Here is a 72,089-nt window from a genome sequence, read left to right as displayed (position 1 = left end):
CAGGCTTCCCTAGCGCCTTGTCGGTAGGCAGATATCTTCCACAGCCGGAAGCGCCACTGAGCTCCCTTCAGCTTCTCCGCAAGCTCTCCAAGGCCCTCGGGCATGGAGTGGGCAGGCCATAAGGCTTGGGCAACACCTCGCATCGCCTGCCGAATTCGCTCGTGCAGTTGCATGAGTTCGGGAAGAAGGTCACCCGTAGAACTGGGCATCTCCTCTGCAGGACGACCTGTGAGCATACCTACAGACATTACTTTGTTAGTCGACTTCCTCGCCGAACTCTTTTTTCAAAGTTCGTTCAAGCACTTACTAAATATGCCGCGTCGAAGCCGCTGATTCTCCTTCATGGAGTCCGACAGCTGGCCACGAACATCTTTAAGTTCGACGTCCAGCCTGGTGTTGGCATCCTGAAGATCATTATTCTCTCGCCTCACCTTTGTCAACGTACTCTCACCGGCCTTTAGCCGGCGTAAGAGTTGTTGCTTTTCCGGATCGAGTCCGGCGCCATCTGCAACATGATTTGTCAGATTTGCACCCACACCGCACAATACTAATCTTTCGAAGTGTATCTTACCTGAGGGGGTCTCTTTGGACTCCCCTGCTGCGGCTAGTGCGGCCTCTAGTTGGGCCTTGCACTTTTCCAGCTCCTGGGACAGTACAGTATTCTTATCTGTAAGAACCTGAATATTAAATGATCCTTAAATCAGTTGCTCTAACTGTTTCAAGTCTCGGGGGCTACGAGTATATATATATTTGACCAAAATTTTCTTACCCGTATGTCTTTTACATACTGCTCCGTGGCTCTGGCTAAACCATTTTGAGCGGCACGGAGGTACGCATCTCCCGAATTAAAGGCATCTAAAGCCTCTTGGGAGAAACAAGCGTCGCGTAGAACTGTCCGGCGACGCCTATGGTTCATGGCACTCTCCACTTCAGAATTTGTGGCAGACAGCCTGTCCGCATCCTCTGTCGGAGGAGCGTCCGGTGCGCGCCTTGTGCTCGCCTCCGCTTCCTGGCCAGACGTTGGAGCCTGGCTGGTGGAGGCGCGATTGGCAACCTCTCCGGATATAGTCTGGCGAGGTCTCTTTGTTCTGAAGATAGCACGAACGTTAATATGCCCGGACAGAATAACACCAGGGAAGCAGAGGGTGCGCTATACCTTTGCGCCGGCATCTCAGTCCGGACTACATTCCTTTTTGCCCCACGGGGCCCTGCGGCCCCTCGTTGGCTAGCCGCCGCAGGTTCGGCCTCCTGCCTCGGAAATCTCCCCTGCAAAACACGGTTGTCGTCAGAAACACCGGAATACGTGAGAGTGGAATCTCTCTCAAGGGAATGAGACTCCGGTTTCTGTCACCTGGGAGGCCGGGATTAACCCTGGGTAATCAGCCGTGATGGCTACCAAGGTATTGTCCTTGCTTAGCTGATGGAACACCCCGTCGATAAGCTCCACCGATATGTCTGGATCCTCTTCGGAGTCCGGATCGAGGGACCGTTCTGGGTCCTCGGGTTGTGGAGGGCGGCTGTTTATATCCTTTACCACCTGTCGCAGTTCCTGCATTGAAGTCGTTAGACTACATATCTAACCGTGGGAGTACAAAACAAACGGGCAAGCGCAGTTGTTCACTTACCCAACTTGGAGGATCGTACATAGTAAATCTGGCCTGCGGGTTGACGCGGAGGAATTCCTCCTTTTCTCCCTTGTACAAAGAGGATAAGATCTTTACTAGGGCGGCAGCTGAAGCCGGCCCCTTACGACCGTAACGGGTGGCGTCATCCTCCCCGTTGAAATCCCACATGGGGTGGCCTCTATATTGAAGTGGCTGCACCCCCCGCATAATGCATGTGGCCATGACTCCAATCATGGTTAGTCCGGAATGAGCCAACAGTCTTATCCGACCCATCAGATAAAGAACGTCTCTGTCGCTTTCTCTCTGAGAGCTCCGCGGACGCCAGCTCAAGCGTTTCTTCAATGGAGCACTGTTGAACTCAGGGAGACCGACCCGGATAGGGTCCGGTAGCGGGACGTCATCTATATAAAACCATTCCGAAGGCAAGTCCTCGGGCGCCTTCTTCGGGGTTCCAGATAGGTATCCGGTCCCGGTGATGCGCCATACGTCGGCTCCGCCCACTTGGTATATAGACCCCTCTTTAGAACGGGGCACCAGGCAGAATAACCTCTTCCACAGCGCGAAATGAGCCTCAACGCCTAAAAATAGCTCGCAAAGGGCGACAAAACCTGCAATATGCAATACGGAGGCGGGCGTGAGGTTGTGCAGCTGGAGGCCGTAGAACTCCAGAAGCCCGCGGAGAAATGGGTGAATTGGGAATCCCAGTCCCCTTATTAGATAGGGGACGAGGCACACCCGCTCTCCTTTAGAAGGATTGGGGGTGCTCTCCGCTTGTTTTCCGCCATTATAGGTGGCGAGACCGGCTCGGACCGGGACCATGTATGCCTGAGGGAGAAATCCCTTGGCCTGAAGTGACAATAACTCGCTATGCGGGATGGTGCAACTCTCCCAGTCCCCGGGTTTGGGACCGGAGGGGCGAGGGGAGGAGCTGCGACGGCTAGTCATGTTGGAATGGACCTTTGCTGGAAGCGCTCTGATGATAACTCGCGGAAAGGAGAAGATGTGGTTTGGACCTAAATCCCCATCCCGTTAAATAGGCGGCTCGTTTATATGGCTAGGGGTGTGGATGTAAAAACACCCCGGCTTTTCGCATTCGTTTGAACACATGGAAGACGACCATTATTGGGCGTGGAAGCCGAGGAGCACTACATTACAAAAATCGGACATTATTCCTACAGGTACACAAGATTTGGAGAGGAACCCGCCTTGCAATGCCGAACAATCTGCGCGCCGGACTCATCGTCATTGAAGCCTGGTTCGGGGGCTACTGAGGGAGTCCTGGATTAGGGGGTGTTCGGGTAGCCGGACTATACCTTCAGCCAGACTCCTGGACTATGAAGATACAAGATTGAAGACTTCGTCCCGTGTCCGGATGGGACTTTCTTGGCGTGGAAGGCAAGCTTGGCAATGCGGATATTCAAGATCTCCTACCATTGTAACCGACTCTATGTAACCCTAACCCTATCCGGTGTCTATATAAACCGGAGGGTTGTAGTCCGTAGGCAATCAACTCCATACACAACAATCATACCATAGGCTAGCTACTAGGGTTTAGCCTCCTTGATCTCGTGGTAGATCTACTCTTGTACTACCCATATCATCAATATTAATCAAGCAGGAGTAGGGTATTACCTCCATCGAGAGGGCCCGAACCTGGGTAAAAAACATCTTGTCCCTTGTCTCCTGTTACCATCCGGCCTCGACGCACAGTTCGGGACCCCCTACCGAGATCCGCCGGTTTTGACACCGACAGTGACCATGAGCCAAAAGGGATCAGAAAATACAATTCCAAGCATGTGAACATAGCAAAAACATAAACAGATTCAGACTTGGTGAAAAACTGGAGCATGGCAAAACAGTTAACAAGTAGGCATGTTTACGAGCTCGATTCACTCACTACAAGGCATTGCATGACAAACTAAGCATACACCCAGCAAATAGACATGGCATAGAAGCTAAACATGGCAAGAACAACAACATAGCATGCACGGATCAACAACAACAAGCTTGGCAAAATTGCAAAACATGTTAACAATCTGCCAGGAACATTTTATAGCAAAAGTAGAGCTCGATTGACTCAAGCTAGGGTGGTCCATAATTGCAAACAAAGACATGGATGGATAGATCACGACATTATCTACAAAACATCCTTACTGATCATGCTCAAAAGAGGCACGGATCACTAGGAAAACAACATGAACATATGGCATAAAAATAAGGACAGGGCAAGGACTTAGTGAAATTCTAAGTCCCTAAAATCAGCATCATTGAGTAAGCTACTTTGCATGCTTGTGCTAGTCACCACAAAGATCCCAAAAATACATGGCATACACCCCTGTAAAGATAACATGGCATTCTACAAAACACATGTAGAGCTCAGGATCATATCATGCACACATTAATCATGGCAAAAATGACAAAAGGCCATTTGCTGAAACAGATCTGAAACTATCATCACATAGCCCTCTTCCAACAGCATTTCGGGCATCAGGATGAGCTCAAATGAAAATGATGCAATGAGATGAAATGATGTACTCGTCGAGACGAACATTTTGATATGCTACACGCACGAATCAGAGCCACGGTGATGAAGTTATGATGCGATGAAGATGTGCAAAAATTACGGGGATTAGGTCAAAATTAGGTCAACCCTCAGATCTGGATCGGCCGGTGCACGCAATCCGAGGTTCAACGCCGAAGTCGCCGGATCTTGCGGCTCCAGGCGCCGGTGAGGACGGAGAGGAAGGCGCGGCGTCGCGGGGTCGGCTCCGGGCGCGGTCGCCGACGAGGATCGAGGCGGCAGCGTCGCCGGCTTTGCCGGACGGCGGGGTGCGGGCTGCCGGTGCGAGGCGGAGGTGGCCGGCGAGGGCGCAGCTGGACGGCGGCGATGGCGGGCGGTGGTGCCGGGCAGAGGCGCGCCGGCGCGGGAGGGGAGACGGGGCGGCACGGGCGTGCCGAATGGGCTCGGGGGCTCGCGGCGGGCCGAGCGGGCTGGTGTGGCTGCGAGTGGCGGTGCACCATGTGGCGTCGCCTGATTGCTGCGGTGGCGGCGGCGGCGACTAGCCGGACATGTCCGTTGGCGAGGTTTGTGTCTGGCGCGCGAGGAGAGGGAGGGATCTAGGGTTTGCCCGAAAATTTCGGGGAGTGGCCTTTATATAGGGGTAGAGGGAGCTAGAGAACTCCAAATGAGGTGTGGTTTGCGGCCATGCGATCATGATCGAACGATCTAGATGATAGAAGAGGTTTAGATGGGTTTTGGGCTACTTTGGAGGGGTGTTGAGCTGCAACACACACGAGGCCTTTTCGGTCCCTCAGTTAATCGTTGGAGTATCAAACGAAGTCCAAATGGTACGAAACTTGACAGGCGGTCTGCCGGTAGTAAACCAAGGCCGCATGGCAAGTCTTGGTCCAATCCGGGAATGTTTAACACCCACACATGAAAAGAGGTAGAAAGGGACACCGGAGGACATAGGAGCGCCGGAATGCAAAACGGACAACAGGGAAAATGATCGGATGCATGAGACGAACACGTATGCAAATGCAATGCACATGATGACATGATATGAGATGCATGACAACGAAAAAACACATGGAGACAAAAACCCGACAACGAGGAAATAACATAACTTAGTGCCGGAAATGGCAAGAGTTGGAGTACAAATAAGGTAGGTTACGTCCGGGGTGTTACAACACTCCACCACTACGAAAGGATCTCGTCCCGAGATCTAGGACTGGAAAAACTCCGGGTACTCAGAACGGAGGTGATCATCGCATTCCCAGGTGGCTTCACGGTCGGAATGATGTGACCACTTGACTTTGAGGAATTTGATAGACTTGTTTGGAGTCTTGCGCTCAGTTTCTTCAAGGATAGCAACGGGGTGCTCACGATAAGACAGGTCTTCTTGGAGATCAATGTCTTCAAAGTTGACGGTGCGGTCAGGGGTCTTGAAGCACTTGCGGAGTTGAGACACGTGAAACATGTCATGCACGTTTGCAAAGTTGGAGGGAAGCTCAAGTTGATAGACGAGATCGCCTCTCTTGCTGACGATCTTGAAAAGACCCACGTATCTAGGGGAAAGCTTCCCTTTGATACCGAAGCGACGAGTACCTTTCATTGGAGAGACGCGGAGGTAAACATGGTCTCCGATCTTGAAAGCCAAGTCACGATGCTTGCTATCATAGTAACTCTTCTGGCGCGATTGTGCGGCTTTGAGATTATCACGAATGACTTTGCACATCTCTTCTGCTCTCTGTTATCAAGTCATTACCAAGAAGTTGGCGTTCACCAGTCTCTGACCAGTGAAGAGGAGTATGGCACTTCCTTCCATAGAGAATTTCAAATGGGGCCTTGCCCAAACTCGCTTGGAAGCTGTTGTTGTAGGAGAACTCGGCATATGGAAGACAATCTTCCCACTTCATACCGAAAGACATGACGCAAGCCCTGAGCATATCTTCAAGAATCTGATTAGCTTGCTCGACTTGGCCACTAGTTTGAGGATGAAAAGCTGTGCTGAAACGGATGTTGGTGCCCATGGCCTTCTGAAAAGAATCCCAAAACTTGGAGGTGAAGATGCTGCCATGATCTGAAGATATCAACTGCGGAATGCCATGTAGAGAGACAATCCGGGAGGTATATAGCTCTGCCAATTGAGCTGCTATGATAGACTCTTTGCAAGGAAGGAAATGAGCCACTTTAGTGAGTTTGTCGATGACAATGAAGATAGCATCATTGCCACGCTTGGACTTTGGAAATCCATTCACGAAGTCCATCTCAATATGGTCAAACTTCCATTCTAGAATGGCAAGAGGTTGGAGGAGACCAGCTGCCCGTTGGTGTTCTGCTTTAACTCTTCTACATACATCACATTCATTGACGAACTGAGCAATCTCGCGCTTCATTCAAGTCCACCAGTACGACTGCTTGAGGTCCTGGTACATCTTTGTACTTCCAGGGTGGATAGAGAGGAGTGAATTGTGAGCCTCGTTCATAATGACTTTACGAAGGTCACCTTTAGGCACAACAATGCGATCCTCGAAGAATAGAGTATCCTTGTCATCAAGACGATAGAACTTGTACTTGGGTTGACTCTTGGCAATCCCAATCTTCACCTTCTTCACCATAGCATCAAGAAGTTGAGCCTCGCGAATCTAGTCTTCCAAGGTAGGAGAGACTTGGAGGTTGGCGAGGAAACCTTGAGGAACAACTTGCAGATTGAGTTTGCGGAAAGCTTCACAAAGCTCGGGTTGGTAAGGCTTGATAATCAAACTGTTGCAGTAAGCCTTCCTGCTCAATGCGTCAGCAATTACATTGGCCTTGCCTGGAGTATATTCGATACTCGGATTATACTCTTGAATCATTTCGACCCAACGAATCTGCCTGAGGTTGAGATTAGGCTGAGTGAAGATGTACTTGAGACTCTTATGATCAGTGAAGATGTCCACTTTTCTTCCCAATAAGAGATGTCTCCAAGTTAAAAGAGCATGCACAACTGCCACCAACTCGAGGTCATGAGTGGGGTAGTTCTTTTCATTGGGCTTCAACTGGCGAGAGGTATAGGCCACAACTTTCTTCTCTTGCATCAACACTGCACCAAGACCTTGAAGGGAAGCATCACAGAAGACCTCAAACGGTTTGGATTCATTAGGAGGAGTTAGAACTGGAGCAGTGATTAACTTCTCTTTCAGGGTGTTGAAAGCGATGTCACATTCAGGAGACCAAACGTACTTGACGTGCTTCTGGAGAAGGTTGGAAAGAGGCTTCGCGATCTTTGAAAAGTTCTCAACAAACCTTTGACAATAGCTTGCGAGACCAAGGAAGCTGCGGAGTTGCTTCACATTCTGAGGTGGTTCCCAATTCACAATTGCAGACACCTTCTCAGGATTAACCGCTATGCCCTTGGCAGAGATGATTTGTCCAAGGTAGAGAACCTCATTGAGCCAAAACTCGCACTTTGAAAACTTGGCATAGAACTGATGTTCTCTGAGCTTATCCAGCACCAAACGCAAGTGCTTGGCATGATGTTCCTTGTTCTTGGAAAAAACCAAAATGTCATCGAGGTAGACCAAGACGAAGTCATTTGTGTAGGCGTTGAAGATGAAATTCATCATGCGAGAGAATGTTGGAGGAGCGTTGACGAGGCCGAAAGACATGACAGTGTATTCATATGAACCATAGCTTGTTCTGAATGTTGTCTTAGGGATATCTTGCTCACGAATGCGTATCTGATGATAGCCCATACGGAGATCAAGCTTGGAGAATACTTGAGCACCTTTGAGTTGTTCAAACAGCTCATTGATGTTGGTAAGTGGGTAGTTGTTCTTTATGGTCTTCTTGTTCAATGGACGGTAGTCGACACAGAGTCGGTCCGTTCCATCCTTCTTCTTCACAAAAAGGATAGCACAACCCCATGGAGAAGAGCTAGGTCGGATGAGACCCATTCGCTCTTGAATATCAAGTTGCTTCTTCAGCTCCTTCAACTCTTCAGGTCCAAGCTTGTAAGGACGTTTGCAAACAGGTTCTATGCCAGGCTCAAGATCGATGACGAATTCAACTGGCCGGTGCGGAGGCATTCCTGGAAGCTCTTCTGTAAAGACGTCTTGATATTCGCAAACGACCGGAATATGAGAGATGGCATCCCAGCTGCATGAAGGAAATATGCCCTAGAGGCAATAATAAAGTTATTATTTATTTCCTTATATCATGATAAATGTTTATTATTCATGCTAGAATTGTATTAACCGGAAACATAATACTTGGGTGAATACATAGACAAACAAAGTGTCACTAGTATGCCTCTACTTGACTAGCTCGTTAATCGAAGATGGTTATGTTTCCTAACCATAGACATGAGTTGTCATTTGATTAACGGGATCACATCATTAGGAGAATGATGTGATTGACATGACCCATTCCATTAGCTTAGCACCCGATCGTTTAGTATGTTGCTATTGCTTTCTTCATGACTTATACATGTTCCTATGACTATGAGATTATGCAACTCCCGTTTACCGTAGGAACACTTTGTGTGCTACCAAACGTCACAACATAACTGGGTGATTATAAAGGTGCTCTACAGGTGTCTCCAAAGGTACATGTTGGGTTGGCGTATTTCGAGATTAGGATTTGTCGCTCCGATTGTCGGAGAGGTATCTCTGGGCCCTCTCGGTAATGCACATCACTTAAGCCTTGCAAGAAATGCAACTAATAAGTTAGTTGCAAGATGATATATTATGGAACGAGTAAAGAGACTTGCCAGTAACGAGATTGAACTAGGTATTGAGATACCGACGATCGAATCTCGGGCAAGTAACATACCGAAGACAAAGGGAACAACGTATGTTGTTATGCGGTCTGACCGATAAAGATCTTCATAGAATATGTAGGAGCCAATATGAGCATCCAGGTTCCGCTATTGGTTATTGACCGGAGACGTGTCTCGGTCATGTCTACATTGTTCTCGAACCCATAGGGTCCGCATGCTTAACGTTATGATGACAGTTTCATTATGAGTTTATATATTTTGATGTACCGAAGGTTGTTTAGAGTTCCGGATGTGATCACAGACTTGACGAGGAGTCTCGAAATGGTCGAGACATAAAGAACGATATATTGGACGACTATATTTGGACACCGGAAAGGTTCCGGGTGAGATTGGGACAATACCGGATCATCGAGAGGTTATCGGAACCCCCCGGGAGGTATATGGGCCTTATTGGGCCTTAGTGGAAAGGAGGGGAAAGAAGCAAGGGAGGGGGCGCCCCCCCCAAGCCCAATCCGAATTGGGAGGGGGGCCGCCTCCCCCCCTTTCCTTCCTCACTCCTTCCTCTTCCTTCCCTCTCCTACTCCTAATAGGAAAAGGGGGAGTCCTACTCCCGGTGGGAGTTGGACTCCCCCCCTTGGGCGCGCCACCCTCCTTGGTCGGCCCCCTCCTCCACTCCTTTATATACGGGGGTAGGGGGCACCCCAGAGACACAACAATTGATCATTGATCTCTTAGCCATGTGCGGTGCTGCCCTCCACCATAATCCTCGATAATATTGTAGCGGTGCTTAGGCAAAGCCCTGCGACGGTAGAACATCAAGATCGTCACCACGCCGTCGTGCTAACGGAACTCATCCCCGACACTTTGCTGGATCGGAGTCCGGGGATCATCATCGAGCTGAACGTGTGCAAAAACCCAGAGATGCCATAGTTTCGGTGCTTGATCGGTCGGGCCGTGAAGACGTACGACTACATCAACCGCGTTGTTATAACGCTTCCTATTCCGATCTACAAGGGTACGTAGACAACACTCTCCCATCTCGTTGCTGTGCATCACCATGATCTTGCGTGTGTGTAGAATTTTTTTGAAATTACTACGTTCCCCAACAGTGGCATTCGAGCCTAGGTTTTATGTGTTGATGTTATATGCACGAGTAGAACACAAGTGATTTGTGGGCGATATAAGTCATACTGCTTACCAGCATGTCATACTTTGGTTCGGCGGTATTGTTGGATGAAGCGGCCCGGACCGACATTACGCATACGCTTACGCGAGACTGGTTCTACCGACGTGCTTTGCACACAGGTGGCTGGCGGGTGTCAGTTTCTCCAACTTTAGTTGAACCGAGTGTGGCTACGCCCGGTCCTTGCGAAGGTTAAAACAACACCAACTTGACAAACTATCGTTGTGGTTTTTGATGCGTAGGTAAGATTCGTTATTGCTAAGCCCGTAGCAGCCACGTAAAACTTGCAACAAACAAAGTAGAGGACGTCTAACTTGTTTTTGCAGGGCATGTTGTGATGTGATATGGTCAAGGCATGATGCTAAATTTTATTGTATGAGATGATCATGTTTTGTAACCAAGTTATCGGCAACTGGCAGGAGCCATATGGTTGTCGCTTTATTGTATGCAATGCAATCGCCCTGTAATGCTTTACTTTATCACTAAGCGGTAGCGATAGTCGTAGAAGCATAAGATTGGCGAGACGACAACGATGCTACGATGGAGATCAAGGTGTCGTGCCGGTGACGATGGTGATCATGACGATGCTTCGGAGATGGAGATCACAAGCACAAGATGATGATGGCCATATCATATCACTTATATTGATTGCATGTGATGTTTATCTTTTATGCATCTTATCTTGCTTTGATTGACGGTAGCATTATAAGATGATCTCTCACTAAATTTCAAGATAAAAGTGTTCTCCCTGAGTCTGCACCGTTGCCAAAGTTCGCCGTGCCCAGACACCACGTGATGATCGGGTGTGATAAGCTCTACATCCATCTACAACGGGTGCAAGCCAGTTTTGCACACGCAGAATACTCAGGTTAAACTTGACGAGCCTAGCATATGCAGATATGGCCTCGGAACACTAAGACCGAAAGGTCGAGCGTGAATCATATAGTAGATATGATCAACATAGTGATGTTCACCATTGAAAACTACTCCATTTCACGTGATGATCGGTTATGGTTTAGTTGATTTGGATCACGTGATCACTTAGAAGATTAGAGGGATGTCTTTCTAAGTGGGAGTTCTTAAGTAATATGATTAATTGAACTTAAATTTATCATGAACTTAGTACCTGATAGTATCTTGCTTGTTTATGTTTGATGTAGATAGATGGCCCGTGTTGTTGTGCCGTTGAATTTTAATGCGTTCCTTGAGAAAGCAAAGTTGAAAGATGATGGTAGCAATTATATGGACTGGGTCCGTAACTTGAGGATTATCCTTATTGCTGCACAGAAGAATTACGTCCTGGAAGCACCGCTGGGTGCCAGGCCTGCTGCTGATGCAACTGACAACGTTAAGAACGTCTGGCAGAGCAAAGCTGATGACTACTCGATAGTTCAATGTGCCATGCTTTACGGCTTAGAACCGGGTCTTCAACGACATTTTGGACGTCATGGAGCATATGAGATGTTCCAGGAATTGAAGCTAATATTTCAAGCAAATGCCCGGATTGAGAGATATGAAGTCTCCAATAAGTTCTATAGCTGCAAGATGGAGGAGAACAGTTCTATTAGTGAGCATATACTCAAAATGTCTGGCTATAATAATCACCTGATTCAACTGGGAGTTAATCTTCCGGATGATTGCGTCATTGACAGAATTCTCCAATCACGTCCACCTAGCTACAAGAGCTTCGTGATGAACTATAATATGCAAGGGATGGATAAGACAATTCCCGAGCTCATCGCAATGCTAAAAGTTGCAGAGGTAGAAATCAAGAAGGAGCATCAAGTGTTGATGGTCAACAAGACCACTAGTTTCAAGAAAAAGGGCAAGGGGAAGAAGAAGGGGAACTTCAAGAAGAACAGCAAGCAAGTTGCTGCTCAGGAGAAGAAACCCAAGTCTGGACCTAAGCCTGAAACTAAGTGCTTCTACTGCAAGCAGACTGGTCACTGGAAGCAGAACTGCCCCAAGTATTTGGCGGATAAGAAGGATGGCAAGGTGAACAAAGGTATATGTGATATACATGTTATTGATGTGTACCTTACTAGAGCTTGCAGTAGCACCTAGGTATTTGATACTGGTTCTGTTGCTAATATTTGCAACTCGAAACAGGGACTATGGATTAAGCAAACACTGGCGAAGGACGAGGTGACGATGCGCGTGGGAAATGGTTCCAAAGTCGATGTGATCGCGGTCGGCACGCTACCTCTACATCTACCATCGGGATTAGTATTAGACCTAAATAATTGTTATTTGGTGCCAGCGTTAAGCATGAACATTATATCTGGATCTTGTTTGATGCGAGACGGTTATTCATTGAAATCAGAGAATAATGGTTGTTCTATTTATATGAGTAATATCTTTTATGGTCATGCACCCTTGAAGAGTGGTCTATTTTTGATGAATCTCGATAGTAGTGATACACATATTCATAATGTTGAAGCCAAAAGATGCAGAGTTGATAATGATAGTGCAACTTATTTGTGGCACTGCCGTTTAGGTCATATCGGTGTAAAGCGCATGAAGAAACTCCATACCGATGGACTTTTGGAACCACTTGATTATGAATCACTTGGTACTTGCGAACCGTGCCTCATGGGCAAGATGACTAAAACGCCATTCTCCGGTGCTATGGAGAGAGCAACAGATTTGCTGGAAATCATACATACAGATGTATGTGGTCCAATGAATGTTGAAGCTCGTGGCGGATATCGTTATTTTCTCACCTTCACAGATGATTTAAGCAGATATGGGTATATCTACTTAATGAAGCATAAGTCTGAAACATTTGAAAAGTTCAAAGAATTTCAGAGTTGAGTTGAAAATCATCGTAACAAGAAAATAAAGTTTCTACGATCTGATCGTGGAGGAGAATATTTGAGTTACGAGTTTGGTTTACATTTGAAACAATGTGGAATAGTTTCCCAACTCACGCCACCCGGAACACCACAGCGTAATGGTGTGTCCGAACATCGTAATCGTACTTTACTTGATATGGTGCGATCTATGATGTCTCTTATAGATTTACCGCTATCGTTTTGGGGTTATGCTTTAGAGACGGCCGCATTCACATTAAATAGGGCACCATCAAAATCCGTTGAGACGACGCCTTATGAACTATGGTTTGGCAAGAAACCAAAGTTGTCGTTTCTGAAAGTTTGGAGCTGCGATGCTTATGTGAAAAAGCTTCAACCTGATAAGCTCGAACCCAAATCGGAGAAATGTGTCTTCATAGGATACCCGAAGGAGACTGTTGGGTACACCTTCTATCACAGATCCGAAGGCAAGACATTTGTTGCTAAGAATGGATCCTTTCTAGAGAAGGAGTTTCTCTCGAAAGAAGTGAGTGGGAGGAAAGTAGAACTTGATGAGGTAACTATACCTGCTCCCTTATTGGAAAGTAGTACATCATAGAAACCGGTTTCTGTGACACCTACACCAATTAGTGAGGAAGCTAATGATGATGATCATGAAACTTCAGAACAAGTTACTACTGAACCTCATAGATCAACCAGAGTAAGATCCGCACCACAGTGGTACGGTAATCCTATTCTGGCAGTCATGCTACCAGATCATGATGAACCTACGAACTATGAAGAAGCAATGGTGAGCCCAGATTCCGCAAAATGGCTTGAAGCCATGAAATCTGAGATGTGATCCATGTATGAGAACAAAGTGTGGATTTTGGTTGACTTGCCCAATGATCGGCAAGCAATTGAAAATAAATGGATCTTCAAGAAGAAGACTGACGTTGACGGTAATGTTACTGTCTACCAAGCTCGACTTGTCGCAAAAGGTTTTCGACAAGTTCAAGGGATTGACTATGATGAGACCTTCTCACCCGTAGCGATGCTTAAGTCTGTCCGAATCATGTTAGAAATTGCCGCATTTTATGATTATGAAATTTGGCAGATGGATATCAAAACTGCATTCCTGAATGGATTTCTGGAAGAAGAGTTGTATATGATGCAGCCGGAAGGTTTTGTCGATCCAAAGGGAGCTAACAAAGTGTGCAAGCTCCAGAGATCCATTTATGGACTGGTGCAAGCATCTCGGAGTTGGAATAAACGCTTTGATAGTGTGATCAAAGCATTTGGTTTTGTACAGACTTTTGGAGAAGCCTGTATTTACAAGAAAGTGAGTGGGAGCTCTGTGGCATTTCTGATATTATATGTGGATGACATATTGCTAATCGGAAATGATATAGAATTTCTGGATAGCATAAAGGGATACTTGAATAAGAGTTTTTCAATGAAAGACCTCGGTGAAGCTTCTTACATATTGGGCATTAAGATCTATAGAGATAGATCAAGACGCTTAATTGGACTTTCACAAAGCAAATACCTTGACAAAGTTTTGAAGAAGTTCAAAATGGATCAAGCAAAGAAAGGATTATTGCCTGTGTTACAAGGTGTGAAGTTGAGTAAGACTCAATGCCCGACCACTGCAGAAGATAGAGAGAAAATGAAAGATGTTCCCTATGCTTCAGCCATAGGCTCTATCATGTATGCAATGCTGTGTACCAGACCTGATGTGTGCCTTGCTATAAGTCTAGCAGGGAGGTACCAAAGTAATCCAGGAGTGGATCACTAGACTGCGGTCAAGAACATCCTGAAATACCTGAAAAGGACTAAGGATATGTTTCTCGTATATGGAAGTGACAAAGAGCTCATCGTAAATGGTTACGTTGATGCAAGCTTTGACACTGATCCGGATGATTCTAAATCGCAAACTGGATACGTATTTACATTAAACGGTGGAGCTGTCAGTTGGTATAGTTCTAAACAAAGCATCGTGGTGGGATCTACATGTGAAGCGGAGTACATAGCTGCTTCGGAAGCAGCAAACGAAGGAGTCTGGATGAAGGAGTTCATATCCGATCTAGGTGTCATACCTAGTGCATCGGGTCCAATGAAAATCTTTTATGACAATACTGGTGCAATTGCCTTGGCAAAGGAATCAAGATTTCACAAGAGAACCAAGCACATCAAGAGATGCTTCAATTCCATCCGGGATCAAGTTCAGGTGGGAGACATAGAGATTTGCAAGATACATATGGATCTGAATGTAGCAGACCCATTGACTAAGCCTCTTCCACGAGCAAAACATGATCAGCACCAAGGCTCCATGGGTGTTAGAATCATTACTGTGTAATCTAGATTATTGACTCTAGTGGAAGTGGGAGACTGAACGAAATATGCCCTAGAGGCAATAATAAAGTTATTATTTATTTCCTTATATCATGATAAATTTTTATTATTCATGCTAGAATTTTATTAACCGGAAACGTAATACTTGTGTGAATACATAGACAAACAAAGTGTCACTAGTATGCCTCTACTTGACTAGCTCGTTAATCGAAGATGGTTATGTTTCCTAACCATAGACATGAGTTGTCATTTGATTAACGGGATCACATCATTAGGAGAATGATGTGATTGACATGACCCATTTCATTAGCTTAGCACCCGATCGTTTAGTATGTTGCTATTGCTTTCTTCATGACTTATACATGTTCCTATGACTATGAGATTATGCAACTCCCGTTTACCGGAGGAACACTTTGTGTTCTACCAAACGTCACAACGTAACTGGGTGATTATAAAGGTGCTCTACAGGTGTCTCCAAAGGTACATGTTGGGTTGGCGTATTTCGAGATTAGGATTTGTCGCTCCGATTGTCGGAGAGGTATCTCTGGGACCTCTCGGTAATGCACATCACTTAAGGCTTGCAAGCAATGCAACTAATAAGTTAGTTGCAAGATGATGTATTACGGAATGAGTAAACAGACTTGCCGGTAACGAGATTTAACTAGGTATTGAGATATCGACGATCGAATCTCGGGCAAGTAACATACCGATGACAAAGGGAACAACGTATGTTGTTATGCGGTCTGACCGAAAGATCTTCGTAGAATATGTAGGAGCCAATATGAGCATCCAGGTTCCGCTATTGGTTATTGACCGGAGACATGTCTCAGTCATGTCTACATTGTTCTCGAACCCGTAGGGTTCGCACGCTTAACGTTACGATGACAGTTTCATTATGAGTTTACATATTTTGATGTACCGAAGGTTGTTCGGAGTCCCGGATGTGATCACGGACTTGACGAGGAGTCTCGAAATGGTCGAGACATAAAGATCGATATATTGGACACCGGAAAGGTTCCGGGTGAGATTGGGACAATACCGGATCACCGGGAGGTTATCGGAACCCCCCGGGAGGTATATGGGCCTTATTGGGCCTTAGTGGAAAGGAGGGGAAAGGAGCAAGGGAGGGGGCGCCCCCCCAAGCCCAACACGAATTGGGAGGGGGGCCGCCCCCCCCTTTCCTTCCTCCCTCCTTCCTCTTCCTTGCCTCTCCTACTCCTAATAGGAAAAGGGGGAGTCCTACTCCCGGGGGGAGTTGGACTCCCCCCCTTGGGCGCGCCACCCTCCTTGGCCGGCCCCCTCCTCCACTCCTTTATATACGGGGGCAGGGGGCACCCCAGAGACACAACAATTGATCATTGATCTCTTAGCCGTGTGCGGTGCCCCCCTCCACCATAATCCTCGATAATATTGTAGCGGTGCTTAGGCGAAGCCCTGCGACGGTAGAACATCAAGATCGTCACCACGCCGTCGTGCTGACGGAACTCATCCCCGACACTTTGCTGGATCGGAGTCCGGGGATCGTCATCGAGATGAACGTGTGCAAAAACTCGGAGGTGCCGTATTTTCGATGGTTGATCGGTCGGGCCGTGAAGACGTACGACTACATCAACCGCGTTGTTATAAAGCTTCCGCTTTCGGTCTACGAGGGTACGTAGACAACACTCTCCCCTCTTGTTGCTGTGCATCACCATGATCTTGCGTGTGCGTAGGAATTTTTTTGAAATTACTATGTTCCCCAACACTGCAGGCTACGCGTTACTGAACCTGAGCGATCGATCGATGGCTGTTAACTGAACCCAATCGAGCGATTCCTTCGCTACTGCTGCTAACTGAAGCCGATCGATTGGATGAACAGTGAGCGTTGCGGGGGGGGGGGGGGTTTGATGAACAGTGAGCGATGGCCTTGCCTCTGGATGAACAGGACCCCGTGGTGTGGTGGAGGGTTGGATGAACAGTAGACAGTGGAGGGGTGCCCGTGGAGGGGTGGATGAACAGGAACCCGTGGTGTGGAGGGCTGGATGAACAGTAGACGGTGGAGGGGTGCCCGTGGAGGGGTGGTTGAACAGGACCTCGTGGTGTGGATGGCTGGATGAATAGTAGACGGTGGAGGGGTGCCCGTGGAGGGGTGGTTGAACAGGACCCCGTGGTGTGGAGGGCTGGATGAACAGTAGACGGTGGAGGGGTGGTTGAACGGTAGCCGGTGGAGTAGCGCGCGGTGGAGGCTGGATGAACAGGAGCCCGTGGAGGCTGGATGAACAGGAGCCCGTGGAGGCTGGAGGAGGTCGACGGTGGAGATGAGCAGTATCCCATGGAGTCCCGTTTTGCGGTACGCCACACCCCTCCCGATGAACACGACCCCCGTTTCGACCGTAGCGCTCCAACACAAGTCCGTTTCGTCCGTTTTGCGGTACGCCACACCCCTCCCGATCAACAGGACCCCCATTTCGACCGTAGGAGGTCCGTTTCCTCTGTTTTGCGGTACGCCAGACCCCTCTCGATAAACAGGATCCCGTTTTGAACGTGGCCGGTCGAACACAAGGTCGTTTCCTCCGTTCTGCGGTACGCCAGGCCTCGTTTCCATCGCCTGTTCCGCCCAAGCCCTCCCGATGAACACGACGCATTCCGTTGACTCCCCATGAACACGACGCATTCCGTTGCCTCCCCATGACCACGATGCATTTCGTGGCCTCCCCATGACCACAACGACGATGTTGTTTCTCCGTTCTGACCCAGCCATGTACACGAGCCCTGGCCGCACGTATGCGCGAGTAGGCTTTCGAGACCCCGCCCATATGTACACATACGTGGCTGTATTTTCTTTCTTGCACCCTGGCCGCTGTACGTACGTGTACATGCTACGTGCGCGCCTCTACTACGACACATGCGCGCCTCTACATCGACCAGTATATATGTACGTACACGTCCGCGACCAGAATGACAACGCTACGTACGCTTTGACCAGGTGGGTCCTGACTGTCAGGCACTTCCTTACGTGCGAAGATGTAGCTGGTGGGTCCCAGCAGTCAGGGGGGCGAAATATGGTGGCCCGTCCGGTGGGTCCCCGTTGTCAGGTGGAGGAATAATTATTTTGCACGTAATAAGGAGGCACTTCCTTGCTGCGGCCGTGGACCCAGCTGTCAGCCTCTCCACGTACAGTCCACGTCCGATGGAAGCCGTTCCTTGACCACGTCGACCACGCCGCGCCGAGAGCACCAAGGCGATGGACGACGGCAAGGCCTAGGAAGGGGATGACGCGGAGCTGGGGAAGACGCGGCAGTGGATGCCCACGCGTAGAGGAGTACGAGGGTTCACTGGTTCGCTGCGGTGTGAGGCTGTCGTCGCCGCAGAATAACAGGGGGTGTGGATGAGTAGAGGGATGGCCTGGCCGGCGGTGGGAGTAGTAGGGGGCGGTGAGGCCTCCACCGCATCGCAGCCGGCCACGGGAGGCAGGAGCACGAGGCACGACCGGCGCTGGTTTGGGCGGCTGGAGCAAGAAGACCAGAGATTGAAGAAGCATTACGGCCGTTGGATGGACATCGTATGGTCACTGGAGCTAGAATCATGCATATTGACTAAGTTGACAAAGCCCTCCATCCCCGTCAACTTAGTAGGCCCACAAGTCAGCCTCCCACCAAGGTGGGTCCTAGCTAGCAGGGGGTATTCATTTTTTTGAGCGTAATAAGGAGGCACTTCCTTATGTGCGAAGATATAGCTGGTGGGTCCGAGCTGTCAGCGGCGGTAACATTTTTTCGTGAAATACAGAGGCCCTTTCGGTGGGTCCCTGATGTCAGGTAGAGGAATCATTATTTTGCGTGTAATAAGGAGGCATTTCCTTGCGTGTGGCCGTGGACCCAGCTGTCGGCCTCTCCACATACAGTCCACTTCAGATGCATCTCGGTCATTGACCACGTTGACCAGGCCGCGCCGAGAGCACCAGGGCAGTGGACGACGGCGAGCCTAGGAAGGGAACGACACAGAGGCAGGGAAGACTCGGCAGTTGTTTCCCACGCGGAGGGGAGTACGACTGTACGAGGGTTTACTGGTTCGTCTGCCATCGCTGGAAAATAACAGCAAGTGTGGGTGAGTAGAGGGATGGCTAGGTCAGCGATGGGAGTACGGTGGGGCGGTGAGGCCTGCGCGGCAGCACAGCCGGCCGCGAGGAGGAGGGAGCAGGCAGTCCCGCCGGTGCTTGTTTGAGCGGCTGGAGCAGGAAGAGCAGAGATTGAAGAAGCACGACGGTCGTTCGATGGACATCCAACAGTCACTGCTTGTGCGTCAACCTTTTTTTTAGGAAAGCCTCAAATCTATGGAAAACAGCATATAGCCCATCTGCCATTATTTCTAATAATTTACAGCACATTTGCTAATTCTTAAGGTTTTTCGGAGCCCATATTCTTTTTGTTAGCATTACAGCCCATATTGTGGCCACGGTTAAAAAATTAACAAAATTTTGCATATTTCGGTGCGGTGCGAACTGTTTTTAATCCCGAAATTTCGATTCACATTCAAACTGATTTTAAAAATAAATCTATATCAATATAAAATCCAACAAATTCTCCATGCATAAAAATTAATGTAATTCAAAATCTCGAAATGAAAAAAAAAGATATTTTAAACTAATTGCCGGTTTGATGTGTTTTAAAAATGTACAGCCCATTTCTCATTACTGATGGGCCATTTTCTCGGCCAGCCGAATGAAGCTCTCCTCGTCTTGAAAGATTTGCAGCCCAACAGGCCTGACAAAGCGACTTACTTGGCAAATCACAAAAAAACTAGGCTGTGGCCGTGGACCCAGCTATCAGCCTCTCCACGTACAGTACTCTTTCGATGGAAGTCGGTCGTTAACCACATTGACCACGCCGTGCCGAGAGCACCAAGGCGGTGGACGACGGCGAGGCCTAGGAAGGGGACGACGCGGAGCCGGGGAAGACGCGGCAGTGGATGCCCACGCGGAGAGGAGTACGAGGGTTCACTGGTTCGGCTGCAGCGTGAGGCTGCCATCGCCGCAGAATAATAGGGGGTGTGGGTGAGTAGAGGGATAGCATGGGCCAGCGGTGGGAGTAGTAGGGGGCGGTGAGGCCTCCGCGGCATCACAGCCGGCCACGAGAGGCAGGACCACGTGGCACGACCGGCGCAGATTTGGGCGGCTAGAGCAAGAAGACCAGAGGTTGAAGAAGCACTACGGCCGTTGGATGGACATCGTACGGTCACTGGAGCTAGAATCGTTCATATTGACTAAGTTGACAAAGCCCTCCATCCTCGTCAACTTAGTAGGCCCACAAGTCAGCCTCCCACCATGGTGGGTCCCAGCTAGTAGGGGGAGTATTCATTTTTCTGTGCGTAATAAGGAGGCACTTCCGGTGGGTCCGAGCTGACAGCGGGGGGGACATTTTTTTGTGAAATACAGTGGTCCGTCCAGTGGGTCCCAGCAGTAAGGGGCAAACGTTTTTTTCGCAAAATACGGTGGCCCGTCCGGTGGGTCCCAGCAGTCAGGGGGGAAATGTTTTTTCCATGAAATACTAGTGGCCCGTCTGGTGGGTCCCTGCTGTCAGGTGGAGGAATAATTATTTTGCGTGTAATAAGGAGGCACTCCCTTGCGGCTGCCGTGGACCCAACTGTCAGCCTTTCCATGTACAGTACTCTTCCGATGGAAGTTGGTCGTTGACCACATTGACCATGCCGCACCGAGAGCACCATGGCGGTGGACGACGGCGAGGCCTAGGAAGGGGACGATGCGGAGCCGGGGAAGACGCGGCAGTGGATGCCCACGCGGAGAGGAGTACGAGGGTTCACTGGTTCGGCTGTGGTGTGAGGCTGCCGTCACCGTAGAATAACAGGGGGAGTGGGTGAGTGGAGGGATGGCCTGGCCAGCGGTGGGAGTAGTATGGGGATGGTGAGGCCTTCGCAGCAGCACAGCCGGCCATGGGAGGCAGGAGCATGCGGCACGACCGGCACTGGTTTGGGCGGCTGGGGCAAGAAGACCAGAGGTTGAAGAAGCACTATGGCCGTTGGATGGACATCGTTGACCACACCGCGCCGAGAGCACCAGGGCAGTGGACAACGGCGAGGCCTACGAAGGGAACGACACGGAGCCGGGGAACACACGGCAGTGGCTGCCCATGCGGTGGAGAGTACGAGGGTTGACTGGTTCGGCTGCCGTTGCCGGAAAATAAGTGGAGGTGTGGGTGAGTAGAGGGATAGACAGGCCAGGGATGCGAGTATGATGGGGCCATGAGGCCTTCCCGGCAGCACTGCCGGCCACGGGAGGCGGGAGCAGGCGGTTCCGACGGCGCTGGTTTGGGCGGTTGGGGCAGGAAGATCAGATACTGAAGAAGCACGATTGTCGTTAGATTGACATCTAACGGTCTGACACTGGTAGAGTTGATTGTTGCCTAAGTTTCTTTTTTGAGAAACCTTGTGTACGCATGAACTTAGTAGGCCCACAAGTCAGCCTCCTAATCTATGGCAGACAACATAAAGCCCATTTGCTATTTTTTATAATTTGCAGCCCATTTGCTAATTCTTAAGTAATTTATGACAGCCCATTTTCTGCCCAGGACCACGATCAAAAAGTCCAACCTTATTTTGCATATTTTGGTGGAGTCCGAACTGTTGTAATCTCGAAATGATAAACATTTTTTAATAACTTATTGATTTGCCAAAAAAACCGTTTTGATTTTGGAAGCAAATAAGACGTGGGACAATTTAGTTGGTTTAAGGGAAAACCAGTGGTAAAAAAATCAGCACTGGGTGGGAAAAACAACAAAAATAAGGATGTAAATATGAAAAGGGAATTTTATGTGTTTTCAATATAATGATATGTGTATATGAACTAGTAAAACTATAGGTAGAGATTAGAAAACGGATGTAGGACATGCGTTTCAAGAGGAAAATAGAACTGGGTTGTGTGTTTGATTCAATAAAAAAATTGCGTGCGGATGTTGTAAGACAAAATATAACTAACGCTGGCGGGCCATAGGCCAGTAGATACCTGCTGGATCTTTGTGCCCCCTTGTCGTCATGGGCTGGGCCTGTTAAAAACAAAACAACCCTGGGCAATCTACAGCCCAGTTGAAACTTGCTCGACCCGAAAAAACAATATACGTGCTCAATAAACAAGAGAATTCTGCAAGTACAGACTGATAACTGGGATGCAGCACGGATATTTTTTTATCGTGATAATAAGTGCATGCACTTGTTTCGAAAAAATTGGAGAACTGGGAATTCGAATGGCGGGTGCTTATGCTACCCATCAAATAAAAATCAGGTGCCTGAAAATTCGTTTTGAAACAAATGATTCAGCTTTATATCCACGTCGACCCTCGGCATGATGGTTGGAAGCAAATGCAAGTTCATACCAAAAGATCTTTAACAACAATACCAACTTGCGGATGACAAGGTAGTACAACTACCAATACCAAACTAACTTATAATCTTTTTACTCCTAGCCCTAGTGTTCGTCTAGTAGAAAATCTTGTAGAGGACCAGCTCCCACTACTTCTCTTGCTCTAGGTCCCCGAGGTGGTACTAGTGCATCACCCAGTTGGTCCTCTGCTGGTCGAAGTTCTTGTTGGTGTGCAGCACCAGAACCTTTTTTGCTGCCCGTCTGCCGGCCGTTGACCATCAGCGGCAAGGTATTGTCGGTCTTGTGCCACATCGCGTGCATGCCGCACTCCGACTGTATCTTGCGACGCATCCACGCGCCCCTTTTGAACACCTTGGAATTGTGCTGGAAGAAATGCTTCCTCTGGCCACTCAGTGTGATACCTGCAGTATTGTGGAATACAGGTTTTAGTGTACCTAGTTGGCATTTTCATAACATCTTTGGCATGGTCCAGTCACTTGTTTCACTTTTTATTAACTGTCAAATTGTAATTGCTTCACCAGGTCTGCGTCTAAAAATAAAAATAGAGCTATAAACAAAGGAATATGTTTGTGCAAGTAGACGGCCGATCGGTGTCTTACCTGGAAGTTTCTCAGGTTGGGTGTAACATATGCCGTGCTCGTTGTCGATGGTTGGTATGAACAAATCGATGAGAGACTGAAATCTCGCACTGTCAGCACTCACTTTGGCCTCAAGGTGCTCGATCAGCTCCTGATCCATGGGATCGAACTTGACGCTAGCCGGCAGCACGGGCCAATCCTTCTTTGACTTGCATCGGTAATTCCAGTTATATGGTACTCAATGTATGATCAATTGACTGTTTTAAGTGAATGATGAAAGATTTCGACAGATAAGTGGTACTCCAAATCTGAAGTCCAGAATACCCGAACACGCCGCCGGGATTCTTGTGTCACCTCACGCACAGCGTGTTGTCACCTCAATTCAATGTGTGGACATGATGAATAATTTGACCGACATATACTAGTACTGCTACTATACTACTTACTAGTCGTATTTAGTGTCACTAGGCCGTTGCATGCTGTAATTAGGGATAGACATGTAGCCTATACCTACAGCACAAGTTGGTGCATTAGTCAATCAATATCGATTTAGATTAAAGGCTAAATGCATTGGAAGTGTAGATGTACATCATGTAGTACACTCTTTGTTGGAAGACCGAGGGAGGACACGTGCATGCATTCACATACACAGCCAGGGTGGTTCGCGCGCAAGGGTTGGACTCGTGTCGCGCCTGCGTAAAGTTTTGTTTAACTGATTTCTTCGCTCTGCCAACTGACAGGTGGGACCCAGAAACCAGGTGACAATTTAACCAGTCAACAAAGTGCCACGTCGACTATGTGGTCGGTCAGTAGGGTGCAATACAGTGCTCTACGATGAGCTAGTGATCGCATAATCGCCGCAAAACTATATATAGTGACCGTAAAGAGTGTACTGTTACATATGTTGACCGCCAGTGTATTTTTCTTGTTTCAAATTAAGCCATATTAATCGGAAAGGACGCAGTATGGACTACTACTACTACTAGTACTAGTACTGCTTTTGACTACAACGCCCTCTCCCTCTCCCTCTCCCTCGCCCTCACCCTCGCGGTGGACGTGCAGTAGTTCAATCGGTGTCAGATTGCCAGAAGCATATTGTACTGTAGTATCATCATTGTTGGACCTTCCGATGAGGCGAAGAGCCAAGTGCAAGGTTCACACGAGTACGAACTGTTGAACCTCCCGAAGAGGCAAAGAGCCAAGCGCAAGGTTTTATAGGAGTTGTCGTCCTAGTGGGAGTGTACTAGTACAACAATAGCGAACGATGCTACTATATGATGCCGCCACGTCACGTATATCCAAAGTTGTGCCACCTTTTTTTCTCAAAGAGCGTGTTGGAGCCCGTGCAACAACCACACAAGTTGCATGTACACATAACACATTTACTAGTAATAAATTCTAAAGGACAAATGCCAGTATGCCACACAAGTTCATCTCCAACTCATGTGATAAATTTGTTGGAAATATGCCCTAGAGGCAATAATAAATTAGTTATTATCATATTTCCTTGTTCATGATAATCGTTTATTATCCATGCTAGAATTGTATTGATAGGAAACTCAGATGCATGTGTGGATACATAGACAACACCATGTCCCTAGTAAGCCTCTAGTTGACTAGCTCGTTGATCAATAGATGGTTACGGTTTCCTGACCATGGACATTGCATGTCGTTGATAACGGGATCACATCATTAGGAGAATGATGTGATAGACAAGACCCAATCCTAAGCCTAGCACAAAGATCGTGTAGTTCGTATGCTAAAGCTTTTCTAATGTCAAGTATCATTTCCTTAGACCATGAGATTGTGCAACTCCCGGATACTGTAGGAATGCTTTGGGTGTGCCAAACGTCACAACGTAACTGGGTGGCTATAAAGTTACACTACGGGTATCTCCGAAAGTGTCTGTTGGGTTGGCACGAATCGAGACTGGGATTTGTCACTCCGTGTGACGGCGAGGTATCTCTGGGCCCACTCGGTAGGACATCATCGTATGCGCAATGTGACCAAGGATTTGATCACGGGATGATGTGTTACAGAATGAGTAAAGAGACTTGCCGGTAACGAGATTGAACAAGGTATCGGATACCGAGGATCGAATCTCGGGCAAGTACAATACCGCTAGACAAAGGGAATTGAATACGGGATTGATTGAATCCTCGACATCGTGGTTCATCCGATGAGATCATCATGGAACATGTGGGAGCCAACATGGGTATCCAGATCCCGCTGTTGGTTATTGACTGGAGAACGTCTCGGTCATGTCTGCATGGTTCCCGAACCCGTAGGGTCTACACACTTAAGGTTCGATGACGCTAGGGTTATAAAGGAAGTTTGTATGTGGTTACCGAATGTTGTTCGGAGTCCCGGATGAGACCCGGATGTTACGAGGAGTTCCGAAATGGTCCGGAGGTAAAGAATTATATATGGGAAGTCCTGTTTTGGTCGCCGGAAAAGTTTCGGGTTTTATCGGTAATGTACCGGGACCACCGGGAGGGTCCCGGTGGTCCACCAAGTGGGGCCACCAGCCCCGGAGGGCTGCATGGGCCAAGTGTGGGAGGGGACCAGCCCCAGGTGGGCTGGTGCGCCCCCCCCCCCACAAGGGCCCAAGACGCCTAGGGTTTGGGGAGGGGGCGCCTCCACCTAGCTTGGGGGGCAAGTTTCCCCCTCTCCCCCCCTTGGCCACCACCCTAGATGGGTTTGGGGCCGCCGCACCCCTTGGGGTGGAAACCCTAAAGGGGGCGCACCCCCCTCCCTCTCCCCTATATATACTTGAGGACTTTGGGGCTGCCAACATATGAGTTTTGACCTCTCCATGGCGCAGCCTTGCCTCTCTCCCTCCTCCTCTCCCGCGGTGCTTGGCGAAGCCCTGCAGGATTGCCACGCTCCTCCACCACCACCACGTCGCCGTGCTGCTGCTGGACGGAGTCTTCCCCAACCTCTCCCTCTCCCCTTGCTGGATCAAGGCATGGGAGACGTCACCGGGCTGCACGTGTGTTGAACACGGAGGTGCCGTCCGTTCGGCACTAGGATCATCGGTGATTTGGATCACGACGAGTACGACTCCATCAACCCCGTTCACTTGAACGCTTCCGCTTAGCGATCTACAAGGGTATGTAGATGCACTCTCCTTCCCTCGTTGCTAGATTACTCCATAGATTGATCTTGCTGTTGCATAGAAAATTTTGAATTCCTGCTACGTTCCCCAACAAAATTTGTGCACGACTAGTCTACATATATTCACAGCGCTACCGTTCACAATTACCGTACTCCACTTACACGTTATATATGGGCTACATGTCCTCCTCCAGGTTCCAGTCCCAGGTGTTCTTCATGGATGGCACGATCCATAGCGGTGGGCAACGGGAATCATTGTCGCAGCTTTCTAGTCTGGTTCCACACGATGGAGACTCATCCAAGCTGAAGTGGCATAAATCATGGATAGCGTGTCCCAGCATGTCGTTCATCCGGCGGTGCGTACTGAAGACACAACCATGCTTCATGAACGGCAGGCCTTCCGTGTCGTGCATGGAAGGTGACATCCGCTTCACAATGGGGTAGCTGTCCCCGATGAAAAGCGAGTACTCTCCAAGAGTGTTCCTCGGCACCCACGTAGCATCACGGGGGTCGAACTCGGCGTCGTTCATCTGGTACACGCGGCATCCCAGATCTGGACACATGGTGACGTACATAGTCAAGGTCCATGCATAATAATGTTGTGCTCAAATGTGGCGGTCAGTAAAACTGTGCAGCAAATAGTACTACTCCGGTATAGAGGAAGTAAAATAACTGGCTTATTATATATAGCCACTCTTGGCTACATGGATGAGATAGTAAGACATGGAAAAACAAAAATGGTGGCAGCTAGTGGGTTCAAGTCTTCAAGGGCCTAGCTAGCTATACACGTCCTACAAGGTAAAAAGTACTCCTACTAGTACTACAAAGTATACTAGTAGTACAACAATGAAAGAGAAGGCGAGAGGGTTAAAAAATGGAATACCTGGGTAGATGGTGACGGTCCGATCGTGGTAGATTATGTGACCATGTTGCACATCAGTGGTACCATGGGTAACGACTGCTAAGATAGTTGATCCCAATATGCCAAAGTCAGCTACAAGGTTCCAGGTTAGACCAAATCGCGGATGCAAATGCACATCCAGGATCGGCGATCTTATTTTGATCGGGGGATGACTAGTCGCTGCAAAATAATGGAGTACTGTTAGGGATGCAAATGATGGTTTGTGCATTCCGTTTGTAATCTCCCGTACTGTAGGATGTCAACCATATGAAACAAGTCCCCTGGCTTGTCACCACGAAGATGCGGCCTAGATGGCGCATGGCGTCTTCGAACGTGTAGGGGTACAAATCTGCCGCCGCCAACATGCGCCAGCCTGTGCCGTTACTGCCTCCTGCATTGATGGCAATCCTTATGTCAAACACCGCGATGAGATAGTAATCGTCGTAGCCACGTCGCTTTGTCGTCGGGTCCGCAATTGCTATCTTCTTCAATCTCATGTAGGCATCATCATACGTATTCTTGCCCAACCAGTCGGGAAGGCCGATCCCAATGGTGGAGAAGGGGTCTACCGGAACGGCCGCACTGCTGTGGATGTTGTGCAAAATCATGGTGGTATCCGGCCGGAGGTATGCAAGCTAGTCTTCGTTGGCACCGAACCAGACCTATATATAAGACGGTGGGCAGTGGAGAAATTACGGGATGGAAATGGAATAACTAAGTACTACATGATCAAACTCCATTACTGACCTGCTCATTGGAAAAAATCCGACTACCTCTCAACGTCGTCAACTCTAGCGGAGTCAACGTGCAACCATGGCCAGGGAGCGGTGGACTGTTTGAAGAATTGTCCCATAGAAGAACCTTCTCCTCGAGGACGCATGGAAGACCAACAAGCATGGCCTTTTCCCAAGCCTGTTTAAGCAGCGTCTTGAAAAAGTTGGTGCAGGAAGCTCCGAGTCTTGCGGCGGTGAGGACGTCGGAGCGGTGTGCAATTTCTCCCAGAGAATCGTTGTCCAAGATCTCCCAGCCCCGACGAGGAGGAGAACCGCCTGGCGAATCCATGGGAGCAGCGACGAACTGCCTTCTCTTCGGGGGGAGGGGAACTGGCGAGGAGGAGATAAGAGCATAGTAACCGCAGGGCCTCGTCCCTTCCAACTGTAGATCATTCCTCAGCGAAGGGGTGAGGCTATTATTTACTACTCTAAATAATAGCACTAGTAAGAAATTTTTGGCACTAGGTAGTAGTTTTTGGTACCATAGAGTACTAGTACTAGCATTATGGAACATTATGGGATTGCATTATACTGTAAATAATAGCACTAGTAAGAAATTTTTGGCACTAGGTAGTAGTTTTTGGCATGGATTAAGAAATTTTGGGTATGTTTTTGCCATTTTCTATACACGCCAACTAGTGTCAAAAACGCCATACATTATGTGATGGAGGAGTACGTACTCGTACTGTAGCAGTACCAGTACTACTTTTCTCAACTAGTAGTCCCTCATTGATTCGGTTTTCCTACCAGAGTCGGACAAGTCAGCTTTGCTTGTAGCCCAAATAAAGTTGCCGTGTGAGTTTGAAATCTGACCGTTGGAACACATGTCAGTTCCTTAGTGACCCAGGGTCATTTCGGACAAATCAGGTCGGGTTGCCAAGTGGCTATACATAGCCCTCCCCCTACAACCATAAACGGTTGGCTGCTCAGATTCAGAGTACGGCTTTTGTCGTTTGAGAGCAACCCACCTCGAAGCCTTTGAGAGAGAATTCCTTGCGAGGATAAAGCCCTAACCACCCAGAGCCAAAGAGAATTAGGCATCACTTAAGTCTTCTTGTCTGTGTGATCTGAAGACTTATTACACTTGAGGACTGTGCATCCTCCAGCCGGTTAGGCGTCGCGTTCTGAGCATCCAAGAGACATTGTGGATTGCCGGTGAACGAAGTCTGTGAAGGTTTGGGAGTCTACCTTGAAGACTTACCAGAGTGATTGGGCGAGGTCTGTGTGACCTTAGCTCAAGGGGAATACGGTGAGGACTGGGTGTCCTGAGCTGCGTGTTCAGGACTGGGTGTCCGGGACTGTGTGTCCTAAGGTTTAAATACCTAGCCGCCCTAACCAGACGTACAGTTGTCACAGCAACTGGAACTGGTCCAACAAATCATTGTCTTCAGCGAGTCACTGGTTTCATCTTCCCTTCCCTTTACTTACTGTTACTCCTTGTGAAGTCATTGTATGTTCGCACTATCTTTCGTCTTCACTGAGTGACTGCGTGTTCTGTGTGGCTTCACAATATCTTCCTACCTGATCCTTACTACATTGCTGCTATTAGCCATTGTGCTTTCACTCTATTGAATACTTGACTATGGCTTGCCTAGTGTAGTCTACCTTCCGCTGCAGGGTAATAGGTTTATTTCTATCGTTTGTCTTCATAACATCCACGTTTTGAAGACTTTCATAAAAATCGCCTATTCACCCCCCCTCTAGTCGATATAACGCACTTTCACTCATTTATGAGGAAACCCTTTAAAAATGGAAATAGACTGGAACCGCATTGACCGAAGTAGCATAACCTTTAGAGGAATAATCCCCAGTCGGGAAGCGCGCTATATAGGAAAAATCATACTAGATGTGGTGTTCGGCACGCCGGATAATTACAGGTCCGAAGAGGTCACGTTCCATGTGGCTCCGTTCAGCACCGATTATCACGCTCTTCTAGGGCGGGAAGCGTTTACAATCTTCCAAGCAATACCCCATTATGGGTACATGAAGCTCAAGATGCCCGGGCCGAACGGGATAATCACTCTCACTAGTGATCCGGACATAGCACTCTGCGCCGAAAACAAGACAGCCGCACTGGCCCTCGAGGCACTATCCGAAGCCCTAGCGGCTGAGGAACTGACTGCGCTGTGCTCTACGGTGAATAGGGACGATGTGATACTCGACAAAAGATCCAAGACCACCTCCTTTAAACCGGCGGACGAAATAGTCAAATTCCAAGTCCATCCAACGGACCCCAATAAAACAGCTTCCATCGGGGCACATTTAGACCCTGATGTAGACGCCGCACTGCGAAAGTTCCTATGAGAGAACTGGGACATTTTCGCCTGGCACCCTTCAGACATGCCAGGGATCCCACGCAGGCTGGCCGAGCATAGCTTAAATATCCAAACAGGATTCAAACCTGTCAAACAGGCTCTTCGGCGTTTTTCTGAACCTAAGAGACAGGCCATGGGAGAGGAGCTAGCAAAGCTACTGGAGGCCGGATTCATCAGAGATATAAAACATCCGGACTGGCTAGCAAACCTGGTGATGGTACTAAAGAAGGACAAATCCTGGCGCCTGTGCGTTGATTTTAAAGACCTTAACAAGGCTTGCCCAAAGGATCCCTTCCCCCTCCCCCGCATCGATCAAATCATCGACGCTACCGCAGGACACGATTCGTTGTGTTTCCTTGACGAATATTCCGGCTACCATCAAATCAAGATGGCAGAATTAGACCAAGCCGCAACGGCATTCATCACACCATACGGCCCATTCTGCTTCAACACAATGCCCTTCGGGCTCAAAAACGCCGGCGCAACATATCAGCGCATGATTCAGACATGTCTGGCAAACCAGATCGGCAAAACAGTGGAGGCATATGTAGATGATGTGGTCGTCAAAACAAGACATGTCGAATCTCTAGTAGATGACTTGAGGCTCACATTCGATAACCTCCGAACATACGACATCAAGCTCAACCCGGAAAAATGCGTTTTCGGCGTTCCAGCCGAAAAGCTCTTGGGCTTCAAAGTATCCGGTAGAGGAATTGAAGCAAATCCTGCCAAGATCCGAGCTCTGTCGCAGCTGGATATCCCAAAGGACCTCAAACAAATACAAAAATTAACCGGATGTGTGGCGGCTCTCAGCCGCTTTATCTCCGGCTTGGGAGAAAAGGCCCTACCCCTTTACCGCCTCCTTCGGCGCACCGAACACTTCGAATGGACGGATGCAGCCACAGCCAGACTCGACAAAATAAAAGCCATATTGGCAACAAATCCAATCCTGGCCGCGCCAAACATTGGCGAACCAATGCTATTGTACATTGCAGCAACACATCAGGTTGTAAGCGTAGTGCTCGTTGTCGAACGAGAAATGGACAGACACAAATTCCCCCTTCAAAAGCCGGTCTATTATGTGTCCACTGTCCTCACTCCCTGCAAATCATGGTACCCGCATTATCAAAAGATTGCGTACGCGGTATTCATGGCATCCCGGAAGCTATGACACTACTTTCAAGAGTGTCAATAATAGTAGCCTCGGAAGTACCACTTAACGATATTATAAACAACCGTGATGCAACGGGCTGGATTGCAAAATGGGCCATCGAGCTCCTCCGTTCGACATAACTTATAAGCCACGGCGAGCCATCAAGTCGCAAGTTTTGGCCGACTTCGTCGTAGAATGGACAGAGGCCGAACTCCCTAAAGAGTACGGCACATATTCATATTGGATCATGCATTTTGACGGCTCCAAGATGTTGGCCGGACTGGGGGCTGGCGTCGTTTTGACGTCCCCCACAGGAGACACAGTTCAATACGTACTCCAGATTACGTACACAGACTCCAACAATGCAGCCGAATATGAGCACCTTTTACATGGTCTCCGGATGGCAGTATCCATGGGCATTCAACGCCTAGAGGTGCGCGGGGACTCGAACCTCGCAATATCCCAAATAAATGGAGACTTCGACGCCAAGGATCCAAAGATGGCAGCTTACCGCAACGCCGTCTTAAAAATGTCAGCTCGGTTTGAAGGGCTTGAATTTCACCACATAGCCTAGGAAAATAATCAGGCGGCAGATGTCCTGGCACGCATCGGCGCAAAACGCGATGTAGTCCCCCCCAACATCTTCTTGGAAAGGTTGTTCAAGCCATCCGTAGTATGGGAAGGGGAGCCGCTCAACAACAGCCCGGACCTAACCGCACTGCCCGACACCGGACATTCTGACACAATCGGCGGCTCTGCCAATGAAATAACGCCTTCAGCCCACGAAATAATGGCTGTCATCGCCCCGTGGACAGAACCATTCCTCGCCTACCTTATTAGGCAGGAACTCCCCGAGGACCAAAACGAAGCACGCTGCATAGTGCGGTGATCCAAAGCCTACAAAGTCCACGAGGGAGAGCTTTATAAGAAAAGCACTACCGGAGTCCTTCAAAGGTGCATCTCCGAAGAGGAAGGGTGGAACCTCCTGGCTGAAATTCATGCCGGACTCGGCAGTCATCACGCTGCAGCTCGGTCCCTTGTGAGCAAGGCATTCCGTACAGGCTTTTACTGGCCGACGGCCCGGGCAGACGCCCAGGACTTAGTCCAACGATGCACCGGTTGCCAGCTCTTTGTAAACCAAAGCCATATGCCACCCACCGCCCTCCAAACTATCCCCATCACTTGGCCCTTCGCGGTCTGGGGGCTTGATATGGTTGGACCCCTTAAAGGCGGACCCACAAGCAAAAATACTTACTGGTCATGGTGGATAAGTTCACCAAATGGATAGAAGCCAAGCCTGTTAAGACGGCCGAATCCGGACCTGTGATAGACTTTATATCCGGGGTTGTACACCGTTACGGCGTCCCCCACAGCATCATCACCGATAATGGCACGAACTTTATGGCCGACGAGGTAAAACTCTGGTGCAAAAACATGGGCATCAAGCTCGATTATGCTCCCGTCTATCACCCACAAACTAACGGCCAGGTCGAACGTGCAAATGGTCTTATCATGAGCGGCATTAAACCCAGATTAGTGCGGTCCCTCACGGAATCCAACACGCACTGGGTAGAGGAGCTCGACTCCGTACTCTGGGGGCTACGGACCATGCCAAATCGCACCACCGGATACACACCATTCTTTATGGTGTACGGCGCAGAGGCAGTTTTGCCTTGCGACAAAATTCATGACTCACCTCGAGTGCGCATGTATGAAGAAAGAGAAGCCGAGCTCAATCGGCAGGACAATTTGGACGCATTGGAGGAGGAGCGTGACGTGGCAAAAGCCCGTTCCGCATTCTATCAACAGCAGGCTTGACGATACCAAAGCAGAGAAGTACGGGCCAAAAATTACAACGTTGGCGAATTAGTTCTACGCCTGCCTGACAAGAAAAAGGACAAACTCAAGCCCAAGTGGGAAGGTCCCTTCATAATTGACCAAGTTCTGACTGGTGGAGCATACCGCCTGCGAAATGCATCGGATAACCGACTCGAGCCGAACCCATGGAACGCAGCCCGTCTCCGAAGATTCTATGCCTAGCGCCGGACTTTGTGTTCGTCTCCTTCCTCTGTCCATTTTTTATATACTTTCTGTCTTACATTCCTCTTCTTCTCTCTCAATCTCTTATAGCCTTTAAAAGCTCATAAAGTGACGCGCTATCCGCGCTCATTAAACCTGGGGGCTTCTTTAAACAGAAGCTTATTTATACGGGCTTCATGCCCAACACATGTGTCACACTTCCGCATGTACCTTTTATTCACCATTATATGCATCGATATGACTTAAGTTTTGGCCAAGCTGGGTTGCCTGGCTCCTGTGCTTACCCCTACGTTCCCGATTGTTCGGCTAGGTGGTAAAGGGAGCACCTCTGCGATTGTTACTGCCGGGTCAGCCGGACGTGTACCTCAGACTGGGTGAAGCCGAAAGCTAGCGTTCTTAAGGGAATATTCGGTTGGTGAACTAAAGATGATCTTTTTTATTTATCTATATGCCCCCAGATGTTTTTCCTGCGTTTCTTTTCGCAGCATGGACATGCACTTTAGGGCATGACTCCCAGGGAAAGGAACCCCTAACGGAACTATTCTCCCTGGAAGATGTTTCTTACTAACCATGTAATATAACATAACTAGTCGGGCACTTGTCTGTTCACGCACTAATGACCCCTACGCCTGGTCTCCATGCATTCCTCGGTTCCTATATAACTGCATGAGAATTCGGACACACTCCGGACCGTCAGGTCCCGAGGCTGAAGCGAAAGGGTCGGCCATGACAAATGATCTACAATCTGGCTAGAAGGCATTATAAATGTCAATTAAATTACATAATCATTTTGACTGATTGTATTCCTCTTCAATACCATCTAACAGGCTGTCTAATTTACAGTCCTGCTGGGAATACATTGCGGCCAACTCTACTTGGCCGTATACTAAGCTTACAGGGATCTCCTTCCCATCGAGCCCTATAGGACCGACCTCGGCCATATGGTTGGGGTCAGCCTTTGAGTACCGCGTCTTCACCATGGCCCAGGCCTCCCTCGCGCCCTGACTGCAGGCCGATATCTTCCACAATCGGAAGCGCCGTCGTGCTCCCTTTAGCTTCTCCGCAAGATCTCCAAGACCTTCAGGCATGGAGACGGATGGCCACAGGGCCTGGGCGACGCCTTGCATCGCCTGCCGAACTCGATCGAGCAGTTGCGAGAGCTCGGGAAGAAGGTCACCCGTAGAACCGGGCATCTCCTTTGTAGGACGACCTGTTAGCACACCTACAAACATTGCTCTGTTAGTCGACTTCCCTGCTGAACTTTCTTTCAAAGGTTCGTTCAAGCACTTACTAAATATGCCGCGCCGAAGCCGCTGATTCTCCTTCACGGAGTCTGACAGCTGGGCACGAACATCTTTCAGCTCGACGCCCAGCTTGGTGTTGGCATCTTGGATATCGTTCTTCTCCCGCCTCACCTTTGTCAGCACCTTCTCACCAGCCTTTAGCTGGCGTAGGAGGTGTTGCATTTCCGGATTCGATCCGGCACCATCTGCAATTTCATTTATCAGATTCGCACCCATGCCGTGCTTCGCAAAATACTTATCTTTCGAAGTGTATATTACCAGAGGGGGTCTCCTTGGGCTCCCTTGCCGCGGATAGTGCAGCCTCAAGTTGGGCTTTGCACTCTTCCAACTCCTTGGACAGTAGGGAATTCTTTTCTGTAAGAACCTGCATAACAAATGACCCTTAAATCAGTTATTCTAACTGTTTCAAGTCTCGGGGGCTACTAGTATATATATAATTACCAAAATTTTCTTACCTGTATGTCTTTTACATATTGCTCCGTGGCTCTGGCTAGACCATTTTGAGCGGCACGGAGGTACGCATCTCCCGAATTGAAGGCATCCAATGCCTCTTGGGAGAAACAAGCGTCCCGAAGAACTGTCCGGCAACGCCTGTGGTTCATGGCACTCTCCACCTCGGAATTGGTGGCAGACAGCCTGTCCGCATCCTCTGTCGGAGGAGCGTCCGGTGCGCGCCTCGTGTTCGCCTCCGCTTCCGGACCAGGCTTTGGAGCCTGGCTGGTGGAGGCGCGATTGGCAGCCTCTCCGGATATAGTCCGGCGAGGTCTCTTTGTCCTGAAGAGAGCACGAGTGTCAATGTGCCTCGAAGGTATAACACTTGGGATAGGAGGCGCGCCATACCTTTGCGCTGACGCCTCGGTCCAGACTGCACTTCTTTTCTGCCCACGGGGCCCTGCGGCCCCTCGTTGGCTTGTCGCCGCAGGTTCGGCCTTCCGCCTCAAAAACCTCCCCTGCAAAGTTCGGTTGTAATCAGGAAACTGAAAACACGAGAGGGCGGACACCTATTCGGGGTACTGGGACTTCAATCTCGGTTACCTGGGAGGCCGGAATTAGCCCTGGGTAATCGGCCGTAATGGACACCAAGGCGTTGTCCTTGCTCAATTGATGAAACACTCCATCAATCAGCTCCAAAGATATGTCCGGATCCTCTTGAGAGGCCGGGTCAAGGGACCGTCCTGGGTTCTCGGGTTGTGGAGGAGGGCTTCTTATTTCCTTAACGGCCCGGTGCAGTTCCTGCGTTGAAGTCGTCAGACTGAATATTTAACAATGGGAATACAAAATGGATGGGCAAGTAAATGCGACCACTTACCCGGCTTGGGGGATTGTGCATAGAGAATCCTCCCTATGGGTTGACGCGGAGAAATTCCTCCTCTTCTCCCTTATACAAAGTGGACAAGATCTTTAGTAGAGCGGCAGCTGAATCCGGCCCCTTACGGCCGTAGCGGGTGGCGTCGTCCTCCCCGTTGAAGTCTCACATGGGGTGGCTTCTATACTGAAGCGGCTGCACCACCCGCATGATGCATTCGGCCATATCCCCGATCATGGTTAGTCCGGAATGGGCTAACAATCTTATTCGGCCCATCAGGTAAATGATGTTCCTGTCACTTTCCCTCTGAGGGCTCCGTGGACGCCAGCTTAGGCGCTTCTTTAAGGGGGCACTGTCGAATTCAGGGAGGCCGATCCGGACAGGATCTGGCAGCGGGACGTCTTCTATGTAGAACCATTTCGAGGGCCAGTCTTCGGACGCCTTCTTTGGGGTTCCGGACAAATATCCGGTCCCGGCGATGTGCCACACTTCGGCTCCGCCCACTTGATACATTGACCCCTCCTTAGAGCGGGGCACAAGGCAGAATAACCTTTTCCATAGCCCTAAATGAGCCTCGATGCCCAAAAACAGCTCGCAGAGGGCTACGTAGCCCGCGATATGCAATACGGAGGCTGGCGTGAGATTGTGTAGCTGGAGGCCATAGAACTCCAGCAGCCCCCGGAGAAATGGATGGATTGGAAACCCGAGCCCCCTTATTATATAGGGGACAAGGCATACCCGCTCTCCTTTGGAGGGATTGGGGGCACTCTCCGCTTGCTTTCCGCCGTTATAGATGGCAAGACCGGCTCGCACCGGGACCATGTAGGCCAAGGGGAGGAATCCCTTGGTCTGGAGCGTCACTAGCTCGCTATGCGGGACGGAGCATCTCTCCCAGTACCCAGGATGATGGCTGGAAGGGCGAGAGGAGGAGTTGCGATGGCTGGCCATGGTGGAATGGGCCTTTGTCGGATGTGCTCTGATGAACACTCACGAAGGGGGGAAGATGTGGTTTGGATCTAAATCCTCGTCCCCTTAAATAGGGCAACTCATTTACGTGGCTAAGTGTGTGAATGTAAAAACACTCGGACTTTTCATATTCGTTTGACACGTCGGAAGCGGCCATTATTGGGCGTAGAAGCCAAGGAGCGCAACATCTACAAGAAACCGGACTTTATTCAACAGGTACACAGAATTTGGGGGAGAACCCGCCTTGCAATGCCAAAGACAATCTGCGCGCCGGACTCATCGTCATTGAAGCCTGGTTCGGGGGCTACTGAGGGAGTCCTGGAATAGGGGGTGTTCGGATAGCCGGACTATACCTTCAGCCGGACTCCTGGACTATGAAGATACAAGATTGAAGACTTCATCCCGTGTCCGGAAGGGACTTTCCTTGGCGTGGAAGGCAAGCTTGGCGATATGGATATGCAGATCTCCTACCATTGTAACCGACTTTGTGTAATCCTAACCCTCTCCGGTGTCTATATAAACCGGAGGGTTTTAGTCCGTAGGACAACATACAGAACAACAATCATACCATAGGCTAGCTTCTAGGGTTTAGCCTCTCTGGTCTCGTGGTATATCTACTCTTGTACTACCCATATCATCAATATTAATCAAGCAGGACGTAGGGTTTTACCTCCATCGAGAGGGCCCGAACCTGGGTAAAACTTCGTGTCCCTTGCCTCCTGTTACCATCCGGCCTAGACGCACAGTTCGGGACCCCCTACCCGAGATCCGCCGGTTTTGACACCGACACTAGCTATTACATCACTGCTCCGAGCCTCTATTCATAACTTGTTTGTGTGTTCTTGATCTTCCCAAGTTGCATGACTAATTTGATGCTTCTATTAATTATGGAGCTGCCAACCCCATCAAGCAAAATATTTGTTCTTTTGGGGCTGGCACCTCAAACAAGCATAAAAATAGAGGGAAACAGATATACTCCCTCCGATTCTATTTACTCTGCGCATAACTCTTGATCTGCATACCAAGGAGGGCACTGGTTTAATTTTTCTGGACTAATTTGCCAATTAATTAGGGCAGAGGCGGATGGGGCGGGGCACAAAAGGAAACCAGCGCTAGGAATCGGCAACGCGCAGACTAATACGAGAAAACTGAGAAAAAGTTATACGCAAAGTAAAAATAATCGGAGGGAGTATTGTCGTGTATGCACACACCCTTCTTTCATTAGTTTAGATGAACCATTGATGATCACTTCGGACCAGTGCATGCGACTAAAATTAATTTTACCTAAATAGATGGTGCAGAATAAACTACAACAACTAGATTTGCAACCACGGGATGCTGACGATATCTTCAAAGAACATTGCAACAGCAGCTAGGCTTCACAGCAACATATGGTAAGCCAGTGTGTTTTAGTACGTGTAATCCTACCAAATTACAAATAGTTTAGTTGTCTGCTTTGCTGTATTGCTTGATTCGAATGCTTATTCTTTGTTACGCTATACCTGAGTTGGCCAATATGTCAGCAGTGCCTGCTGTACTATCATAAAGAAATGCATGCCTATTTCATTTGAGTCCTTAACTTTTCCTCTCAACTTCATCACAAGACTGTCTTCGTAGTTTATATGAGGCCACACTGTTAAGTGCTTTCTCAGATTATTTCAACTGCTTAGATGCCTTGGAAACTTAAATATAGCGGTTGTACACTCCCTTTCAACTAGGGATGTCAACTGGGTCTGGTTTAATCCCTATTAAAGTCCACTAGTGGTATGATAGTTCAAAAGAGGTTTTGTATTTTTGAGGAAAATGAACTAGGGAGGTAGCAAAAACTAACTAGATAGGACTGGCGGATTTCGTTTATTTGCCACTTACATCCCTAGTTTCATCTTACCATTTTAATTTCTTTTCGGCTGATGCTGCTTCGAACCATTTAAATATAGTTTGCCATGCTCGGCAATAATTCATCCGTTGTTTACCATGTAAGCTTACTGCCTGGATCATACGATAACTATCTCTTACTGATGTCCAGCGGAAACCTTTCAGGATGCCGTTCACACTAGGACACAATGTACAACCCCAGAATCTATTTGTGGAAGCAGTGTGCCATCCATGTTACCAGATGGTAGCAGTTCAGAGGCAACACCGCCGGAGAGCAGTCTGAGCATAGATATTATAGTGCTTGAGGCTCTACTAGAGGCAGAAAGAGATGGTGTGGCTGCCATGAATGAGGTAATATTTATCTTGAGGCTGGAAATTACGGAATTAGCAGCACGCATTATGCAAGCAACCCAAGAATTGGAGGAAGTAACAATGTTGCATTTGAAGATGGAGGAGGTCCTGCTGTTTCTGCTATCTGAAGCCCAAGATAATCCCGGTTCTTCTTTAGATACCAGTTGAAATTTTCATTAGATTATTGTACTTGCATGTTGTGTCATGTCTCTGAATGGATTATGTTGCAAGACCCCCTATGTTTTCCATGTGTTGTAATGATCCAAATTTTTTAGGCGAGGTAATCCTCAGTACTTGTATGATTGACATAAGGTGAACTGTTTGTCATGTGAGCATATTGTATTGGATGAAATAACTGTTTGACTCAGAGTGTATCCAACCTACTGAATTCGAAGATCACGGCATTTCTAAATCATAATCATATATAAAGGTGGAATAAATCTTTGTTGTGGTTTTGAAGAAATAAATAACAAAATGTATAATTATCTGTGGATATTCGTAATCGAATACAAATTGGATTTGAATTTAGTTTGCCAGGTCCCAGGGCAAACGCGAATGCTAATTCTCCCAAGTTTTGAATGAAGCGGCTAAACACCCACTATAATTTGTGGGCTGCTCGAAGCAAGTGTTTGCGAGATGGAAATTACTGTCTACCCCTGACACTTGACATCCTTATCGACGGGATTTACACTGTTGTCGATAGGGGTAGACTAGTAACTTCAATCAGACATGACACGACGGCCTCTGAGCCCATTCAGACACGGTGGGCGCCAAACATGGGCGGCAAAACACATTTGATTCAAGCTCGTCCGAAAGACATGTGTCTCTTCCTACATTTCCCCATTCATACACGGTGGGCGGCAAAACAAACTCTCCTCGTCCGAAATCGATGTAGGCTTATATTTTAAATAGGGGCAGATGTGTAACTTCCATCAGACGTGACACAACCGCCCTACCTGTCAGCCCCGTTAATACACCATGGGCGCCAATCGTGGGCGGCAAAACACCCTCTCCTCGCCCGAAATCGATGTAGGCTAATATTTTAAATAGGGGCACATGTGTAACTTCCATCAGACGTGACACAACTGCCCTACCTGTCAGCCTCGTTCATACACCATGGGCGCCAACCGTGGGCGGCAAAACACCTTCTCCTCGCCCGAAATAGTTACCGGAAAATATTTGGGAGATGCGAGATTACCGTCCTATCCCCAACCGATGCGATGTCCGAAATTTTAAACGAAGGATACGTTCGTAACTTTCCCCCATTTCAGAGAAGCGTGTCCCAAAGTTTGAGATCCCCCCCCTCCCCTCCATTTCCCCATTCATACACCGTCGGCGGCACGACAACCTCCGCACTACGGCCAGCCTCCTCCGTCCGCCACCCCATCCTCCACCTTGCCAGAGCCGCTACCCCTACCCCGTCGTCCACTGCAAGAGATTGACGTCTCTCATCCACGGCGCTGGACCAGGATCCTTTCATCGCCTCCTCTCGCTTCATCGGCGCCGTCGTCCACCTTGCCGTTGTCGCTCCTACGACCGCCTCGTCCACGGCAACAGGATATATCCCCCGACCCGGCCGTCTGCCGTCTAAAGTCTTCTTCCCCGCCGCCGACAACCATCGCACCCGCAGCACCCTCAACGTATCAGCATAGGCCTACACGGTGTCGCAAGAGAGGTGGTACTCTTCCGTATGTGCTTAAGTTATTGATCTCACCCGGAAAATAGATCGTAATTTGTTTACTGTACTTTTCTTGTCTATACCAAATCGTAGTGGCTAGTTGAAAGCAAACATTGGTTGTGAAGTAGCTTTGTCCGGTTTGCACCTTCAGATCCGCCATGGCACGGGCACTATACTCGTAAAGCTTATGGTTTCCCCCCTTATATTCACTACCATCATCGTAGGTGCTTCGTGTCATGCTAGCACTGCTCCTCAAGACCTCAACCCAAAGCTTACATGTTGAAATACGAATCTGATATGATGCTCATATCACTAAAACAGAGAATGTTTAATTGGTCACCTAATGTTCCTATATTCATTTCGAAAAGCATGTGCGCCACCCACTGGTCCAGCTAGTTCCACTTTCCTGATTTTCTCTTGATGCTTAGGGTTTTCCCCTTTTATCTACTCTACTATGATCTGCGTAGGTGCTTTCTGTCATACTAGCATTACTCCACCCTTCAATCTAAACAACACAACACTTAGAATTCGAAAGCTTAGTTGTTCAAATATGATTGTGATATGATACTGATATTAGTTAACCGACACATTTAATTGGTTAGCTAAAGGTCCCACTTGAGTTTCCAAATGCATGTCGCGACATATAGAGAGACAGCATAATTGCATTTCTTTGTTACTTGTTGACCGTACTTTCTTGTCCATACCAAATCTTAGTTGTTATTTAAAAGCAAACATCGGTTGCTAACTACCCTTTGCGCGGTTTGCAGCTTCAGATCTGCCATCCCACTGCCACGGTCAACACTGTACTCATCATGCTTATGTTTTCCCCATTTTATGATGACCACAATCAGCCTACGTGGTTCGTATCGTAATAGCACTACTCCACCCATCGAGCTAAACAAGCTTAGTTGTACAAATTCATATCTGATATTATTGCTAATATTAGTAAAACTGAGAGATGTTTAATTGGTTAGCTAAATGTTCCTCCTTTAGTTTCGAAATGCATGTGAGCCACATATGGAGAGACCAGAAAGAATAGTATTTCTCTGTGCGCTCTGGTTCATCATGGGTGGCCAACCGACATTGTATTAAAAGACTTGTAATATCTTCAATCTGCTTGCTCTTCTGCTCTTCTTTAAGATGATACTCTTCTCTTGCGGTTGACTGGTCAGGTCGAGTTGTTCTCCCTTAGTATCTTTTGAATCTGTCAGGTCAAGTCGATATGTTCTTCTTTACTATATGTTGAAGCTATCATCTGCGAAGTGTCATCACTTCTGGAGCTCTCATATTTTGAGTAGTAGGCCACATTATATTAATGCACACAACAAATTACAGCATGCATGGCATCTTTTAAAAGAATTGCAGAGATAGCACAAAGGGGTTTACAGGGAGGTAGTATTGGATTAGAATCACTTCTGCATTACAAAGAAAATCTCACTTGTTTTTATGTTTTCATGCATGTTAGATGTTGAACATTATCAAAATGAATATGAGAATGGGCGCACGAGAGGAATATTGCGGAATGATCCACTGCCTAACAAACTTGGCATGGTGGAGGATGGCCTATCTTATTCACCCATCAAGGTGCTTGCTCTAACTTTGCAAAGTTGTATTGGTCGCACATATTTTGCTTCTGACCTCTTGCATTACTTCTACTTTGTTACACCATCTTCTTAGTTTAAGCATCATATATGAGTATATGCCATACCTATCCATTTTCTATACCTATTCCATGTGTCGTCACACTATGTTTTTTCAGTCAAATGTTGTTCTTTCGTAATAGGTGTCCAAAAGGAAGAGGGTGAGTGCAGGTCGTCAAGGAGTGCAAACTAGGTATTTGAAAAAGGTAGTGATACCTGTTAAATCAGATAGATCAGCAGCCACAGAAAACACAGGCCCAACTGTACCACACTTTACCCCTACTCCAGTGGCCAAACCCCTATTAGAACTGCTGGGAGCCCAACGTTAGGTACTGTCTATGATATCAATTCAAAATTTGAACTCCTAAATTTCTGCTTGTGACTTACCTTCTCTCTTGTATGAAAACTAATTTCAGATGAATCTCCTTGCTCAAAGGATCATACGATCTCAAAACAATAATGGGCTCTGCATTGCTCTTGTCAGTACCTCTCTCCCTTTTGCCTTGTAACGCTGTACTTAATTGCTATTTGATTATGTATCATCAGTCTTCACCTGAGCTTCATTATCCTCTGTTTCTTCCAATATTATTTGATCTATATTTACTCTTTGCAAAATGTAGAATAATGGCAACGCTTATAAAGAATTTTCTTTGGGGAATTTATTGAATTATCCTTCCATCAACATGGAGAAGGGCTTTGTCCAGCCCGTGTTAACATGTAATGTAAGTTCATCCTTCTCAAGCCTTCAAACTTTGTTCTAGTATAGATTTGGATAGGCATCATTTCCTCCACTGTTGTTTGCTTTGCTGTTTACATCTGATTGGATGTTTGCAACAACTACCAGTTTCAAATTGTAGTTGTAAAAACATGTTCCTTATGCATAACAGATCCATTTATTTGCTTATATAATTGTGAAACCTGTTACGTGTCTCCTTGTTTCTCTTTCAGACTCGTATCTCTTACGCCAGGCAAAACTTTAGGGAAGATAGTGAGCCAAACCATCTTGAGGACAGCGAGATGACCCCAAGGTCCTGTCTTGATGAAGACAGTGAGTTGAAGCTACTCACCAGAAGGTGTGAGACAACCTCTGTGCAGTCGCTACCTCAATCAGTTCGACTTCTACAGTCTCAACTTAAAGCGGAAAGGCTTGCTTCAGCTCAGCTCCGACTTGAAGTCAAAGATGCAATGAAGATGTCAGAGGACTACCGTGCGCACCATCATGCCTTAAATCTAGTGTTGATGCATCTATCATTGACACAACTGAGGTCTACTCAGCTTCTTCAGCTGTTTGGGGGGGCCCGACCTGGCCAGGCCTAGTGCCTTCTGAAGTGCTCTCAGTTTTGTATATTCTTTTGTCGGCGCATTTATTTGCACTGGTGGCAAACTTTGATGCCCAGTGGATGTAATATGTGTGATAGCCGTGATAGCCTAGCGTAAGTTGCTTGCTTATTTATTTATTTCCTTGTTGTCTTGTTTATTTGTTTGCTTCTAGTCATTGCAGTTCTTTTTCCGTGGTTTGTTAGTGGCTGCTGTCGGTGTCAAAACCGGCGGATCTCGGGTAGGGGGTCCCGAACTGTGCGTCTAGGCCGGATGGTAACAGGAGGCAAGGGACACGAAGTTTTACCCAGGTTCGGGCCCTCTTGATGGAGGTAAAACCCTACGTCCTGCTTGATTAATATTAATGATATGGGTAGTACAAGAGTAGATCTACCATGAGATCAGAGAGGCTAAACCCTAGAAGCTAGCCTATGGTATGATTGTTGTTCTATATGTTGTCCTACGGACTAAAACCCTCCGGTTTATATAGACACCGGAGAGGGTTAGGGTTACACAAAGTCGGTTACAATGGTAGGAGATCTATATATCCGAATCGCCAAGCTTGCCTTCCACGCCAAGGAAAGTCCCTTCCGGACAAGGGACGAAGTCTTCAATCTTGTATCTTCATAGTCCAGGAGTCCGGCTGAAGGTATAGTCCGGCCATACGGACACCCCCTAATCCAGGACTCCCTCAGTAGCCCCTGAACCAGGCTTCAATGACGACGAGTCCGGCACGCAGATTGTCTTCGGCATTGCAAGGCGGGTTCCTCCTCCAAGTACTTCATAGAAGATTTTGAACACAAAGATAGTGTCCGGCTCTGCAAAATAAGTTTCCACATATTGCCATAGAGAGAATAGTATTTACACAAATCTAATCTGCTGATGTATTCCGTAGTGCGACATCACACCACGGCCAAGCCTTTATTCGAATCGTTTTATTATCCCACCTCAGCGCGTCATGCGAGGCGGTTTCCTTGGCACGTCTTGTTAAAGCAGAGATCGTGTCCCCTTATTCCGGGATTCTCATCAATACGGGCATGGGCAACCCAACCGCTTCTAGGACTCCTAGACTATAGGCAAGTCCAAACGGCCACGGAGTGGACGCTTGATATTCGCCATGGAAAACAGGGCAAAAGCACAGATGATTCCATGATCCGTACACGGACCATACACGTACCCAGAATGGGCCATACGGGGACACGGGAAAAAAAGTTCCCGACGCCCATCGTGGACGGAGCTGTACCCTCTTTATAAAGGGACAAGGCTTTTATTTTTTCCCTCCCGTGCTCAATCGAATCCTTCCCCCACCTCAAGCTCAAACACCCAAAGTTCAGGTCAGGTGCTCCGAACCTTCAGTCATGTCCGGATCTAGCCTTCAAGGCCGATGGGTGCCTTCCTCCGTCACGGAAGAAGGCACCAAAAAGTTGAGGGAGGCCAGATATCTGACCGCCGAGATTTCGCATCGGCTGCCTGCCCGAGGGCAGGCCGTCCCCTCCCCCGAACCCAACGAGAACGTCGTGTTCGTCTCCCACTTCCTCCGAGGTCTAGGCCTTTCTCTGGATCCTTTCGTCAGGGGTTTGATGTTTTATTATGGGCTAGATTTCCATGATCTAGCTCCGGACTCCTTTCTCCATATCACGACATTTATTGTCGTGTGTGAGGCCTTCCTCCGGGTTACCCCTCACTTTGGCCTGTGGCTCAAGACCTTTGAAGTAAGGCCGAAGATGATCGAGGGGCAACATGCGGCATGTGGAGGTGCCTCAATATGCAAGATGACGGGAGCTCCATGGCCCAAAGGTTCCATTCCAGAGGTGTCTGAATTGTGGCAACAAGAGTGGTTCTACATCAAGCCTCCTAGAAATGCCAAGTGGGCGGCCGCCCCTGTTTTCCGCTCGGGCCCTCCACCACAACTGATGTCATGGATCAGCAGAGGTCTGAGCTGGGGTCGGGCCAAGGACGTGCCTATACTGCAAAGCCGCATTCGAGATCTCTTCAATGGATATTTTAGTTTGGTTGCGGTAATACAAGTTATGCTGGTTCATCAAGTCCAGCCTTACAAACGCCGGCCCCTTCGCTTGTGGGAGTTCAATCCCGAGGGACCGCGTGTCATTCAAAATTTCCTCGGCCTGATGCACGAGGAGATGTACAAGTCATTCTTCGGACCTCAGGTAGAGTGTCCGGAAATCACCGAGGACGTGGGCCTGAGCAGTAACCGCGCCACCGGACAGGTAAGGAATCTTCCGGCCGAACATACTATCTCTCATTTGTTACGAAGTTATTTCTGAGAGTTTGCTTTTTGACCAGGACTGGCTAACAAAGGTGAAGTTGATTCGGTGTTCGTCCCCCCTCCCTGAGGGTTTGGACAATCCGGTATTGGAAAAGATGCTCCAGGTCGCACCTTGCCCGGAGCCCTTGAAGGAAGATACTGGGGAGGATAATATGGGCGGACGCGGGCCCCCAACCCTACCCATTCTAACCGTGGGAGCGAGCGTCTCCATGAAGGAAGACGACCGGAGGAGGAAAAGGACTATGCCCGGGGATTCGGAAGCCGAAGCTTCCAAACGGGAGAAGAAGTCTCCCACAGAAGGTCCTACCTTGGGGGGTGCTTTTGCCGCACAAAGTCCGCGGGGGGATCAATTATCCAGCAAGTCGTAAGTGACCCGAAATACTTTAATAGTACAGGTATGCCATCTTTTTCTTCTGAGAAAATAACCACCGCATATATCTTTGCAGTTCGGGCCTTAGCCCCTCTCAAATGAGCTCGTCTTCGGGGGATCTTCTTCCAGAGATGATGGAGAGCGAAACGCCTCCTCCAGACTCCTCCGCTCCGGAAGCGGGCGACCCCAAAGTGTCGTCGTGGAGGGCCTCTCCTAGTCCAGTGAGGCCAGAAGATAATCCCATTGACCCCTGAAGCTCCCAGTGTCCGGCTCCCAAAGAGAGCGGACAAAAGAGTCCGGCTCCCAAAGAGAGCGGACAAAAGAGTCCGGCTCCGTCTGGTGTGCGATCGGATGTTCTGAGGGAGTTGGTGGGGCGAGCGGCCATCTCAGATGAACACCGTGTGCTGATGAATACGGTGATGGAGAGAATCTCGTCCGCCGAAAGCGGATTGCATGAAGCTTTTATGAGTCTACTGACAGGCTTTGAGGTACGTAAAATATTGTATGATAGTCTTGCACATGCTAGGTGTGCCCTGTGTAGATAGTAGCCCCTGAGACTCTGGTTGTCGTCGGAAACGACGACGAACAGAGGATCATATTCCCAGGTAATAACCATACTGCCTCTATGTGCAGGTGATGGAAGCTCCGGTGGCTAGCCGGACTAGCGAGTTTGCCCATTTAAAACAGCAGTTGGATGCGGCAGACGCCGACATCGAGCTTGTTAACAAAAGGCTTGACGAGGCACAGGGTAAGTGTCTTTATCTGGTAAACGCCACATAGTAAGAGTAGCATGATGCTAGTATCTTTAATATGTTGTGACTGTAGATGGAGCTGCCACTGTTGAAGCCTTGCGGGCAGAACTTGCCCGAGCCAAGGAACAAGCGAGGTTTGGTAATGCGGCTACTTTGAAGGCGGCCGAAGAGTTGAAAGCCGAGAAGGCCGTGCATGGCGAGAGCCGAGATAAGATGGCCAAGATGGCCATAGAATTAAAAGCCGCCGCCGACCGTTGTCGGGTTCTCGAAAAGGAAAACCTAGCGAAGGCATCGGACCTTGAGAAGGCTACTGCGACGAGAAAAGACATCCGCTCTGCTATGAGGGCGAAGAAGGAGGAGCTGCGGGAAGCCGGGGATATTGTAGTTGGGAAATCCTTTATGTTGCGAAGGAAGTTCGGAGATCCACGGTATGCCTCTCTAGATCGGCTGTGGAGTTCGGAGGATGTGTATATGGATTTGGCGGCGAGCGCTGCCGATGCGGCCAAGTACTTCCAGGGTCAGACGGACCGTGAAGTGGACCAACTGTTTTGGACACAGTTCCATTCCCCCGAGCGTCCGCTTTCATTGACGGACCAATTAGCCGAATGGGCCGAACTGAATAGGTTGTCCGGACTAGCCATGAGGTCTGTTGTGGATCAGCTGTGGCCGGAAAGGCCAAAACCGAACAGCTATTTCAGCTTGGTGCAGCAGTTCCTTGACGTGGTGCCGCGCATTAATGCGATGAAGAGGTCCGCGTGCATAGAGGGCGCATGGATGGCCTTTGCCCGTGTTAAAGCATACTGGGCGGAGATGGACGCTACCACTGTTGCAGCGCGGGATTTGGCCATGGGTCGAATGGCTGCTGAGCACTACTTTGAAGAAGTTCTTGAGGGTCCTCGTTTGATAGAGACCCAATGCTCAAAAAATATTATGTTTGAGTGATATGTAATCTCATTGTAAGCGAAATGCTTTTATAAATTTTTATAAGGCTATTTTTATACTTTTGCCTGAAAGTAATATGATGCCTCTTGGGCGGCCGTTTATGTATACATGTGTATAACCTGAAAGATTACAGCCGTCGGCTTCAACCCCCACGCATATAATGCGGAGGTGCTCGCAAAAAAAACATGCGTTCACACTTAACCCAACGTCTTGGTCCCGAACTGTGCGTCTAGGCCGGATGGTAATAGGAGGCAAGGGACATGAAGTTTTACTGAGGTTCGGGCCCTCTTGATGGAGGTAAAACCCTACGTCCTGCTTGATTAATATTAATGATATGGGTAGTACAAGAGTAGATCTACCACGAGATCGGAGAGGCTAAACCCTAGAAGCTAGACTATGGTATGATTGTTGTTCTGTATGTTGTCCTACGGACTAAAACCCTCCGGTTTATATAGACATCGGAGAGGGTTAGGGTTACACAAAGTCGGTTACAATGGTAGGAGATCTATATATCCGAATCGCCAAGCTTGCCTTCCACGCCAAGGAAAGTCCCTTCTAGACACGGGACGAAGTCTTCAATCTTGTATCTTCATAGTCCAAGAGTCCGGCTGAAGGTATAGTCCAGCCATCCGGACACCCCCTAATCCAGGACTCCCTCAGCTGCAATAACCTATTTTTTAAAACTAGGCCACAATAACCATGGGCTAATATTTACTGTAGTGACACTGGGCCTCCTACGGGCCGTAGAAACAGTGGGCCTTCTACGGGCCGTAGAAACAATGGGCCTTCTATGGGCCATAGAAACAATGGGCCTTCTATGGGCCGTATCATCAATGGGCCTTATACGGGAAGTATGATCGATGGCCAAACATGGGCCAATAACAGGCTGCATTATGGTCGTAAACGGGCTAGAGTTGGAATCGTCCGTTCATGGGCCGACCATAACGGGCCATCGTTAATAGGTCATATTTGATGACGCTATGAAAATGGCCCAACGTATTAACGGACCACAAACATGCCGACTGTAACCATGGGCTGAATTTGGCCCACAAGCAGAAAATGACAGTAACGGGCCGTAAGTAAACGAATGCTAGAAATGAGCCCAAGAATAAATGGGCTCTGAGAAGGCCGAAAGATAACATGGGGTGGAGACGGCCCAACGGAATAACGGGTCGTTAATGGGTAAAGTGATACACTGTTCATTACGGGCCAGTTTCACCACGGGCCGTTAATGGGTGTAAAGTGATACACTGTTCATTACGAGCCAATTTCACCACGGGCCATTAATAGGCCAAGAGTTACATAGGGCCTCATATGGGCCGAAAGACGTCATGGGCCATACATGGGCCGGAAGTGAAAACGGGCTGGAATCATATTGGGTGGCCCAGATGACGCTACTGGGCCTAATTCGGATAGGGCGTAACGGGCCTTGGGTTAGCGGGCTGTAAATGGGCTATATGCGAACAGGCCGTTAACAGGCTTTACATGGGCCGGCCTGCCACCTTTTGACCAAGTCAAACGGGCCGGCCTTTTCACAGGAATGGGCCTCTGTTGGGCCGTGCCACGTGTCGACATATCATAGGCGCCTATCTGACCCACTAATGAGCTGACACGTGTTTCGTCCGGCCAATAAGAATTTTACACGTGGAAATTTCCCATTGGTCAGGGCTGTTAACGTGTTATCGTATCCAAAACCTGACCCGGTAGCTTAACGGCGTTCTGTTATGGTGGATGCCACGTGTTGGTCACCTTGACGAAAGCACTTCTGTGACGCGTGATTTATCGTCATGGAAGTGGACACTTCCGTGATGATAATTTTGGTAATGTCATGGAACACTTCTACGACAGCACATGTATGACTATCTTGATTCTGTCATAAATTTGTCATGGATGTACATGCATGACAAAAAACGCGACCTACTGTGACAAACACGTATCATCACGGAAGTGTATTTTTTTTGTAGTGATCATAAGAAACTCGAATAGTATAAATTGCTTCCATATTAAAAGAGTAATGTTCAGAAAAGGGGTAATCATAATCATGACAAGTTTTATAAATATAATCATCATTACTTTTTATAGCATAAGTATCATCACAATAATCATCATAAGTAGCAACTTTGTTCACATCATAATCAATTGAAACCTCTTCCAAGATAGTGGAATCATTACTAAATAAAGTCATGACCTCTACAAATCCACTTTCATAATTGTCATAGTAAGATTCAACACCCTCCAAAATAGTGGGATCATTACTTCCTAAAGTTGACACTCTTCCAAACCCACTTTCATCAATATAACCATCATAAATAGGAGGCATGCTATCATCATAATAAATTTGCTCATCAAAACTTGGGAGACTAAAAATAGCATCTTCATTAAATGTAGCATCCCCAAGCTTGGGGCAAACATTAATTGTAGCAAATACATTCTCAAACATGCCATTCTCATCAAACATAGCATCCCCAAACTTGGGCCTTTTCATATCATAAGCATAATCACTATCATCGTTAACAGTATGGATAGCACCAATAGTGTAGCAATTATCATCATCACAATGAGTGATAGGAGCAAGATTATTTGGGAGGGATACCTCTTTACCTTTACTTCTCCGTCTTTTGTTTTTCTTCTTCACATTAAGTATGGGTTTATCCCTCTTTTTGGAGCTCCCTATTAATGAGATTGGTTGAATAGAAGGCTCCTCCTCATTACCTGATTCATCATAAGAAATAATTGGAGAATATTGGGAAGTCTCTTCCCTTTCATTAGTATTCTCTTCATCTTATATTTGTTTTCTTGTCTTTATGTAATTCGCAATATAAGGATTTTCAATGCAATTCACCGCACAATACATAAAAATTTCTTCTAGATCAAAATCAAGAAATCTATCAAGATTAAATTTTGGAATACCCTCAGTTATACGTTTCATTTCTTCATATCCCAAAAGAAGACTAAGCTCTTTATGATGCTCAAGGGTAATCAATTTATCACAATTTTTGGACATGATTTGATCATGAAACAAATAGCATTGGAGCTTTAAATGACCATGTTCATTGCAAAGTTCACAAGGATGGCGATAAATATTGAATCTTTCAGCACAATCATCTAGCCTTTCCTGCAACCATTTAGTTTCCAAATACTTATGCCTCTTGCAAAATCTATCTTCCCTATTTGGTGTGTGCTTGCAAGATCTATGTATTCCACAAAAGTTGACATGCTTATAAGAGACATTTTCATAATGAGTAGTGCAATCATCATTAGTACCATGGATATTCAAGGAATTCATACTAACAACATTGCAATCATGCTCATCATTCAAAGATTTAGTGCCAAACATTCTAATGCATTCTTCTTCTAACACTTTGGCACAATTATCAGAATCCTTATTTTCATGAAAGACATTAAAAAGATGAAGCATATGAGGTGCTCTTAATTCCATTTTTTGTAGTTTTCTTTTATAGACTAAACTAGTGATAAAACAAGAAACAAAAAGATTCGATTGCAAGATCTAAAGATATACCTTCAAGCACTAACCTCCCTGGCAACGGCGCCAGAAAAGAGCTTGATGTCTACTAAACAACCTTCTTCTTATAGACGTTGTTGGGCCTCCAAGTGAAGAGGTTTGTAGCACAGTAGCAAATTTCCCTCAAGTGGATGACCTAAGGTTTATCAATCCGTGGGAGGCGTAGGATGAAGATGGTCTCTCTCAAACAACCCTGCAACCAAATAACAAAGAGTCTCTTGTGTCACCAACACACCCAATACAATGGTAAATTGTGTAGGTGCACTAGTTCGGCGAAGAGATGGTGAGACAAGTGCAATATGGATAGTAGATAAAGGTTTTTGTAATCTGAAAATATAAAAACAGCAAGGTAGCAAGTGGTAAAAGTGAGCGTAAACGGTATTGCAGTGTGTTGAAACAAGGACTAGGGTTCATACTTTCACTAGTGCAAGTTCTCTCAACAATAATAACATAATTGGATCATATAGCTATCCCTCAACATGGAACAAAGAGTCACTCCAAAGTCACTAATAGCGGAGAACAAACGAAGAGATTATGGTAGGGTACGAAACCACCTCAAAGTTATCCTTTCTGATCGATCTATTCAAGAGTCCGTAGTAAAATAACACGAAGCTATTCTTTCCGTTCAATCTATCCTAGAGTTTGTACTAGAATAACACCTTAAGACACAAATCGACCAAAACCCTAATGTCACCTAGATACTCCAATGTCACCTCAAGTATCCGTGGGTATGATTATACGATATGCATCACACAATCTCAGATTCATCTATTCAACCAACACAAAGAACTTCAAAGAGTGTCCCAAAGTTTCTACCAGAGAGTCAAGACGAAAACGTGTGCCAACCCCTATGCATAAGTTCACGAGACTCGCAAGTTGATAACCAAAAGATACATCAAGTGGATCACATGATATCCCATTGTCACCACAGATAAGCACATGCAAGACATACATCAAGTGTTCTCAAATCCTTAAAGACTCAATCCGATAAGATAACTTCAAAAGGAAAACTCAATCCATTACAAGAGAGTAGAGGGGGAGAAACATCATAAGATCCAACTATAATAGCAAAGCTCACGATACATTAAGATCGTACCACCTCAAGAACACGAGAGAGAGAGAGAGATCAAACACATAGCTACTGGTACATACCCTCAGCCCCAGGGTGAACTACTCCCTCCTCGTCATGGAGAGCGCTCGGATGATGAAGATGGCCACCGGAGAGGGATTCCCCCCTCCGGCAGGGTGCCAGAACGGGTCTAGATTGGTTTTCGGTGGCTACGGAGGCTTCTGGCGGCGGAACTCCCAATCTATTCTGCTCCTCAATGTTTTTAGAGTATATGGACATATATAGGCGAAAGAACTCAGTTAGGGGAGCCACGAGGGACCCACGAGGGTGGGCGGCGTGCCCAGGGGGTAGGGCGCGCCTCCCTGCCTCGTGCCTTCCTCGAAGCTTCCCTGACGTCTACTCCAAGTCTCCTGGATTGCTTCCGTTCCAAAAATAACTCTCCTGAAGGTTTCATTCCGTTTGGACTCCGTTTGATATTACTTTTCTTCGAAACACTGAAATAGGCAAGAAAACAGCAATTTGGGATGGGCCTCCGGTTAATAGGTTAGTCCCAAAAATAATATAAAAGTGTTTAGTAAAGCCCACAAACATCCAAAACAGATAATATAATAGCATGGAACAATCAAAAATTATAGATACGTTGGAGACGTATCAAGGACCCACAGAGAGAGTTGGGGATTTCACGTTTTTCATATTTGGATTTTTTTTCAAATATCAAAACAAGGATCATTTGGTTTTAATTATTTTTCTCTCCGAAAATATTTCATATTAAAATATATGAGAGGAGATAATATGACTTCTCCAAAATGAAAGAAATATTGGAAGAAAAATTCTAAAATCAAATAAATAATTTTATTTGAATTTTATTGCAATTTTATTTGAACTAGAAAAAATATGCATTTTTCAAATTGCATTTTAGGGCCAAGAAAATGTTCACTTTGTTCTAAATATTCTATTTAGACGGTGAAAATTTGTTTTGGTATTTTCAGATTTTTATTTTATTTTCTAGGATTTTTCTGGCGAAATCAGTTTTTTTAAAAAAAAATTGCTTCGGACCGACTGGGCCGAAAGCCCAGCCGGCCCACTCCACAGCCACCGTCGCCTTCGTCCCTGAGCCGGACTCCTCGAGGGAGTCCAAGCCGCCGTCGACGCCACCCCGTCGCCTCTCCCCCAAGCCGCCACCTCCCCCCTTTAAAAGCCGACCCGGGGCCCCCTGGAGCCCCAAGCCGGAGCCGCCGCCGCCTCCCAAATGCCGCCGCCGCTGTAGCCCGCCGCCGCTGCTGCTGCCCGCGCTGCACGCGCCGCTCTGCTACCGCCCGCGTGCCGCACGTCGCCGCGCACCACCCTGCCTCGCCTCGCCGAAGCTGCCGATGGAGCCGCCGCCATTCCCGATCCACTCCAAGCCGCCGTTTTTTTGGTTTTAGGTTAAAAAAATCCTAGTTTTTTTAAACCCTAGATGTGCTTTTTTAATTTATCGATTCGGTTTTCTCGGTTTAGTTGTTTAGCAGACGTTCGTCCGTACGCTCATTTTAACGAACGTTGTTCGTCAGTTAGCCGCAGACAGTGAACGTTCATTTGTTAGCCTGTTCGCCTCGTTTTACTTTCCAGGGTTTTTCCGCGATTATTTTCGATCACTATTTCTACCCTGATCTTCGTTTTAGTTTATCTTTTCGCTCGTTTATCCAAATCAGGTGAAACAAGCGCATAGAACTTCGTCTCGAAGCCCTCTTTCTGTTTAACCAACTTGAACAAGACTTTAGTACTGTAAAATTTGACTTTAGTCCAGATTAGTAGACGGATATTGTTTCTTTCGTGGTTTGAGTTTCGTTGCTCTGTTTGATTTGATTCTTTTTGCAAACCGGAGTTCTCAGTTGAACTTTCTGGGTTAGATCTTCTTATTTGAGTTTTACCCATGCATCTTTGCTTGATTGCTTATGTATGCTATTGTTTGTTTGTGATAGAATTCCCGGAGTGTGAAGCGTGCTACTATGAGTCTTTAGGATTTGCAGATCGTCAGCAAGGCAAGTAACACATTTATCATACTATTTTCATACCCATTTTATGCACTAGTTGCAATCCTCAAACACTGCATGATTAGGATGTGATTAACTTGTGGGTACTGGGAAGTAGATGATGAGGTAGAACCTATTACCTGTTTTATTATAAAACCCTTGGGAGTTACTTCTATGTTATGCTTATATTGCCATGCTATGCTCGTAGACGTGGTTTGGGTTTGAGTGTATCCATGATAGATGTGAGTTGTTAATTAATGGTTCAACTTAAGGTGGCAACTTTAATACACATCTAGGTGGATTGCTTGTGGGCACCTGGAGAATCCAGTGTTGTCCTAGGATATCCTGGAGTACTTGTGTGACCATCCTACGGTCCGCCACCCAAGCTCAAAGGGATCATAAGATTATTCATGCTAGAAACTTCCGTGTGCAGCCACAAGCCATTATGGGCTCTGGCATAGTTGAGTATGTTGTGTGACCTCTTTTAGTGGTAGGCTAGCAGATGTAGAGGGAAAGTAGGTGTAACTGTCTACCCAGAGTAAAGAGTTAATGCTTCTGAAAGACCGTGTCTCGATCATCTGTTTCTCAAACACCATGTAGTGCGAGAAATCCAATGGAGGAGATCGAGTCTTGTGGGGAAAAGTGCACAAACCTCTGCAGAGTGTACAAACTAATCATGGTTAGCCGTGTCCTCGGTTATGGACATCTTGAGTATCTGGTACTTGAATTATTGGTTTGATCTCATCACTCTAAATTAATTTGTTGGGATGTTAGTGACTACTTTAATTAGGATTGAGTTGGAGGAACCTTCTCAATGATGTTTCAACCACCATGATAGTTAAATAAAATTTATTCCTTTGTTGTATAAAAACTGGCTTTTCGCAAAACATTATAACCATAGAGCCTCCACCAGCCATATATGCATGTAGTGATAGCATTTATCTATTCATTGCTCTACTGTGTTATATTGCCAGCATATTCCATGTGATGACCCGTTACGGGCTGCAACATATCATGTTGCAAACTTTTCAGGCGAGGAGTAAGGTGCGCTAGGTCGTTGTCATGCACTCAGCTATGCCGTTGGTCTTGATGGACTCACTTTATCTTCCAAGACTTCTGTTGTTATCTTATTTAGATGGCCTTAAGCCATATTTATTGTAATAAGTTCTCTCTTGAGACATTTGATGTAATAAGTGTGTGATTGTTACTCTGTTATAAATCCATTCAAGTACTGTGTGTGTCAGCATTACCGATCCAGGGATGACACTGAACACGGAGATTTGACTGTCTCAGGTCGGGTCGCTACAGTTACAAAAGTGATAAAGAGAAGGATGGAAGCCAAAAACAATTAAGTTGAAAGTTTGCATTGCCCCATCAAAATCTTCTATTAGCACATCATCCATATTCTTCAACCATGCCATTGATGCCTTTGCCGTGGAATTCGTCATCAGGTATGTTCAATTGCCCTCCATGGATTTATTTTGATCCATGGACGCGACATAATTTTCTGCATCATGAGAGGGTATCGCCAAATCTTTATACATTTTATTAAGCTACATTTTTTCTTGCTAATCTAAAGAGCCGAAATATTTTATTGCTATTTTATTTGTTTATTTCGGCTATACATGATTTGGTGGATGAATTCTATATGGACCTCGTGGTAATGGCCGATACTTAACTATCGCCCTAAGAAACTATCTAATCATGGCCTCTGTGGACTTCTAACATCGTCCTTAGTTCGATTGGAGAGAGATACAATTACTATGGAGATTATGTTTTGATGGTTCAATTCATAACAATGGCCAAGGTGTGGGTGTTGTTTATATTATCTCCATATGGTGCTATTTTGTGAAGCCTCATGCCGCTTAAAATATTTATGCACAAATGATCAAAGCCGAATAGGCATTGTTATTCAGATTGGAGATTTTCCTTGCTATACAAATTGAGGCTTTGGGTGATTCGTTATTAGTAGTGCAACAAATATCCAATGATTATCAATGTTTTGACGAATCACTTTTAGTTTATCTTGAGGTATGTCTAGACGTAAAAATTGCCTTGGGTTGTTTTCATATTCATCATATATCTAGGCATGAAAATTGGAGAGGGTTGTTATAGCAAACATACGGCTACCATGTTGGTCATGGTGTATTGCACGTCTATCAATAGCCGATGCTTGTTCTTGCCAACATAGGTAAGGCTGAGTTGGAGCTCACCACCTCGGCCACTAATGAAACTTTTATGCAGGCGAAGTAAGGATTGGAGGAAGTTCATTTCTGATTATCTGCAAAATCCTAGCGGAAGGGTGAACAATAAGGTTCGGAGGATGGTTTCGATCCATGAAACCTTATCACCGGATTGTTATAGAAGTTGAGAAGTTTTCACCCAAGTTTGCATCAATAGGTTCAAACAAGGCCGATATATACTTATCGTCCTAAGAACATGCAAAATGGCCGATGGAGTGTTGACATCGTCCTTAGAACAAGCTATGTACAAGTTATTTTTTGGCACACAAGCTTTGATGAAAAACAGGGGGCATGTGTTGACATAAAATTTTGGCATGGTCAAAAACACAATTAAGATGGCCTAAAATAGAAAATTGCTCAAAGTGAGAAAGTTCTGTATTGTCAAAAGGAGAAACTTTAATACTTTGGCCATAGCCATCCGATCTCATCTCTAAGGCCGAAGTTGTGTTAGAAGTACTGAGATTTTGTATTCATAACACTATTCGGCTGATTACGTGTGACGCCCTTGATTCAATCATACACTAATCATACGCGCAAATGTGTATGATCAAGATCAAGGACTCACGGGAAGATATCACAACACAACTCTAGACACAAATTAAAATAATACAAGCTTTATATTACAAGCTAGGGGCCTCGAGGGCTCGAATACATAAGCTTGAATACACAAGAGTCAGCGGAAGCAACAATATCTAAGTACAGAGATAAGTTAAACAAGTCTGCCTTAAGAAGGCTAGCACAAAAGCGACAACGATCGAACAGGCAAGGCCTCCTGCCTGGGAGCCTCCTAACTACTCCAAGTCGTCAGCGGCCGTCACGTTGTAGTAGGCATCCTCGGGGTAGTAGTAATCATCAGTGGTGTCGTCTGGCTCCTGGGATCCGTCATCTAGTCGCAACAATCAGGTATGGGGGAAAAAGAGGTAGCAAAGCAACTGTGAGTACTCATCCTAAGTACTCGCAAGACTTACATCAGATCTAAACTAAGTATGCATCTGTATCAAACAAATGGGTTGTATCTGTGGACTAAACTGCCGAATGCCAGAAGAAAAGGGGAAAGCCTAGCCTATCGAAGACTAGCATCTTCAAGCATCTTGCAGCATATAGAAGAGTACAGATCAACATAATGTAAAGTAGTAGTAGTGTTATCAACCTCGGGCAGAGATCCTTTCTCGACTCCCTGCGAGAAAGCAATCCCAGAGCCATACTATCCATTTCTCATCACAATCTGATTCTCATCACAAGTATCCAGTTCTAGTTGTATCGATCGGGATACAACTCCAAGTGTCCGTTACCGTAGGACAGGCTATCGATAGATGTTTTCTTCCCTGCAGGGGTGCACCAACTTACCCCCCACACTCGATTAACTCCGTCCGGACACACTTTCCTGGGTCATGCCTGGCCTCGGCCAAACAATACGCCGCAACCCAACCTAGGCTTAATAGAGAGGTCAGCACGCCGGACTAAACCTATGCCCCCAGGGGTCATGGGCCATCTCCCCGGGAACTCCTGCATGTTGTGTACGCTGCCGGTGAGCAAACCTAGCTACCTACTTCAAAAAGGCAGGTGCTTACCATTCCAACCCGGCGCGCGCCGATCAGTCGCTGATGTCTATTAAGCTTCGGCTGATGCATACGACGCAGAATGCCCATACAATGCCCACGTGATGGTTAGCGCTATCAGGCCAGAGGCCAATCGGATCAAATATCCAAACCGTTAGTGTGTTGGTAGTGCGGTCATGAGCAGAGACTCACGAAAGATGTGACCCCGTCACCCCGTCTCGAGTACTTGCGACAAGGGCTAAGAATGCCCGGTCACGCCTCGTAAGTATCTTGCGGGCACCTTCCAGGTCAACCCGACTCCACATCACTCGCAATTAAGCTCGCGCGGGTACCCCTTAGGGCCTACCCGTCTTTAGTAACCTGGTTCAGGGTAAAGTCATAGTAACCATAGTAACTGTGTGTCTAACACCAAGGGAACCCTGAGGAACCACCCTCGATGGATTCCACTTGATGTAAACATCAAGGTGAACGTAAGAGGAACCACCCTCGAGGTTCACACTTGAGGTGTTGCACGACAGAGTCGTATCGGAAGTGGTTAAGGAGGAAATCACCCTCGATGACCACGACTAAATAGCTACAATACAGAGATCTCATCAGGAGTGATGTATGAGGTGTCACCCTCGTCACTTGATAGTAACTCTGCAGAGTCATACAACTAGGGGGGTGATGTGCGGTGTCGGGGCCTGGACGTCGATCACGTTGATCGAGTCATCGAACATAAAGCGGGGCAACAAGGATAAGGTGGGGGTCACTGATGGATCACTAACCAACCTATACTAAGCAGTTTAGGATAAGCAGGTAGGTAACAATAAGCAGGTTACAAAAACAGGCTATGCATCAGAATAGGATCATACAGAAAGCAGTAGCAGTTCTAATGCAAGCATGAGAGGGAAAGAAAATGGGCGATATCAGAATGCTCAAAGGGGGGTTTGCTTGCCTGGAAGCTCTGCTGAAAAGGAAGAAGTCTCGTCGACGTAGTCGATCACAGGGGCAACATCGGTCTCGGGGTCTACCGGAGAGAAGAGCGGGAAGAAACAATAAATATACAACAAACAAAGCATCATAAAGCATAACATGGTAATAGGCGGTGCTAGGAGCGATCTAACGCGATCCTAGGTGATATAGACGAAGAGGGAAAACATCCGGGAATGTTTTCCCGGTGTTAGGTATTTTTTGGACAAACGAAAGAGTGGGGACGGTTCCATGTTCAGCATGCTAGGGGCATGTGACAGATGAACGGACCTCGTATTCGAATTCGTCTTGTCGTTCTGAGCAGCTTTCATATATAAAACTTTTTCATCCGAGTTACGGATTATTTTATTTTAATTTCCGAAGCTTAAACAATATTCTAAAATTACTGGGCTATTATTAATTCGAAAATAAATAGGAAAAAGCTATGTGTACCCAACTGTGGGATAACCATAGTGGCTTACAGGTGGGACCAGAGGGTTGGGTTGACCAAGTCAACATGTGACTAGTTGATGTCTACTACACAACCTTCTTCTTGTAGACGTTGTTGGGCCTCCAAGTGCAGAGGTTTGTAGAACAGTAGCAAATTTCCCTCAAGTGGATGACCTAAGGTTTATCAATCCGTAGGAGGCGTAGGATGAAGATGGTCTCTCTCGAGCAACCCTGCAACCAAATAACAAAGAGTCTCTTGTGTCCCCAACACACCCAATACAATGGTAAATTGTATAGGTGCACTAGTTCGGCGAAGAGATGGTGATACAAGTGGTATATGGATAGTAGATAATAGTTTTTGTAATCTCAAATTATAAAAATAGCAAGGTAACTAATGATAAAAGTGAGCTAAAACGGTATTGCAATGTGTTGAAACAAGGCCTAGGGTTCATACTTTCACTAGTGCAAGTCCTCTCAACAATAATAACATAATTGGATCACATAACTATCCCTCAACATGCAACAAAGAGTCACTAATAGCGGAGAACGAACGAAGAGATTATGGTAGGGTACGAAACCACCTCAAAGTTATTCTTTCCAATCAATCCGTTGGGCTATTCCTATAAGTGTCACAAACAGCCCTAGAGTTTGTACTAGAATAACACCTTAAGACACAAATCAACCAAAACCCTAATGTCACCTAGATACTCCAATGTCGCCTCAAGTATCCGTGGGTATGATTATACGATATGCATCACACAATCTCAGATTCATCTATTCAACCAACACATAGAACCTCAAAGAGTGCCCCAAAGTTTCTACCGGAGAATCACAACAAAAACGTGTGCCAACCCCTATGCATAGGTTCATGGGCGGAACCCGCAAGTTGATCACCAAAACATACATCAAGTGAATCACGTGATATCCCATTGTCACCACAGATATGCATGGCAAGACATACATCAAGTGTTCTCAAATCTTTAAAGACTCAATCCGATAAGATAACTTCAAAGGGAAAACTCAATCCATTACAAGAGAGTAGAGGGGAGAAGAAACATCATAGGATCCAAATATAATAGCAAAGCTCACGATACAGCAAGATCGTATCACCTCAAGAACACGAGAGAGAGAGAGAGAGAGAGAGAGAGAGAGATCAAACACATAGCTACTGGTACATACCATCAGCCCCGAGGGAGAATGTCGGTGTCAAAACCGGCGGATCTCAGGTAGGGGGTCCCGAACTGTGCGTCTAAGGCGGATGATAATAGGAGGCAGGGGACACGATGTTTTACCCAGGTTTGGGCCCTCTTGATGGAGGTAAAACCCTACGTCCTGCTTGATTTATTCTTGATGATATGAGTATTACAAGAGTTGATCTACCATGAGATCGGAGAGACTAAACCCTAGAAGCTAGCCTATGGTATGATTGTATGTTTTCCTATGGACTAAAACCCTCCGGTTTATATAGACACCGGAGGGGGATAGGGTTACACAAGGTCGGTTACAAAGGAGGAGATATACATATCCGTATTGCCTGGCTTGCCTTCCACGCCAAGTATAGTCCTATCCGGACACGAGACGAAGTCTTCAATCTTGTATCTTCATAGTCCAACAGTCCGGCCAAAGGATATAGTTCGACTGTCAGGAGACCCCCTAATCCAGGACTCCCTCAGTAGCCCCTGAACCAGGCTTCAATGACGATGAGTCCGGCACGCGGTGTTGTCTTCGGCATTGCAAGGCAGGTTCCTCCTCCGGATACACCATAGAAGAGTTTGAATAACAGGATAGTGTCCGACCCTGCAAAATAAGTTCCACATACCACCGTAGAGAGAATAATATTTCCACAAATCTAATTTGCTGACACGTTTTGGCAACATGACATCATGCCACGGCTCGGTGATTATTTGAACCGTTTTTCTTTAACCAGCCCCGCACATAACGCGAGGCAATTTCTTGACACGTCTTGTCAAAGCAGAGATCGTGTCCCCCTTATTACGGGATTCTCATCAATACGGGCGTGGGTAACCCAACTGCGCCATCAATTACGGCGCTTGGGGGATAAGCGAGTTTTACCAGGCTAGTGGGGGCGCATAGTTTCGGCCGCCCTTATAAGGGGATAAGGTTTAACCTTTTTCTACCCATGCCTTCTTCCTCCTTGCTCATCCATTCTTGCGCACTCGAGCTCCAATGCCCAAGTCCACATCCTTCTCCCCAACCTTCTCCAAACATGTCCGGAGTGGGAGGCAAGTGGATAGCCTCCTCCATCACGGAGGTCCACATCAAAAAGTTGCGCGGAGCCGGATACTTAGCCGCGAATATCGTGCATCGGCTGGCCTCTGCGGGGCAAATTGTTCCTACCCCGGAACCTCACGAGAGGGTAGTTTTCCTCCACCACTTCCTCCGCGGACAGGGGTTTCCCCTCCATCCATTCGTCCGTGGTCTTATGTTCTACTATGGGTTGGACTTTCATGATCTAGCCCCGAACTTCATCCTCAACATTTCGGCGTTCATCGTCGTGTGTGAGGCTTTCCTCCGCATCCGGCCCCACTCCGGCATGTGGCTGAAGACCTTCAATATCAAGCCGAAGGTGGTGGGAGGCCAACAAGCAGAATACGGCGGAGCCATGGTGGGCAAGATGCCCAATGTTATATGGCTTGAAGGCTCCTTCGTGGAGACCGTAAAGGGGTGACAATCAGCGTGGTTCTACATCACCGAGCCGCGCGACACCAACTAGGTGGAGACCCCCGAGTTTTGATCCGGAATCCCCATGCGGCTCACCTCCTGGAAAGAGAAGGGCATGTCCTGGGGTTCATCGGTGGAGCTGGACGGACTCCAGAAATGTATTCGGAATATGGCAAGCAAGAAGCTCAAGCTTGTCAACATAGTCCAGGTCATGCTCTTCCGCCGGATCCTCCCGTGTCAACAACGGGATTTTAACTTATGGGAGTTCGACCCGGCCCGGCACTAGACTCTAAGCGAGCTCTTCGACACGACGCACAAGGACGTCTGGAGGGTGCTTTTCAAGGGCGCCAAGGTCCCTCCTTCTCTAACCGAGGACCGCGGGCTAAGCGCGAAGCGCCTAGCACATTCGGTGAGTTCTATACATTCGGTAGGATATTTATTTCCCCTAGCATAACCATGTGCGGGATCTGAGCTCCTTGCCTTTGACAGGACTGGGTGGAGACGTCGGGGCAGATTAACTGTTCGGCCCCTCTGCCCGAAGACACTGCGGACGCTCTCCTGATGGAGATGCTGACCCCGGCTCCTTACAAGGTGCCGGAGAAGACCAAGAAGGCCAAGGGAACCCGAAAGAGTTCCCGGCGCCAGGTGGTATCGGACTCATCGTCCGATAACTCCGCGACGCACTCCTCCCCCGAAGACGAGGAGGAAGATGAAGATGCTCCCCCTTCAGTCGGGGGAGACAAGAAAAGGAAGGCCGCCCCGACCGGGGGGCAAAGGGTCCAAGAAGGGGAGGACCCTCCTTCCGGACTACTCCACCACCGCCGCCGAAGGCGAAGACGAGTGGCTGCTTAGGGCCAAGCCCCTGGTGATGAAGACATGTACCTAGGGTAGGGACACGGGCCTGACCCAAGAGTCCTACTCTAGGACACCCCTGGGAGAAATCACCTTTCAATCGACTTGAAGGCGTCCCACTCGACGGGCTCAAGACACTCGACCAAGAAGCTATCACTCGACCAAGAAGCTATCACTCGACCGCCAGGAGATCAGCAGTCGCTCTGTAGGCAAACGGTCAGCCGTTAAGTAGTCTTCATGGTCATTATAGCACTTTATTAGAGGCGTTACCAGTAACGCCCAATCTTAAATGTACTTTAAACCCTGCGTTACTGAGGGCAGGAGGGGGCCGGCAAACTCTATATAAGCCACCCCCCTCCTCAGTAGGAAGGGTTCGCACCCCTGTAACCTATACACGCATAATCCAGTCGACCGCCTCCGGGCCCCAAGACGTAGGGCTATTACTTCCTCCGAGAAGGGCCTGAACTCGTAAACCTCGCGTGTAACAACTTCCCTATAGCTAGGATCTCGCCTCTCCATACTCACCCCCCTACATCACTGTCAGAGTTAGAACCACGACAGTTGGCGCCCACCGTGGGGCAAGAATCTTAGCGCTTAGTTGGAGAAGTTGTGATTTTTCTCGATCCCTTTGATCATGTTTTCTTGTGGAGTTTTGGTGGAGGGCCGCGAGATCCGTCTCGGCGCGTTCACCTTCATCGTCGATGACTCTGCCTGGCTTCAGGAGGCGCCGCTCGACATCGACGCGCTCCCCGCCCGCGGTGCGACACATTTCCGCGCATGCGTTCGCGGCGTCCTCCTGCGGCAACCGTCGACCCAATATGGGTCGGCCCCCGTATCGTCTCCCCGCCCTGTCTCCCACCAGCGCAAGCGCTCCGATCGGTCAAGACTTCAGCGGTGGGTGAGGCACGCCGTGGCCCGCCAATCGGCAGCCCCGCAAGTCGCGGCCATCGAGCCCATCGAATCCCTCTACGGCCTGTTCGATCTGTCGACTGGCTCCGTGGAGACCGCATCCGAGTGCGACAGCAGCGATCCAGCGGCTGAGGTTCTGGCAGTCGATGGGACACACAGTCCCCCTGGTTTCCCTCGCACTGACGGAGGCGCGGGTGGGGGCGATCCGTCGCATCCCCACGACGAATATCTCCCCGAACCTCTCACGTCATTGCAGCGAGAGGAGCCTCGCCGCCGGAACATGGACGCGCTCCGCACTCCTATCGTCGGAGAGACCCCCGAGGCCCGGGCCTTGGAGGACGCGCGTTTGGCCAACTTGGCCGAGCGCACTCGACTGGAGAATCTCCAGCGAGCACTCGACGAGCAAGCGCGTCAGCGGGATCCCGAATCTAGTCGACGCCAGCTCTTCCCGCCGACGCAGGTATATCAAACCCCAGTTCAGAATCTGGCCGCCGCGGCCCGTATAGCAGAATCGATTCAGCCCTCCCAGTCGGAGGCTGGCAGGGGCTTGTTACAGATCAGAGCATTGCTCCGGGCGGCGGGAGACCAGAATTCCGCTGTCTCTCAGTCGCGGAATAGGATCCATAGTCGGCCTGTCGTAACAGATACAGTCGAGTCAGCTCACAGCCCGAGATCGCCCCCGAGGCGTGAGGGACGTGGTGGCCAGCATGATCAGTACAGGAGGAATGAGGAGTATGATCACCGATTCGACCATGATGATCGACGTCGAGTGCCAACCCCTCCCCCGAGGAGTGGGTCATATGTGCCTCGACAGCAAGATCACAGACGCCCTCATAGCGTTGGGCAGAGGATTCCAGTCGACCCCAGAGACCCAGGCTTTGATGCGAGATCCATCCTCGTTCAAGGTTTGGTTAACAGGAACAGAGCTCATCGAGAAGGCCACAACAGAGATGCTCCTGCCAGCAGCAGAGTACGCGCTTCAGGGCCAGAGTGTTTCAGTCGAGCCATCAGAGCCGCAGTGATACCTCCCAATTTCAGGTTGGCGACTGGAACCGGCAAGTTCACCGGTGAATCTAAGCCTGACACCTGGCTCGAAGATTACCGAGTGGCTGTACAGATTGGCGGTGGCAATGACGAGGTGGCCATGAAGCATTTGCCTCTCATGTTAGAGGGCTCGGCCAGAGCCTGGCTAAATCAGTTGGCACCCAGCAGCATTTACACTTGGGAGGACCTCTCCCGAGTGTTTATCACAACCTTTGAAGGAACATGCAAGCGACCCGCAGGCCTAACCGAGCTGCGGTCTTGCGTGCAGAAGCCGAATGAAACTCTGAGGGAATACATCCAGAGGTGGATCACACTGCATCACTCGGTTGAGAACGTGCCGGACCATCAAGCGGTTTGTGCCTTCAAGGAAGGTGTTAAATACAGAGAGTTGAATCTGAAGTTCAGTCGAACTGGAGAGATGTCTCTGAATCGGATGATGGAGATTGCCACCAAGTATGCTGAAGATCGACTCCGGAGTGGCAAGCAGAAAGCAGTCGCCCAGGAAACTGGAGGCAATTCCAGTCGGAAGCAGAAGCGGAAGGCTGAGCCGGCCGCTCCTGGGGAGGCCCTGGCCGTAGCCCAGGGAAGCTTCAAGGGAAAACCCAAGGGCACCTGGAAGCCCAAAAAAGTCAAGGATCAAGATGGAAACGATGTTTTGGATCTGCCATGTCACATCCACACCAAGAAGGATGAAGAGGGTAATTTCATTTACCCAAAGCATACCACTCGACAGTGCCGGCTCCTGATCCAGCAGTTCCAAGGAAAACAGTCCAAGGACAAGGAAAAAGAGTCGGACAGAATCGAGGATAAGGAAGACAGTGATGATGGATACCCCCAAGTCAATTCCACCCTGATGATTTTTGCCGATGTCGAAAGCAAAAGTCGACTGAAAGTCATTAACCGAGAGGTGAACATGGTTGCCCCGGCAACGCCCAGTTACCTGAAGTGGTCCCAGACTGCCATCACATTCGACCAGTCTGATCACCCGACACACATTGCCACCCCTGGGAGGCAAGCTTTGGTGGTCGACCCAATTGTTGAAGGCACTCGACTGACTAAAGTCCTGATGGATGGAGGCAGTGGCCTGAACATACTATATGCTGAAACATTGAAAGGAATGGGCATTCCGATGTCCAGACTCAGCACCAGTAACATGAGTTTCCATGGAGTCATTCCTGGGAAGAAAGCCCAATCACTCGGCCAGATCGCTCTTGATGTGGTTTTCGGTGATTCAAAGAATTACCGCAAGGAAAAATTAACATTCGAGGTCGTGGACTTCCAAAGTGCTTATCACGCCATTTTGGGCAGGCCAGCTTACGCACGCTTCATGGCCCGGCCATGTTACGTGTACCTCAAACTGAAGATGCCTGGCCCCAAAGGTGTGATCACTATCACAGGCAATCGGAAGAAGGCGGAAGAGTGCTTTCAGAAGGGCTCAAAGATTGCAGATGCTCAGATGGCAGTGGTCGAGCTGCAAGAGTACCAAAAGACTGCCGACCCAAGAGAGTTGCTACGAGCCAAGAAGCCTGCTTCAGAATCAGCTTTTCAGTCGTCCGGTGAAAAAAAAAACAGTCAACGTTCACCCGACCGACCCCGATGCTGCCCCGACTCACATCTCAACGACGCTTGACTCCAAATAGGAGGAAGCGCTCATCCAGCTCCTCCGTGGGAACTGGGACATCTTCGCATGGAAACCCTCCGACATGCCTGGAGTTCCCAGGGGGCTGGCTGAGCACCGTCTACGGGTCGACCCAAAATTCAAGCCTGTGAAGGAACATCTTCGGCGGTCCGCCGTCCAGAAGAAGCAAGCCATTGGCGAGGAGGTGGCTCGGCTCTTAGCAGCAGAGTTCATCCGAGAAATTTACCACTCCGAGTGGCTCGCCAATGTCATCATGGTCCCCAAGAAGGCCAAGTCACTTCACATGTGCATTGATTTCAAACATATCAATCGGGCCTGCCCGAAAGATCATTTTCCTCTCCCTCGCATCGACCAAATAGTCGACTCGACTGCGGGGTGCGAGAGATTGTCTTTCCTAGATGCTTATTCCGGATACCATCAGATCCGTCTGTATGGACCCGACGAAATCAAAACAGCTTTCATCACCCCATTCGGATGCTTCTGTTATGTCACTATGCCGTTCGGCCTCAAAAACGCCGGAGCCACGTTCATGAGAATGATTCAGAAGTGTTTACTCACTCAAATCAGTCGGAATGTGGAGGCATACATGGATGATATTGTGGTCAAGTCACGCAAAGGTTCCGACCTGCGAGCTGACCTTGCCGAAACTTTTGCCAACCTCAGGAGGTATGATATCAAGCTCAATCCATCAAAATGCACATTCGGAGTTCCAGGCGGAAAGTTACTCGGTTTTCTCGTTTCCGAACGAGGGATCGACGCCAATCCTGAGAAAATTGGCACCATACTCCGGATGAAGCGTCCTGTGCGCTGCACGATGTCCAAAAGCTTACAGGTTGCTTGGCCGCTTTGAGTCGATTCATTTCTCGCCTCGGTGAAAAGGCATTGCCTCTCTACCGACTGATGAAGAAGTCTGACAAGTTCGAGTGGACTCCAGAAGCTGACGCAGCGTTTGCAGAACTCAAAGCTCTGCTCTCCACCCAGCCGGTGCTTGCTGCCCCAATCAGCAAAGAGCCTCTGCTGCTGTACATTGCGGCCACAGGACAAGTTGTCAGTACAGTACTCACGGTCGAGCGGGAAGAAGAAGGAAAGGCCTTCAGAGTTCAGCGCCCAGTCTATTATCTATCTGAAGTTTTGAATCGTTTAAAACAAAGATACCCTCACTACCAGAAGCTTGTATATGGGATTTACATGACCACGAAGAAGGTTGCACATTACTTCTCTAACCACTCCATTACAGTCGTCAGCGATGCCCCACTGTCAGAGATACTGCATAACAGAGATGCAATTGGTCGAGTGGCCAAGTGGGCGATTGAACTCCTTCCCTTAGATATCAGGTTTGAAGCAAAGAAGGATATTAAGTCCCAAGCGATCACAGATTTCGTCGCCGAGTGGATTGAACAGCAGCTTCCGACTCAAGTTCACTCGGAGCACTGGACCATGTTCTTCGATGGATCTAAGATGCTGAATGGTTCCGGTGCTGGGGTAGTTCTAGTCTCCCCCCGAGGAGATAAGCTCAGATATGTTCTCCAGATTCACTTCGATTCCTCCAACAATGAAGCAGAGTATGAAGCACTTTTGTATGGGTTGCGCATGGCCATTTCACTCGGCGTCCGTCGCCTCATGGTCTATGGCGACTCAGATTTGGTGGTTAATCAGGTGATGAAGGAGTGGGACGTCAGAAGTCCAGCTATGACTGGTTATTGCAATGCAGTGAGAAAGCTAGAAAAGAAATTCGAGGGGTTAGAGCTTCATCACATCCCCCGACTCAAAAATCAAGCAACCGATGATCTGGCAAAGATAGGCTCCAAGAGAGAAGCCATTCCCGGCAATGTGTTTTTGGAGCACATCCGCTCGCCGTCAGTCCAGAAGGATCCTGTCACAGAAGAAGCCCCACAACCTAAAAGTGCCACAGATCCGACTGAAGTCGAAGTTCCTGCTGTGGTCGACCTGATCATGGAAGTCTTGGCCATTACTCCCGACTGGACGATACCATACATCGCATATATCCTAAGGAAAGAGCTCCCAGAGGACGAGGAAGAGGCTCGACGGATCGTCCGCCGATCCAAGGCCTTCACGGTCATAAAGGGGCAGTTGTACAGAGAAAGCACGACTGGAATCGGTCAGAAGTGCATAACTCCGGAAGAAGGTCAGATGATTCTTGATGAGATCCATTCGGGGACCTGCGGTCACCATGCGTCCTCCCGGACCATTGTGGCCAAAGCATACCGAGCGGGATTTTACTGGCCAAGAGCGAATGAGATGGCAAAGGAGATAGTTGACAAGTGTGAGGGGTGTCAGTTCTACTCCAACATGTCCCACAAACCCGCATCAGCCCTGAAGACCATTCCACTCGTCTGGCCCTTCGCTGTCTGGGGACTGGATATGGTCGGCCCTCTGAGAACAGGCAGGAGCGGATTCACCCATGTGCTTGTGGCAGTCGACAAGTTTACCAAGTGGATTGAAGCTAAACCCATCAAGGACCTCGATGCTAGCACTGCTATTAGTTTCGTCAGAGGACTAACGTTCAGATATGGAGTCCCTCACAGCATCATCACTTACAATGGGTCAAACTTCGATTCAGACCAGTTCAGAGCCTTTTGCGCCTCTCAAGGCACTCGTGTCGACTATGCGTCAGTCGCCCACCCCCAGTCCAATGGACAAGCTGAAAGGGCAAATGGTCTGATCCTCAAAGGACTAAAGCCTCGGCTAATGCGTGATCTCAAGCACGCAGCAGGTGCCTGGGTCGACGAGCTTCCGTCAGTTTTGTGGGGATTAAGGACCACCCCTAACCGGTCGACTGGAAGAACCCCATTCTTTCTTGTTTACGGAGCCGAAGCCGTTCTGCCAAGTGATCTCCTTCACAACGCTCCCCGAGTTGAGCTTTACACCGAAGACAAAGCAGAACAGGCTCGGCAAGACGCAGTAGACCTCCTGGAAGAAGAAAGAGAGATGGCCATGATCAGATCAACCATTTATCAGCAAGACTTGCGTCGATTCCATGCCCGACATGTGAAGAGTCGAGCCTTCCAAGAAGGAGATTTGGTCCTCCGAGTGGATCAACAGGAACCTCACAAGCTTGCTCCTACTTGGGAAGGCCCCTTCATCATCACCAGAGTCCTCCACAACGGAGCGTATCACCTCTACAATGTTGATCGCCAGATCGACGAGCCGCGAGCTTGGAATGCGGAACTACTCCGCCCCTTTTACACTTAAGTTCCTTCCCATAAAGATGTAATAAGAGAAACTTCCGCAGTCCATTTTTATCAAAGTCAAGAGTGTTCCAATGATTGCTATCACTTCTGTTTACATACGAGAACCCCCAGTGGGCGACTTAGCCGCGAACCCGTTTCGCCTAAGTTTAAAAAATCCTACCGAGTGGAGAGCAAACCTCCCACTCGGGGGCTTAGCTGCAGTCCAGCACTCGCCTAAGTTCTCCTACGCAGAGACTTAGCTGCGGTCAGCACTCGCCTAAGTTTAAAAAATCCTACCGAGTGGAGAGCAAACCTCCCACTCGGGGGCTTAGCTGCAGTTCAGCACTCGCTAAGCTCTCCTACGAAGATACTTAGCTGCGGTCAGCACTCGCCTAAGTTTAAAAAATCCTACCGAGTGGAGAACAAACCAAACCTCCCACTCAGGGGCTTAGCTGCAGTTCAGCACTCGCCTAAGCTCTCCTACGAAGAGACTTAGCTGCGGTCAGCACTCGCCTAAGTTTAAAAAATCCTACCGAGTGGAGAGCAAACCTCCCACTCGGGGGCTTAGCTGCAGTTCAGCACTCGCTAAGCTCTCCTACGAAGATACTTAGCTGCGGTCAGCACTCGCCTAAGTTTAAAAAATCCTACCGAGTGGAGAACAAACCAAACCTCCCACTCAGGGGCTTAGCTGCAGTTCAGCACTCGCCTAAGCTCTCCTACGAAGAGACTTAGCTGCGGTCAGCACTCGCCTAAGTTTAAAAAATCCTACCGAGTGGAGAGCAAACCTCCCACTCGGGGGCTTAGCTGCAGTCCAGCACTCGCCTAAGCTCTCCTACGAAGAGACTTAGCTGCGGTCAGCACTCGCCTAAGTTTAAAAAATCCTACCGAGTGGAGAGCAAACCTCCCACTCGGGGGCTTAGCTGTAGTCCAGCACTCGCCTAAGTTCTCCTACGCAGAGACTTAGCTGCGGTCAGCACTCGCCTAAGTTTAAAAAATCCTACCGAGTGGAGAGCAAACCTCCCACTCGGGGGCTTAGCTGCAGTCCAGCACTCGCCTAAGCTCTCCTACGAAGAGAATTAGCTGCGGTCGGCACTCGCCTAAGTTTAAAAAATCCTACCGAGTGGAGAGCAAACCTCCCACTCGGGGGCTTAGCTGCAGTCCAGCACTCGCCTAAGCTCTCCTACGAAGAGACTTAGTTGGGGTCAGCACTCGCCTAAGTTTAAAAATCCTACCAAGTGGAGAGCAAACCTCCCACTCGACGGGTCATCCACAAAGAGATTCAACGACAAATCAAGTTCAAATAAAGCCTAAAAGATCCGAGAGACCTCAGATCAAAGTACTCGAGCCCACAGCTCGGCAGAGTTAAGACTGTTACACTTCCACTCGGCATTCCGAGGCGAATTTAAGGCAGAGTTCAACGGATTACAAAATACACTCGGCATCCCGAGGCAAGTTTTTTCATTCCTCAGGAGGAGGAGGACTGGCAGGGGCGACGAACTCATCCAAGTCGATCCCATTTGCGATGCGGGTAGCAGCAGCAATGAATGTCTCCATGAAGTCCTGGAAGTTGTGCTTCCTCGTGTTGGCGACTTGGATGGTGGCCAGCTTCTCCTCCCGCACCTCCTTACAGTGGACGCGGACCAGGGACAGAGCCACGTCAGCGCCACACCGAGCTGAAGACTTCTTCCACTCCTGCACTCGGTCAGAGATTCCA

The sequence above is a fragment of the Triticum urartu genome, chromosome 7, assembly GCF_003073215.2.
Source record: "Triticum urartu cultivar G1812 chromosome 7, Tu2.1, whole genome shotgun sequence".
In the NCBI taxonomy this organism is placed as follows: Eukaryota; Viridiplantae; Streptophyta; class Magnoliopsida; order Poales; family Poaceae; genus Triticum; species Triticum urartu.
The sequence above is the reverse complement of the archived record's forward strand: the minus strand, read 5'-3'. Positions refer to the sequence as shown.